This window comes from Leptinotarsa decemlineata, unplaced genomic scaffold (assembly GCF_025532065.1).
Source record: "Leptinotarsa decemlineata unplaced genomic scaffold, Ldec_3_MD MMD2_tig00078422_RagTag_RagTag, whole genome shotgun sequence".
NCBI classification, from domain to species: domain Eukaryota; kingdom Metazoa; phylum Arthropoda; class Insecta; order Coleoptera; family Chrysomelidae; genus Leptinotarsa; species Leptinotarsa decemlineata.
Genome location: NW_027412747.1, coordinates 13,971,053 through 14,043,141, shown reverse-complemented (window position 1 = coordinate 14,043,141; position 72,089 = coordinate 13,971,053). Strand labels below are relative to the sequence as shown.

The 72,089-nt window shown below is 35.1% G+C and overlaps 1 protein-coding gene across 1 annotated transcript; it reads left to right on the top strand.

Moving 5' to 3' along the window:
* The first annotated feature begins 24,317 nt into the window (after nt 1-24,317).
* LOC111512976 (uncharacterized) lies at nt 24,318-43,372 on the top strand. The gene is made up of 3 exons (XM_074186157.1): nt 24,318-24,556; nt 37,679-37,998; nt 43,071-43,372. Exons 1-3 carry the CDS (start codon nt 24,436-24,438, stop codon nt 43,320-43,322), a joined length of 693 nt encoding a protein of 230 aa, XP_074042258.1. The 5' UTR covers nt 24,318-24,435; the 3' UTR covers nt 43,323-43,372.
* The last annotated feature ends 28,717 nt before the right edge of the window (nt 43,373-72,089 follow it).

Genomic DNA, 72,089 nt, shown 5'->3' with positions numbered 1-72,089 from the left:
AAGAATAAATAGTCATTTCATGAACATCCTCGACAGAATCACATAGTAAGGAGTTTGAAATCGAACATGGAACGTAAACTGGATTTCACTAATCGAGGAGAAATCGTCATTTCAGTTACCCAGTCACTCACTGTGCAATATTGCAATGAGCGAAAAAATAATTTCACAAACATCCAGGCTGCTCTTGGGTTACTGATTAACCCATGCGGCGAGAAATTGATAAGTCTTGTGGATAAGAATATATTGACTGGGTGTTAGCACACTCAGATTTCGCAACGAAAGAGCTGATGAATGCTCCAGATACAGGTCATCAACCCCATATATAGACTCAGAACCAGCTGTGCGAATACCAAAGTCTTCAATACAGAACCAGATTGGAAAGTATGGCTCTACGAAACATAGTGGAAAAATATATCCGGGAATACACACGGGAAAACGTTTATGAAGGGGCCGTCCGAGAAGAGAACTCAAGAACTGTTTCTCCCAGCGGCTCAGAACTATCACAGGGCTACTCAATTGACACTGTGCATTGAGGAGACACTTGAATAAATCACAGTTGTACAACAGTAACATCAGCTGCAATCAATGCGAAGGAGAGACAGAGAGAGTTTTTCATCGAAATGGGTGTCATGAACAATATGGAAATAAACTGCAATAAGCGCATGAGGCTGCAGCGTTTACCGTATACTTGAAAGGAATGAACGAGTCAGACGGCTTCCAACAAGTAGAAATGAAGCATCCTTCCCCGCATGGAAACTTTATTCAAGTTTCAAAATGATCATTAGAGTAATACTATAGGAAGTTTCTCCATCATAATTTCAGTTTTCTGCCTTGTAACGGGACACATAATCGTCTTTTCCTGAATGGCATTCACCATATAGACTATCATCTTCAGACGAAGTGTCTCAATCAGATCCACGAAGTTTGATGAAAAAGAAGATCAGGTTTTCCTTTCTTCGAGTGTTTCTAAGATATCATGCATACTTTCTTGAGATGACGTTACATTGATGTATGGGATATCAACTGTCCAATTTGTGTTTCAATCCAAATCCAATGCGACCTAATGATATTCGGTTCTTATGTCGAAGAATTCAGCTGATGATATTTCTTTGTTATTTTTGAGATATATCAATCAAGCAACCAGCAACTGATGAAACCACCCATGTTTCGGATTCGTGGTTTTATCATATTATTTTCGTTGATAGCTGAAAATTTATTGATGAAATTTTGAGGTCTTGTGGTATTACTATCGAAAAATTAATTTTGGGTCAATTTTTGTATACGTTTTCCTCAATTATCATATTCGAATTATGATTCATCTTCTTTCTGTGTATAAAATCATTTTCATTTTATAGTAATCAAATCAAATGACAGTATGCTTGATTATCTAAAGAATAGAATTCTTATTGACAAAGCTTCTACGTACTCTCAACACTAGTTAGTGACAGACATCGATACGACATGCTGCTGTCATGACTATTCGAAATTTTGTTGGAAAAACTCCCTCAAATCATAAAATGGTCTATTCAAAGTTTTGTTCGAAAAACTCCCTCAAATCATAAAACAGTTTTGTGATTAAAAAAGTTTTTACAGCCCTTCTGAATTTCGGAGTGCAATGAATATTTTTAATTTGCTTCAGTGGATGGTTGAACATTTTCGTACTATTGTAAACAATTGAATTTCGGCATTGGTGGTTCTGGCGATTCATAAAGTTATATATTTTAATAAATGTACTTTATGCTAATGAACTAAACTAGTTGATTCTAACACGAAGATTGATGTTAGGGTGAGAATCCTCTGAGATATGAATGAGATTTAACATGAAGTTTGACGGTTAACATGGCATATGTATCTCAGTGCTCTCTTTTGTAGATTAAAGATCATTGAAAACAACGCTTGCGAACAGGCTCCCCAAAATGCTATCCTATATCTGATGTGAGATTCCAGGAGAGCAAAGTAGGCTTTTCTAGCAATAAGATGACTGATGTCATTGCGAACTTTGATATAATTACACCCAGACGACAATTTCTTTGCAATTGCCATAATATGCTCATCGAACTTTAAATGATGGTCCAATACAATGTCTAAGAATCTATGATTATCAGATTTCATGAATGTGTCATTATTCAGTTGTATTTTGTCAATGTCCCATTTGAATGATAACACTTTAGTTTTCATAGAGTTGAAGACCATTTGATTGGCATCGCTTTTTTATTTCAGCTAGATCTAAAGAGATTATTTGGCTGAGAGTACTCTCATCTTTAGTTCACCATTCTATAGTTGCATCATCTGCAAAAGAAGTGAACCTGCCACTAACATTCAAGTTAGTGAGATCATTCACATATAACAAAAATAATATGGGCCCCAAGACAGAGCCGTGTGGAACTCCGCTGATGAATTTTTTTCTCAGATACTGCACCTGAAACTTCTATGTATTGTTCCCTGTCTTTCAAGTGCACAATGCACGAAAGCAAAAAAATATTTTTTCAAAATGGGATAATTATGAATGTATTTCAACCTTATCTTATACATTTTATCAGGTCTGAATGATTTGAATTCTGAACATCTGATTCCATCTTGTATTCATTCCTGTTATCAATCACGGTATACACATACACCTGAGAAATGTTCAAGCGTTACACTCCCTTATGGGAATCACTCAACGGTGACAACATACAGATTGCATATTTGATAGTGGAATAATATTTGTACTTGTGCTGAGTTATTAGGCGAAAACTGAATGTTTTCCAAACAATAACAGTTGTGTCTATTAGGATAATAGAAAGGAGGGCTGACATATGTATTTTTAGATGAAAAACAAACAATGTAATTGAAAAGTATTATTCAATATTTTTCATACTCATGAATTATTATGGATTACTGCTAAATTTTCATTTTCGATTTTTTTGTACCCGAGTGAAGGTGAGGGCTGTTAACAATCTTATTTGAAAGTGGTTGATGATGTTTCATGATGAGTTTCGATAGTTTGGACTTCCATAGTCTAATATGATATATGATTTGAAATTTCTGAAAAAAAAAATTGAAAATTTAATTGTTACTTCAAGACGTTTCGTTCGTTTATATCCCCAATCGTCTTTGGGTGATGGCTGAACTCTTCCTCCAAGAAACGACTAGTTATAGGTCTTTCGAACGCTTTGACCTATCCCCTCTTTGCTCTTTCCGCTTCACCGGTTCAGTGAGAGTTAACCGTTTTTCTGCTTGATTGAAGGTTCCTACATATTGCGTATCTTCACGCTAACTTGGCTGAATGCGTCGTTTGTCAACATTTGCAGCTCCTTTGAACTTCCACTTGAACCAGTGTTCCTTCCTGTAGATGATCTCAGCTTGGGACCACTACGTTGATGAGTTCAAACATACTCAATTTCCGATTTGCTGTTTTTTCCTCGCTGTGTGTTTTTCTTGTGCTCGGCAATACAGACTTTCAATGACCTCAATGTCGCACTCACAGGGTATCCGGTAGATGCAATTGTTGTAATCGAAGTCCGCGTTTGGTGGCCTGATTGTCGTGAGGCTTCTATTTCATTTTTAAAAGGTCAATTTTGAATTTTTTGCTTATTTTTATTCAATTTCAATTCCATTTGACGGTTCATTGCTTTTTATAATCGTCAATTTCAGTTATTGATTTGAATTCTCAATTTCATTTGCTCTTTAAGAGAATTCAAATCATAATATATCATGTGAGACAATGGAAGTCCGAACTAGTGAAATTCAACATTCTTATTGTTTATGGTTTCATCTCAAATTGCCAAATGATGGAATATTGGTGAAAACTGACATGTATTTGTTATTTTTTCTTGACGACGTGTCAATTTTCAATATAAAGGATACAACAGAAAAAACACTTAGGTGTCAGAATGAGGCATTTCTACCCGAGACGTACTGAACCATGCTAGGAATCGCACGTTAGCTCGCTCGGGTTTTTACTTCTGAGGGCTATCGTTCATAGAGGGGCAACACCTGGTTAACGGAGAAATAGATTTTAACAGATATTTCCAGTCCAATGTGAAGACTCAGCGTAACCGTTCCAGAAATGTTGCTAATATTCGACTGAGACTGAGGCCCACAATTGTTTCTCTCTTCAACGTTAACATTTTTATACCATGAATGGACTGATGAGAATCTAAAAGAAAGATAATGGGACTCGATTTTAAAACTTGCTTTCAAGCTGATTGGGAGCAAATTAGAAAGTTTGCTGTAGTCGTTAAGAATTACTGAGATCAGTGGCATGAAATGGCGTCAACGAGATTACCAAGAACAAATGGCGACAGACTTAGCACTATCGATAAAATACTTATGAATTTTCCAAACGATGGAATTTGTTTAGTCATAGATAGCAACAGATCATAGATAAGGATCATTTAGTCGATTATACAAATACCAAAATTCTCCATTTCGAGCCACATTCAAATGAAAAGCAATTTTTGGAGATGGCTGAAATGAAAATTAAAGAAAACGATACCTACAAAAAGACAGACATCATCGACAATCTCAGCAAAATTTATTCATTTTTACTAACGAAACGGTATGATATTACAGCATTAAAATAACCTTGATTCTTCCGATATGACAATTTTTGTATGTTCAACAAGAACTCTACCATGAGGATTCTGGAAAAAATATTTCAATACCTCTTTGTAGTCTCACCAGGGAAATAGGAATGTATATCTTGGGATTTTTTCTCAACATGTACGTGATTTCAAAAGATTTTTCGTTGCTCAAACCAGAGACGTTCCTCAGTAATGTGGCTGATATACCTGAGTGTTTGTCTAGCTGTATTTTGATTTCAGATGAAATTTTGAAACGATATTGTATCAGAAATTGAAACGAACTTAAAATGATTGCATTCAGAATTCGGATGAAACTCTAAGGAGTTGTGCAGATACGTAAATGCCACTTCATTTCAGGTAGTTATAACAGAACGATCAGATGAAATGTAATTATTTCTCTGTTTCCTCTCATGCTTATAACTTTGAGAGAGATGAACGTAGCACTGTATAAAATATTTGATTCGCTATCAAACTCCAGTAGAGGTATTGCTGAATTACAGGTTTCGTTCAAAAATGGGAAATCATCGATACTATTTTGAGGTCTTGCGGTATGATTTTCGATAATACTGTTGTGGTTGACCAAATCATTTTTTTACAATATTTTTTCAGAATGATAATCGAAATAACTTCTTGGAGATCAAAGCAGTGGCATCCCCAAAACCGATTTTTTTTGTTGGTGTAAATGATATCAAGAAAAAGGTCCAACTTTCCTCTCATTTCATTGCTACCGAACACAATTTCACAAAATTTCAAAGAGAAATTATCTCACCACGACGAAACGTGACAAAAGAAGATATATCCAATTAAACTCAAATAAATTACGACATCTAGTTATGCAGCTATTTGTAGCAAATAACGTTGCTCTGTAGTTGTCTTGTAGTTTCACGAGAGTGATTTGCATATTTGAATTTATTTCGAAATTAAGCTCACCGCAATAAATTATAAAGTGCTGAATTGTGGGATGGTAAACACATGCAGGTACGTTCATGTTGTACAAATTTGCGATGTAAATTTGAACTCTTGACTTCGATGGACTCTGTGATAATATTGGATAATTTATTTTGAATACATTTTCTAATTATTCAACGCTTCAAATTGCAATGCGGGAAATGTTTGAATTAGTGAATTGCAAATGTGAATCGATCATAGGGATTTCAACCCATTCACAGTATTCTCTTACTTCTATTCCTTCAGACAAATTCATTTAGTTGAGAAGAGTATGCTCAGTTACCGACTACCAGGAGGAAAAGCTTTGGTGGAATTTTGGATCACATACCTACTTTCGAATTTTGGAGAAAATAAAAACTTAGATGTCTTAGTAAACTGAGAATGAAGCCATAAAGAATATGTTTGAGAAATTCTTGAAAACATCATTGCATGTACGTTAATTTTTTCGCATATACCACCGTATAGAAGTGAACACAAGTAAGTTCACTCTCCGCCATATTTGGGTCAAGATTCCCCACCTCGAATTTTATGCGCGGCTGAACTACAGCGCAACCGACTGAATCTGATGGGGTTACCAAGCGAGCCAAGTTGAGGCATGTAATATTATCAGAGAGTGAGTCGTTTTAAATGGTGGTTTTGTATTTATGAAAAATTTGTGTCTAGTTTCAAAATGAACAAGGGTCGAGCTGTGAGTTGCAGGGTGATGTTGGCATTAATTTTTTTTGATTTCCAACTGAAGAAAAAAGGTTTTTCTAGTATTTATCATATAAGATTGAAGAAATGAACATATAACGAAAATCATATTATGAAATAAAATGTTATAGACCATATATATGCAGACTTTTTTTCATGAAATGAATTTGATGAAATTGAACTTTACAAAAGGTATAAGTCTCACAAGAAATGATATAAAATGACAAAACAATCAGAATTCCACTGGAAATCTACGAAGGAAAATAATTGTTGGACCACAGTTTTCATTCAAGGACATACTTAACTTATTGGATGGACATTTTAAACCAACAGTGTTCGTATTTGCGAGTCGGGAGAGATTTTTTTGATTTTCGTAAATTACCTAGTGGAACATCTAAAGAGTGGGCAGCTCGATTACGCAATGTTATTTCTACATGTGGTTTCGAAGGACTAACAGACATAGAACGTGCGTTAGTTGATCGATTTGTGGTTGGCTACGACAGAGGATCTATAAAGGATAGATTATATGAGGAAAAAGCTACATTGACTTTTGCTCAAATAGTAGAAATCGCCGATTTGAAATGTACTGTTCAATCAAGTTTTCAATTGACATCAGTCAAGAAAGAACCGGAAGCAGTAAGGATCAAGCCTCTGGATCGACTATCAGGCAAAAATGTTGTGATATTTGCAATAAAAAAAGTCAATTGACGCCAATGTGTCCAAACAAAAAAAGTAAATATCAGGCATGCAAATCATTTTTTGAATTCAGATGATCTTGCTTTATTTAATTTAAAGTGTAAATCTGATCCAGTGATAATATAAGTAACACTCGATAACAGGCCGTTTACTTTTCAATTGGATAGAGCGGCCATTTATTATGAATAAGGATTTTTTGATAATTTTATGTGCTCATGGTAAGTGGATAAAAGTATTCCCAATGACTTCCATCACTTCGACATTAACCATTGAATTTCTCTGAACATGTTTTGTAAGATATGGACTACCGGAACAAGTAGTAACAGATAACGGAAGTTCTTTTTGTTCAGTAGAGTTTGAGAACTTTTCATCAAAAAATAATATCAGACACATAACAACACCGCCATTTCATCCGGCATCTAATGGTGCGGCAGAAAATTCAATAGGCATAATTAAAAAAACATTAAAAATGCACTGGAAAACTACAGTAATGTAACAATAAATATGTCATCAAACATTTTTTTTCATTTGACTATCTTTCAACTTCACACTGTACTACAAAATTAACAGCAACAAAACTATTTCTGAGAAGAGAGTTACGCACGCACTCGTTTTAATTTGTTATTACCGCATGATCAACCAGATTTGAAAAGTTCAAACTCAGAAGCGACTGAGTTTGAACAAATGCGACAGAGTGGATTGAGTCAGTTGTTTTTAAACGCATTGAAAAAGTGGTATATATTGTAACTGTACCTGCTTCAGGAAATATTCAATGGAAACGTCACTTGAATCAAATACAGAAAATTCATATTGTAGAATCAAAATTATTTGACCGATGTGAATCAGTTGATATATCACAAAATGGGGCATATGATGGAACGTTCCAACCATCTGATATTGTGACAGATGATGAAACATCGGAAAGAATTGTTGAAATAAAAATACTAGACCAAAGCGGGTAAAACCTTCAGAACTTTTGAAATATAAGTAGTTTTTTTTATTCATTTACATATTTTTAGAGATGAATGAAGATTTTTTTTAGGGAGGAGATGTAATATACAGGGTGTCCCTGGACTTCCTCTTTTCCTCTCGGGAATGTATAGATGGGGTCAAAATATCACCAGTACTTCATATAACTTTTTTTCCTAAAATCCTTCGTTACCAAGTAACGGGCCCTCGAAGTTACAAAATGAAAAATGTTTTTCTTTGATAACTTTTCAAGTGAATATTCAAAATCATCCAAATTTTGGTAATTGACTAAACAAATGAATTTCTTCGATGAGCTTTCATGCAGGAGTCAGTTGTTTTGCTACAAAGTCAGGAACGGACTACCCCCGATGGTCCACACCCCAAAACTTTGAAATGACAGATATTTTTCAATATTTTTCAACAAATTAAGGTTACTTGGACAATTTTATGAATAAAAGTACTCGTGTGGAAAGTCGATCGGAGCAACGAGTCTTGATAAAAATGTAGTTTCACTCGACGACATCAAACCCGCTCTTCCACCATTATTTGAAATGAATAATTATCAAAGCAGAAATAATAATGATAACGTTAATTCAATAACATTTATCCTGAGATGTCTACCATTATTCGAAAATATTAGTTTTTAAGGAAAATGGAAATGATAGGTAAAATGTTCATAACGAATTTTTATAATGCAAACACGTTTAACTAACGAAACTCAAGAGCCTCAAGAGCAAACAGAAATGAAAAATCCGCTACAGAAACTGCTCGATATGACCACCTTCTCTCTCTATACATTTTCTTAGTCTGCGAAGACACCCTCTCTGTACTTGAAATAGCATTCCAGGGTCGTTTCGTATGGCTTCACAATGTAATGTTATTCTATTCAACAATGCATCTCTTGTGTGAATAGGTGTAGCATAAACAAGGCTTTTTAGATGCCCCCACAGAAAGAAATCCAATGGATTTAAATCCGGAGACCGCGATGGCCATGAATATGGCCCACCTCTACCAATCCATCTATTGTGGAAAATATGGTTCAGATGGTCACGCACAATCAAACTAAAATGAGGAGGAGCGCTATCATGCATAAACCACATATCTCTTCGGGTTTGCAATGGAACATGTTCCAAAAGTCCATTCAAATCGTTCTGAATGAACTCCAAATAACGTTCTCCATTCAATCGGTCCTGTAGAACGAATGGTCCTATAAGATGGTTTCCTATGATACCAGCCCAAACATTCACGTTGAATTTCCGTTGGTGTTTGGTTTGCAATATCCCATGGGGATTTTCTTCGGCCCATATATGGAGATTATGAGAGTTGATAACTCCATCTCTACTGAAACCTGCTTGATCAGTGAATAAAACTCGATTAATAAAAGTCATATCCTCTCTTCGCCTATCCATGAACCAATTGGCATATTCCAGTCGTGCTGGAAAATCTTGAGGTGTCATGGCATGTACCTTCTGGATGTGAAATGGGTGGAGCAGTTGTTCCCTAATTATTCTATGAATAGTGGACTTGGATGTATGGAACTGTTCTGATAGATTTCTGATGCTCATTGAAGGATCATCAGCGACGGCTTCCAAAATATTTTCCTCCAATACAACGGTACGTACAGTCCTAGGAGCGCCCTCACCACCTCGTTTTGGCAAAACTGTACCTACAATAATTTGAAATAAAACAACGTGCTCAAATTAATTATCAATTATTACATACCTGTCTCCCTCAAGCTGCGATCGACACGCTCGAATGTTTCTCTTGACGGTACCGTTCGATTGGGAAAATGCTCGGAATACAGACGACGAGCTTCTGCAGCATTACAAAATTCTCGTCCATAAAATACATGCATATCTGCATATTCATTGAATGTAAACTGTTCGGCCATATCAAAAAAATTCAAAATATCCTATAGAATATTGACAATACAATGATAGTCATATGATAACGCACCACTCAACAAAACAAAATCGCATTCCAGTTTCTCATTTTTTATCAAAACTTTCTTAAAGGTTTTTTTGTCAACATCTGTGAAAGAAATGGAACATAATTATTCCCTGGATATTTTTCACCTGATCATGTGCAGCCGTTTTTGTAGTTCATTCGTTTGCTTTTTATTAGTATAGTAAATATTTTTTCCGATGTGCGTTTTTTCAGCTAAATTTAGATTCGTGTTAAAGAATTTCTCCCATAAAATTATAATTATCAGTGAAACTCCTCAACAGTTTAGCTGTGAAGAAGAATTTGAAACATTCGAATGTTGAGTTTCATGAGATTCAGATAACTGATCAACACGAAACGTGATTATTCCACACGTATTATGTACATACAAAATATGGAATGAATTCGATATTTCATAGTAGAGTAGCTTGTTAGTTTAAAAACACCACGAATCTACAGAACTTGATATTTCTTTTGAAAAAATATCTGCTATCACAATTGTGACTTAAACTTCCATATAGGTACTGTACTTTTTGTTTACGACTTCATTTTAGCATACTTTGTATTATTCCTGTTATAAATGTTGTTGAATTAACGTTATCATTATTATTTCAGCTTTGATAATTATTCATTTCAAATAATGGTGGACGAGCGGGTTTGATGTCGTCGAGTAGAACTACATTTTTATCAAGACTCGTTGCTCCGATCGACTTTCCACACGAGTACTTTTATTCATAAAATTGTCCAAGTAACCTAATTTTGTTGAAAAATATTGAAAAATATCTGTCATTTCAAAGTTTTGGGGTGTGGACCATCGGGGGTAGTCCGTTCCTGACTTTGTAGCAAAACAACTGAATCCTGCATGAAAGCTCATCGACGGAATTCATTTGTTTAGTCAATTACCAAAATTTGGATGATTTTGAATATTCACTTGAAAAGTTATCAAAGAAAAACATTTTTCATTTTGTAACTTCGAGGGCCCGTAACTTGGTTACGAAGACTTTTAGGAAAAAAAGTTATATGAAGTACTGGTGATATTTTGACCCCATCTGTACATTCCCGAGAGGAAAAGAGGAAGTTCAGGGACACACTTTATGTTCCTATATTTCATTACACACTGTAAAAGGCAGCGTACTTGTACGGATTCGAGGTAATTTTTTATATTTCAAACTGCTTTGTATTTTAGAGTCAGTTGAAAATAAAGGTTGTGTTAGACACTCCTAGTATCGTTTTTGTTGATGTAATTTCCTTCAAATTGAGGACAATATATCACAGATATCTTGTTTGAATTGAAAGAAGTTTATTCTTTTATTTAGGAAAGATGAATTTTTGGAAAATAAGCTGTTTGGCTTTCACTCCTCCGTATTCATACAGAAAAAGTGTGAACCTTTCAAGAATAAAAAAGAAGTTCACAATAAACTCTTAATAAAGATGTGTAGATGGTACATAGAAGTAACATTTTGATAAAGAGTCCTCCGAAAACAAATACGTTCACATGATCATTGAACGCAATTGCTTTCTTCCTGCTCATTGAATTTTCCAAAAAGTGACAGCCAAAAAGCTTATTCATTTGTGTCCTGAAAGAATATATATTTGAAATATTATTCACTTTTGTCTTGCCTCCGGGAGCATAGCAGGTTTATTTTATATTGAAAAATATATAATAGTTTCACTTGTGAATATGAATTGAAAATTTGCAATTATAAACTCTATCATCACTTAGTAATTATTATTTCAATAACTCTAATGACACATAATAGACAGATATAATATTTTTCCTACAGTCTCTCCAATAAGGTAGTAAATATCCCGCTCACAGTGAAGAATGGAATGTCAGATAACGTAGGACGACAAAATAATTTTGACTGCAGTCAACTGACACGCATTGACAATCATAGCAGAATTGTATACTTTTCCGTAATTGGGAATCAATGCTTCAGGTCAGTTGATGAAATATTCAATTCAGTTAATATGACCAACTTCAATGAGGTATTTGGTGTTAGGTTAGGTTAGATCCAAAGTGAGTGAGTCACTCCACCGCAACCATCGAGGGTTTATTGTGGCTCACACCTACTCACACTCGACCAAATAAACCCAGCTTCTTAACGAAGCCGATTAGTCAATATGGTGAGTGGTCTCTCAAATCAAAAAATCAAATATTTATTGATCCCTTGAAAGAGCTTAAAAAAAGCAATTGGACAATCAGGTCAGATGATAAAAGTACGGCTCTGCTGAACTCTAAAAACCAGTTTCGGTCCATAGCGGAGCAGGCACAAAGTATGAGCTCTGCTGTTCCATCATCTGCCAAGCAGAAGCGACACACTGTCTTCCGACAGTCCGAGTCTCTGCATATGATGATTCAAATGACAGTGACCTGTGAGGAGGCATGTTAGATATCGTAGTTCATCCCTACTGTAGTCTAACAACTGTTTGGTGTCAAGCTGCGTTTGGCAGAACCTGAAGCGATGCCAATGACTTGACAGATGAAGCTGCTCGCAGCATCCTCCTTTGCAAGGAAGTCAGCAGCATCATTGCCTTCCAGGCAAGTATGGCCAGAAATCCATACCAGAGACAATCTGTTTAGTCTTTCCATGAAGGAGAGTTGTTTTTGGCAATTTGCCACCAATTTAGACATTGCTCGGTAGGATCCAAGAGCTTCCAACGCCGCTCGACTGTTCAAGAATAGTTCTATTGACTTGTGTATGAGGTTGGATTTTTCCAATCTTTCCGAACACAATTCAGTCGAGTAGGTTCCTAGGCGAGTTGCTACTCCTGTCCTGGGTCTGCCACTGAAAACACCTGCACCAGAACCGAAAGGAACTCGGGAATAGTACTTCATAAGGCAGTTCGTAGTTGACAGTTGGAGGCATAAAGTCAGAGGTCCTTTACAGGATGGTTTATTGGCTGTTGTTATTATTGTTTTAAGTTTCTGTTGTTGTTTATTGTTGATTGTTCCATTATTAGGTGATTGAAAAATGGAAGATGTGAAAAGAAGTCAGGAAATGTTTGCAGCTTCAATGATTGCAAAAACAAGTGTGAAATTTCATAGATATCCGAAAAATTATTCAAGACAAAAGAAAGAAAATGAAACTGCAGTTAACATTTTTCTAAATAGTCAACGGCCGGATTTTCTGCTCGGATTGGTCGGACGGAAATATCAACACATGTGTGGACTGCATGTTTCAAGGGTTGGTTTCTTGAAGAGCCGGTGAAAACGCCGTACGAAATAAGTATAAGGATATTCAATTTAAGAAGAGAATGACGTCACAAGATGACAAGTCACGGCGTTACCAACATGTGCACTATTTCGAACTTTCAAATTTGTTTGTAATGTTGATTTTTTTCAATGCTATCAACCTTACTATTGCTATTAACCTTACTATAAACTTACTTAGTTGAAATACAAATTTGTTGAGAGTGTTTCGACAATGCTTTAGACATATTATCTCATCAAAAGAAATGATTCGGACAACGTCCGAAATTTTACTATCAATTGAGCAACTTACAAAATGGAATTTTACTAGTTTCATTGCAATTGAACGCATTTCATCGGAAATTTTAACGTTTTTATGTTGTATATACAAAATTACCAAAAATGACATCATTCTCTCCTCAACGTGAATATCCAAATCTTCTATATTATCTTTAAATTTTGTTTTCATGAGAGCGCACGCCTATGGTAAAAGAAAGAAATCGTCTCTGCACTTCATTTCGAGGTTACCGAGAACTCTGTGAATTTATGAATGAAAGTACTGGGAGTTGACTTACTGGTTGATTTTTACTGTGGTCGTACCAAGTATTATGTCAAAACTATGCACCGCTTGTGAGAAGCAATGCGAAAAAACGTTCAGTATTGTGGAAAAACACTTCATGACTTTCGCATCACGATAATGCACCTGTTCACCCGTCATTACTCGAGAAGCAATACGAAAAAAATTTCGGTATTGCGGAAGAACAATTCATGGCTTTTGTATAACCGTAATGTACCTGTTTACTCTTCATTGCTTGTTCGTAATTTTTTGGCCAGAAACAACACCATAATCATGCCTCATAATCATGCCACCGTATTCACAAGATTTGTCCCTCTGCGACTTTTTATTGTTTCCAAGTGTGAAAAAACCCAAGAGAGAACGGCGTTTTGCGACGAGAGAGCTCATTTCAGCTTATTTTATGAACAGACAGCGTATATTAGGTTAAATCATATCATGAAGGTTACAGAGAGGTTTTCTCACAAAATTTTTAATTTCATAATCATGGCAATATGTTGCTTAAAAGGATAAAAATACTGAAGTGATACTAATATTATCCACTACGTTTTCTGTTCATCTCCACTCTGAAAAAATCCTCTAAATTAAAAACATTTCTAATTATGATCGAATTCTCCCAAAACTTCCGACCCTCTTCGTATTATTTATGTAAATCAAATATCAAAGCACGAGAACATTCTGCCTCGAACATTTTTATTCCGTTAGAAACCAATCTATTAATTCAAATTCGAATCCACTGACGAGAAGATTTCAATAAAGGAAATATTGAGATTAATTTCGAGGCACATCACGCTTTTAATTCAGTTCTGAACTTTCTCGAAAACTTTGTATTTTAATTGTCGTTCATATTTCGATTCTGGATTCGTGATTATTTTTGTCGCGGGGAATTGAATTTCGACTCGGTGGAGATGACAGGATGAATAAATGTGAAGAAACTCAAGTCTCGTTGGATGAATATGAAAATAACACTCTACAAAAAATACAGAAATATTCGAGTCTATGAATAAAGATGCTGAGCATTGAAATATTCTCATTGAACACAATTTGCATTCCATTTGATTCACATATCGAATCAATGATTTTATATTCGATATTTTTTTCAGAAATGAGATATGCCTGATATACCTTGTTGGAAAATACATAAATGAAAAAAACTTTTGAAGACATGAAAGTTCCGTAGCACAGCCTCAAAAAATGTGTGACGAAAAATAATTTCTGGACGGGGACCCAGTTATATAAAGAATAGAAAATATATGTTGACCCAGTTATATTGCAGTATTTGTGCTTGAATTATTTCCTATAAAATTCTTCAGTTAGAGGAAGAATACCAGTATCCTTACATACATTGTGTAAAATCCAAATGGAATAAATTCAAATGTAAATTATAATTTGACATTCTTCAATGTAAAACTTCCACCCACACTTACAACCCCCCCCAATTTTTTAAATGGAAAAAGGGACCAATGATATGGTTTCCCACAATCCCTGCCCAAACATTACTTTTTTGAGGGTATCTGTAGATTATTGAGGGTGAGTGTAAGCCCACGCACTCAGGCCACATGTGACCCATTGTACATCCTCCCGAGGAGTTGTCCTCCTAGATCATCGCCCATCCTGTCCTTTCCAGGAAGGTGGACACGTCGCTGGGAGACATCTCCCAATTGTCATCATTAATCTTTTTTTTTTTTGAGGGTATTGCGTGTGTTCTTTTTTCATCCAGTGAGGATTTTTCGTTGACCAGTAGCGGCAATTTTGCCGATTAGCATGACCGCTAAGAGACAAAGTACACTTATCAGAAAACATAACGTCTTCTATTATCTTCTTCTGTTATCCATCATTTTCTCACAAAAATGAGTTCTTCTATCAAAATCGTCTTCCATGAGCTCCTGAGTATGTATCATCTTATACGGATGCATTTTATTATCTTTCAATATGTTCACTATCGATGTATGGCTAACATTGAATGTAGTGGATGCCTGTCTACTCGATGTATGTGGTTTTTCTTCAAACTCAAGTATCACATCTAATTAGTGTTCATCACTCATTGCATTAGCAGCTGCTTTTTTTATCTGCCCCACATGACCAAGCTCGCGAAACTGCTTCTCTATTTTGCTTATTGTTCCTTGAGATGAGGGCGGTAAATTAGAAAATTTCTCATCTAGTAGGCGAGCTACTTCCTATTATCTCCGTAACCAATCATTTGTAAAACTTTTATTTTATGCATTTCCGGTAATCTAACCATTTGTCAGACTTGAAGTTGATGAAATTCAAACCTAAATTAAAATACTGACAACTGTATTAATATATAAGTATTCGATTTATGTAACACGTATTCAAAATAACACGCAGGGATTATTTTCGAGACTTTTTTGTAAATCTGTCGTGTTTGCATAAAATATCGAGCCGTCACCAATCAAAAATCGAACACTGAGTTGGAGTATTCGACAGGAAACTGACAAGAACAAAACCCATCCTCACTTTTCCCTCTGGATCTCTCACATCGCCTTCTTGTTCAGTATATTCGAATAGGGAACAGATAAGACCGAAACACAATATCGTCGATATATTGGAAGTGTGTATATTCAGGCGTAAGTCAACACGCCAGCCACTTTTCCTGTCCGCATTCTCGGCTTTTGTTGATGTCACCAAAGCTCTTTCAAACATTCTTTGAAATTACTCTATTAGCATATGCCGCCGACTTCGATGCTTTCCGCGGCTTTCATAAATGTTTTTCCATTTTGATTTCGCATTTGTGTTAGGGAAATGTCGGGACCGGATTAGGGTTCTATTAAGGTGACATGCTTTTGCTTTCATGTGCGGCATACTGGCATGTATCTCGAACAGGTATGTGAAGATAAAGCTCGGGATATATTTGTCAAAAGGCAGCAATCATTCCGGACTGGATAATTTGTTTGGGCGGGCTTTGGTTATCAGCAGGTTTTTTCTTGTTAGCATCTCCATGTGATCCCGGAAATGATCCCGGAATCTGTAAAAATAGAAATGATTTCAAATTTCTTCATCATCAAACGATGAGAAATGAAGGAATTTACGAGCACGTAGCTAAGATTCAAATTAAAATTGAATGTTTTCTCATTCTGAAAAAACTAGTATATAGGGAACGGAATAGACATTCAGAGTGTTACGTGGAATTATTTTTTCAGTTTCTTTTCTATTTCACTAGACACATCGATGGCTATTCCAAAGAGGATCTTTTTTTGCATATTTTCATTCCTATCTGTTTCAAGTTCTTGATGGAATGGAAGATCAAATGATACAGTAAGTAGGGTCTGGCATTTCTCGTAAGATACGATGTAGGTAATATTCCCACCACTCCAAACAAGTGAGCAACGAGAAATCACCTGCAAAGCTACACAAAATGAACCTCCTGATGATATTCATCTCGTTGGATTCTATTCCAATAACTCATGCAGAAACGTCTTTGTCAGCTGCAGTTCTACTATTTTAGACTTATTAAAACAAGAACGGAGGATTGTTAGGGTACTCATGTCGCTTCTGGACCTCCTCCCACCACTTCAGACTTTGAATGATGTCACACGACCTCGAGTTATGTGCACGTGATTTGACCTTGATTGATGAAGGTGTAGATTTGGTTCGTCTCTGGCTTGAATATATGGCTTGGAACTTGGATCACGCCTAATGACCTCCAATGTTTGTATGAAGTTGAAGTTCGAAAATGCTGTCTCACGTCTCATTTCCTTGAACACTCACTGGCTACCACTACAGCTACCACTGGCTATCTAAACGTTGAGTACGAAAGAGGATCCAGCAGTGGAAGGACATACTGCGGACGGAAGTATGTTCTCGATACTCGAAATCGAATCGAGACTTTTTGTCAGTCGCCTACCGGCCTGCACGTCACGCTTGAATGGCTTGGTGACCTGCATTAATACGTCGAGTTTGAATGAATACCCAACGATGTGAGGTGCAATCAAGACTTTCCCCAGTCACTGCTTCGTGATAAGACGTTATCGATAGTTGCTCTCCATTACTTTGCAGTTGTGAACAATGGTATATAGTACACTTGGTACTATATACCATTGTATATAGCTTGACTCTGGGAACTATGTTCCCAGAGTCAAGCATCTGAGAATATTTTTTGTGATAGGTTATTCAGTGAATGTAGTCATTTTGCAGGATCGCACATTCATTCATTTTTCCATACACAAAAACATTTTCCGGATGATATTCGGAGTAACCATTTTTTTGGAACTATGATACTTATACTTCGAAGGATCTCCTGAAGGTCATAACAATATCATTGAAATAATAATGATAATAATAATCTCGCATTTGCTCAGATGCCTTGCGGTACACGAAAAAATAGTGAGATACATTGAACAACTGATACCACTTTGGCGAACATCGATAACATCTGGTAAAGCAAGGGTCCAAACAGGGTGAGTCACTTTCAGAAGGGGTGTATTTCAGTGTGATTCCCTCAGTCCCCTCCTCTTCTGCATCTCACTATTGCCATTATGCGTTGCGCTCAAAAACACTCTAGGGTATAACTGTGGCACCCCCGGAAACCGGAGGCACAAGGTCATTTGTTTATCTATCGTATCTTGTCGTATTCTCTTTGAACACACGTTTACAAACCAAATATTTTTTTTCCATTATATTTCTCCACATCAGGAAATATTCTACTTCTGCTACTGCTTCTACTATTTTCAAGATAATTTTTATGATCTTCGAATCCAATCGTTTCAAACCAGTTCCCACATTAGCCTGTTACCATTATATTGACCAATAAAAGTTGAATGACAATTCTGGTTTCGAGAAATGTTCATTCGAAATCATTTCAACTGGACGACTGAGAGTGAAATCGAAAGTGGTTTGATTCTGAAGTATTTACTATGCCATATGTATATTTATATGGTTTTCTCCATCAACACGCAGCAAAATTCGACTCTAAATACGTTTTCAAAGTCGCCCAATGGTGGAAAACGAGTGTTTTCAGCCAGAAACATCACGTAGGTAAGTGGAATATCATTTCAAATTTTTTTGCGTTTTGTGGGGTTGTTGTGAATAATATCAATGATATAAAAAGTGATGAGTGATTTTCATATAATTAAATGTTGAGGAGATGGAGAATACTTCATCTCCTGAAGACGCACACTCAGTTGGTGAAACACACTTTGAGAAAAGTAAAGCACTTCTGGTGATTGATAAAAGTGTTTCTTTTGGATAGATTCATTTCACGTAACCCACGTAACACTAACTCATTCATCTCTGTTTCCCCATACTGGTGAGTCGTAGGAAGCTGAAATGTGTTATACAGTGTTGTTAAAGTGTTAAAGTGCGCACCATATGGAAAACTTTTTTTTCGGAAAGTTTCAATGAAATTTAACTTCGGCACTTGTTTGTGCTTTAAATTTAACTCAAAATGATGCGGCCAACTGCGACCCACTGACGTTCAGTGTTTGTCAAATTCAACTTTTTTTTTGAAAAAAAATTAAGAAGTACATTTCTAGATCGAATTTAACAAAAAATTACTTGAAAAAGTTGTGTCTACGGCAATTTTATATCTATATGCCAAATTTTATGCAACTAGGATGAAGTTAATGTTTTGCTTATATTTGACAAATATCCCCTTTATTTTAAAAAGCAAGTTCGGTTAATTGTCACCAATTCATGTATACATAACAAACTCATCATGTAGTTTAACTTTTCTGATGAATTTTCACTCATATGGACATTTTTAGAGAGAAATTAAAAATGTGCTATAAAAATTTTAACATGACTGGTGCAAAGTTTCAATCACTTGGCTATTTTCTCAAACAAACGTCAGTATCTCCAATTTTGAAAAAGCAGACACAACACAAAAACTGCAATAAGTATTAATAAAATTACTAGAGTTGAAATTACTTAAAAATTTCAATATTCAGTATTTACCGCCACTAACACTAACTAGGGCGGTAAGGATGCCTAATCACGTTGAATGAAATTTTTAAGTAGGTCTTGACAAACAAAATGCATGCTTTGGTAGTGTCAAGTTTTTTTTTTAACAGTTATTGTTGCAATAATGTTGTCTCTTCAGGAAAGAATACACCATACCGGCAAGTAGCTAACATTTTTAATGAACGGCATCCAGGAAAAAATGTTCAACATACTACTGTGTCCAGGATAATGTCGAAATTCAGAGAAACAGGATCCGTAGCAAATCAATTCAAGAAAAAGCATACTCCATGTAGATGTAGATGTAGATGATGAGGAGGCTCAACTTAACATTTGTTTGAAAGTTATTGAACACGAGCATAACCGATATTATAAAAAATACCGATTACAAGAGAGAAAGTGTTAAAAAAAATTTATTAAAGAATACATTTTGGACTTACAAGCCAGAATTTATTGACACAATAATTTTCATTATGGTTTTCTTTCTGGTTTCAAGGAGAGAGAGAAAAAAATGTAAAGTTTTCGTATGAAATTTTATGGACAGATGAGGCAACGTTCTCTTCAAATGGAACGGTAAGTTCTAAAAATTGCCGATAATGGGCCCAAGAAAATCCCAATTTCACAGTTGAATGTGGTGATCAGTATTCCTTTAAAACTAATGTATGGTGTGGGATACTTAACGACCAAATAATTGGGCCATTTTTCTTCAGGGAAAATTTATCATCCGTCGGTTATCTCGACCTGTTAAATAATGAGGTTAGTGAAGTTTTAGATAATATGCCTTTAAATATTAAATACGACCTATGGCTTCAGCTTGATGGCGCACCAATACATCACTCGGTTGCTGTAAAACAGTCCCTCCAACAAATGTTCAGAGGCAAAGTTATTGGACGTACTTGGGAACATTATTGGCCACCTAGATTACCCTATTTGACGCCTTTAGACTTTTTCTTGTGGTGTTATCTGAAACAAAAAGTGAACCAAAGTAGACCATTTACTGACATACAACATCTGGAAAATACCATTCGCGAGTGCTGTGCAAATATAAATCCCCGATTTATTAAAAATGCAGTTACAGATGTCAGTTGAAGGACCATAATTTGTATCGGACGTGGAGGACGACATACTGAAATGTAAGCTATACGTGTTTGACAACCTCATTTAGATCATTGAGTAATTTTTTGTACCCATTTGTATTTTCTATAATATTATTGTTATTTAAAATTTATAGTAATAATAATAGTTCTATCGAAATTATTTGCATTTTTTTTAGTTGCCATTTCTTTTTCGAAATCAAAGGTTTGTTTAAGAAAATAGCCAAGTGATTGAAAATTTGCACCAGTCATGGTAAAATTTTTATAGCAAATTTTTAATTTCTCTCTAAAAATGTCCGTATGAGTAAAAATGTATCAGAAAAGTTGAACTCCATGATGAGTTTGTTATGTATACATGAATTGATGACAATTAAATGATCTTGTTTTTTAAAATAAAGGGGATATCTGTCAAAAATAAGCAAAACGTTAACTTCATCCTAGTTGCATAAAATTGGGCATATGGATATAAAATTGCCGTAGACACAACTTTTTCAAGTAATTTTTTATTAAATTCGATCTAGGGAAACTTTTTCATTTTTTTCAAAAAATAAGTTGAATTTGACAAACACTGAACGTCAGTGGGTCGCAATTAGTCGCATCATTTTAAGTTAAATTTAAAGCACAAACAAATGCCGAAGTTGAACTTCATTGAAACTTTTCGAAAAAATTATTCCCATATGGTGGGCACTTTAATGGTGACACTGTATATGTAGATACTTCTCAGGTCTTTTTTGAATATTCTAACTGGAACGCTTTCCGTGGGGATGGAAGGGGCGCGTTTATATATGATAATAACTTTTTCATCACTGCTTCTTCGTACCGCTTTATTTTCGAAAGCTGAAATTTTGTATGTAGGTTCGTTCTTTGTTGTAAAAGTGCAATATAAAGTGATTTTTGAATATTTCAACTGGGGCGTCAGCCGCATCACTGTTTCTCCGTAATGGTATATTTTCAGAGGCTGGAATTTTGTATGTTGGTTCGTTTTATATTGTAGATGTGCAATAAAGAAAGATTTTTGAATATTCCAACTGTAGCGCCAGCTGCGGCGGAAAATAGCGCGTCTATAACATGAAGTTACCTTATCATCACTGTTTCTCCATGCCCATAAATTGCTGGTGTGTGAATTCATATTCAGTATCAGCATTGAACCCGTGCGGAGCCGGAGCGGTTCGCCAGCTTCAAATAAAGGTAATAGGTAATTGCATCTTCCAGATTTTACGGTTGAAATTTCTTCTGTTCATTGTCAAACGGGTAGAAATAATTAACTTTCATTTTCAAAATAGCAGTTATGCTAGAAATACTACTCGGTTCTTCGATACCACTCATTTCAAAGAAAATATTATAAAAGTATATTGTTCTCAGAAGAAATAATGTGACTTTCAAGACGTGTTTTTTTGTATCATATCTCGAGTACCCATCTTCAGGGAGAAGGGTATAATTAGAGCAGATAGTTGTTGGTTCACAGATAGATCAGAAACTCGTTCCGGTTCTAGTGCAGGTGTTTTCAGTCGTAGACCCAGGATAGACACAGCAACCTGCCTAGGAACCTATGCGACTGTATTTCAAATGAAAATGTATGCTACTGAATTGTGTGCGGAGAGATTGGAAGAATCCATCTTCATACACAAGTCAATGAAAATATTCTCAGACAGTCAAGCGGCGTTGAAAGCTTTTGGCTCCTACCGAATAACGTCTAAATTGGTAACAGATTGCCAAAAACAACTCTGCTCAATAGGAAGACTCAGAAGATTGTCTTTGGTCTGGATTCCTGGCCATACTGGCCTGAAAGGCAATGAGGCTGCTGACTACCTTGCAAAGGAAGGTGCTGCAAGCAGCTTCACCGGATCAGAACCTGTCATTGGCATCGCTCTAGGCTTCGTCAAACAAAAATTGAACACCTGGCTAGCAAGATTCATGGATTTCCGTCAGAATCTTCCAGGATTGGCTCACTTCAAGGCGTTTATTCACCCTTCGAAGCTTGATACCAAACAGTTGTTGGACTACAGTAGGGATGAACTACGATGTCTAAGAGGCCTTCTTACAGGTCACTGTCATTTGAATAATCATATGCAGAGACTCGGACTGTCGGAAGACGGTGTGTTTCGCCTCTGTTTGGAAAATGATGGAACAGCAGAGCACATACCTTATGCCTGCCTTGCTGAGCACTGAGCCACAATAAACCCTTGCGGTGGAGGGTCGAATAGACCCACTCACTTTGAGCCTAACCTAACCTAACCAATCTTCAGTTATATGTGTCTTCCATTCATTCATTCAGAAGATATGAAAAAGTATATTACACGTAAACTCCGCGTTCCTTGAATACAATAAATGAAAATAGCATTGTAGTTTACTTCAGAGGAGAGGCTGAAACATAGGAGAAACAACTCAATATGAAAATGAAACCTTCAAAAAATCAGTATAATAGGGGAGCCCAAGCGGGGATTTCGGGATTTACTAAAGCGCGGCAGATTAATATACAGGGATACCTTGTACCCGGTTAAGTACCTCCACCAAATATGAGCCCCATATATAAGGCCGCCTGTGAGGGAAATAATTCAAGGATGACGAAAAATATATAATCTGACAATTTCCGCAAGCCGAAATAACAAAAATTCGTCGATAGAATTTATTGCGTGCAGCCTATATTTTCCTCTCCAAGTTTCTATTCTTTTATTCTCTATTCACTTTTTCTCTATCTATTACTTCCTCACTCCGTCCCCACTCTGAATTCTGTTCAGAGTCATCACAGCTGATCTCAGAGACTCGTTCGTGATGAAGATGAATATGATGATTGATTAATCAATTAATTGATGGATGTAGCCGTTACTACGTGGAAGGAAATCATAATGAAGAAAAGAGAAATTGAACTTTCTATGTTTTTCACCACTTACGGAACTGCAGTAACGTTAGTTACAAATAAAAGTGGTAAAAACATATGGAGTTTCATTTCTCTTTTCTTCATTAATTAATTAATTGATTATGAAAAATTTAATTTTTTGGCATTTTTTTTTTTAATTTTTTCATGAATACAAGTATTCTACTTGAAAATCATACAATTATTCATTTGCATGCTATTTCCTGAGCTTTTCAATCCTATAAGTTCAATGAATTGACATTTCTATTAAAAAAATATTGTTTTTGTCAGATTAAGCGAATCCCTCCAGATAATCGTCAGATTATGTGACAGCCCGTCTAAAACATAAAGATGAACCATATATATCTTGATCTGACGCGCTTGAGTATTTTAAAATGGCAAATTTTTTTGCACATCATAATAATGGCCGCGAGTTTGCGTCAGATCGTTCGAAATCGTCAGATTTTTGAATGAGAGCTTTTTTTTGTTGCACTCAACACCCCCTTAGAAAATCTGACGCGCTCGATGATTTTTTTTTCTTTTAACTTCAACCCTTACGTACAACCACCCACATCATGCAAGCGATCAGATTAACATACCAACATTATTAAAAATACGTAGGACATTGATGCTATCAATATCTGACGCGCTCGAGTATGTCCATACAACAGTATTTTTTTACATATTTAAAAAGCTATAGCCGCTTCCCCCACCGATGAAAAGGTATATATTATATAACTTTTTTTTATCATCTAAGCTTTGCAACCCAATATGTCTCAATGACGCTCGAGTAAATCCCCATTTTGCATCGTGGGCTCCCCTGCTATAGAACATTATAAGCTCTGGGTTATCAAAATATTTGACAGTCCTCAAATCTGAAATTCTCTCTGTCATAACTGTCACTAATGTAAGAATATTCACATTTCAAATAGAATCATCATAGTTCGAAATTATTAGTACCTTCATGTCTGATATTCAAATTCACAATGAGTGTGGAGGAGAAATGTGTTAAGAAAACCAATCTTTTAGTTTACCAACAACCCAGTGGTGAGAAGCAAAAACGGACACATCCATGTTCAGAAGAGATTCGCCCAAAATATAAACCAAGTAAGTGTTCACTCATCATGTTCTGAATATTTTCTCGAAGGATTTCTAAATTGACACGAGTCAATAGATTTTTTTAGTGAATATTGAATATGATTTTTTGTTTCAATTCAGTGATTAAAGTTCATCAAAACAAGGCTGTGAATTAGAGTGCGGAGTATAGAAAATATAAATTGAAAGGATATATTTTTTGAATATAGAATAAAGAAAATACTTTTTTGTCTAGTTTCTACTGTGTTTATTTATTCATTTCGACCGGTTTCGGCTTATAAGGCCATTTTCAAGTGACTCAGTTACAGAAACCGTTACAGAAACCGGTCGTAACGAATAAATAAACACAGTAGAAACTAGACAAAAGTATTTTCTTTATTCTATATTCAACATGAATTTCTACAAAATAAATAAGTCATCTATCGAACGATTGATGACACAAAAATTGTCATAATCTCCCAAAGAAAGGAAGGAGGCAATCAATTTAAAAAAATCCACTCTATACAAAGATGTGTAGATCATGCAAAAAAGTAACTTTCAGACACAAACTGGAAAAAAAGCCCTTTCTGAACAGCTATTTTCATAAAAATATTGAATTACATGAAAGAAAAATACTTTCGGAACAAATAGTTTTATAGGAAGGCTGAATTATACGAAAAAACACTGTCATCCTCACTGCTAGACATTCGATGTTTCGCTGTAAGACACATTCCTCATCGGCTCTGCGAAAGCAATTACGTATTTGCTACTGAAGAGTCGATAAGGCTTACGGCGAAACATCGGATGTCTAGTAGTGAGGATGACAGTGTTCCATGTGAGTGGAATTTTACTTCTTTTATTGATTATATTGTGTAGGAATCCTGTGAATGATATCTGATTCGATCCCAATCGAATGTTTGGAATACAAACGGAATAGAGAAAAGTGTTTCTGTATAATTCAGCGTTCATATACTTATAGTATTTGCATCAAAAATATTTTTCTTTCGTGTAATTCAATGTTTATATGAAAATAGATGTTTCGAAACGGCTTTTTTTTTCTTTTTCGCATGATACAACATCTCTGTATATAGTTAATTTTTTGAAATTGATTGCTTTCTTCCTTCTTTGAGAAGATTCATACATTTTTTATATCGAGATGGAGAAGTAGAAGACCAAAAACTTTCTTTCACAAAATATTTCAATTTTCTAGAAAAACACTAAAACTTGCTCTAGTGGTATTTGCCCGAATTTCAAATTATTGTCTCCCATTCGAAATTCAGTCGTGGTAGAAGTGTTCAGATTTTCTTATTTCGATATCATTCCTCTGTGTATTTCATGGATGGAGTGTTGACAACAAGTTGCTAATTTACAAGCAAGTAATCAGACCAGCTCTATCGTACGCTTATCCCGTATTCTGCAGCCTCAAGAGGACTCCTTTGCGGAGACTTGGGACGATGCAGAATAAGGTGCTCCGTATTCGCACGAATGACCTGTTAGATCGGGCATGAGTTGAGACGGTCACTGATCATATCAGAAGGCTGTCTCATGAATTCTTTGAGATCTTTTTATCCGAAGAGCCCGCTGACGAGGGACGTCACGGCAATTAGAAGATATCATATTCAGTCCGGTGAACACTGGTTGATAAATGAATCTCTTGATATCTTTCATCAACGACGCGATCGCTGGAATTGACTGCCGTGTTGGTCGGTGGTTCAAGCCCCAGGCTGAATGATCGATTTCCACTTGCTATCGTCCAACCCGTGTTAAGAATCACACGTTGAAAGGTTAGACCTCGTTAATCCTTAGCTCGCACAATTTTCGACTTCTGAGGGTTGTCGTTCGTAGGGGTGTGACAGCTGGTTAACATAAAAACAAATTTTAAACAGATTCAAACAGAAAACTAGCTAGGATTGTTATTGTTCATGGGTCACGTGTGATACAAGGAGTATTCTTAGTTAGTTTTTGCATGAACATATCCCAGGAGGCTACAGACAAACCTGAATTCTGAATAACACCAACAGTACACCATCAAGTACCGAGGTGCGACATCCTGACAACTCTTGCGTAAGCCTTGGCAAGAAGCCAAAAGCCTTAGGCGGAAGATGCTATGAGGGTATGGGATGTCCTGGAGCTCAACATGGAAGTCTTCTCCTGCTTTTTCTCCCACCCCCCATTTCACCTTTTCTATTCTTTTCCCCTCCACCCACTCTCGTATGTGGGAGAGATGTCCATATGTTTTCACTTACATGTATATTTTTGTATATACATATAAAGCGTGACTCACGGTCGATGGTAGGTTAGACGTTTCTGGAAAACGCAAAGCATGATTTTTCTGAAAGTTTCACCTCTCACATTCACTCACCTGTTTTATCGATCTAAAATATTTTCAGCATTGCGGCGTTGCCACTTCTATCAAAAAGTCCTAGCAATTATATTATTTTAAATGGAACACCCCGTCAAAAAATCGTCAAAAATGAATGCAAATATTGATTATTCAAACGAAATTCTTATGAAATTATTTAATATATACGGACAGTGTGATCAAATCATTGCCATGTATCCTGAATTAACACCAATGAACGAGAGGAAGTTTGTAAGATTACAAAATAATTTCCTCAACTATGGCTCCATGTTAGAAGCGCCTTCAACATTACCAAAACCTGTTACTTCAAATGGGGACAATACTGTTAACGTTTTGGCATATTTTTATGCATATCCATAAGCTTCCATTCGCAGGGCAGAAAAAGATTTAGGTGTATCACATGCTCCAGTACAACGAATTTTGAAAAATCACGGAATGCATCCGTATAAATTTACCAAAGTTCAAGCTCTAAAAGCAGAAGACTTCGAACGTAGAATGCATTTTTGTGAATCCCTTTTGATTCATACACAGGAAGATCGGGAATTTTTGTAAAACATAATTTGGAGCGACGAATCAAAATTTACGAGGGATGATATTTTCAATAAAAGGAATAAACATTTTTGGGCTGATCATAATCCTCAGGTTACAAAGGAAATTTGTTTTCAAGAAAAATTTGACTTGAATGCTTTCTGTATTCTGAAGAACAATGAAATAAGCTTTTTCATTTATGAAGACACACTGAATGCAGAAAGATATCTCCAAATATTAAGGACGACTGTAACCGTTTTTCTTGAAAATTCTCCTTTAGAGAAATATAGGAATTCGTCGTTTCAACTGGACGGAGCGCCAGCTCATTCCACCCAGAAAGTTTCCAGGAAACGAACCAACGAACTTTTCGACGTTCGTTGGTTTAGGCGTTTAGGGCCGTGGGATTGGCCACCGAGATCACCTGATCTCACGCCACTTGACTTTTTTCATGAGGTGTTTTGAAAGAAAGGGTATACAGTACTCTAGTGCCTACCAAAGAAGAATTGCGACGGCGAATAGTGCGGAGTATTGAAGATCTGGATCCCCAGGAAATTGAAAAAGCAACCACAAGTCGCGTACAAAAAAACATTTTGAAGTGTTTAGAATGTAATGTACAACATTTTCAGCATTTATTGTGAAAATGTGATATTTTGTTTACAATTTTGTTATTTTGAATCATCCTATTCTGTTCTATTCACAAAATCTTACTTTCCACCTAGAAATGACTGATTTTTGGTACAGTTGTTCCCTGGAATCTTTGAGCCATAGTTAAGGAAATTATTTTGTTACCTCACAAATTTCCTTTTGTTCATTGGTGTTAATTCAGAATACATTTGGTAGAATTTTTCACACGTTCTGACAATGATTTGATCACTTTGTTCATGTGTATAATATTGGACAATTTTTAGCACAATTTATTTTTTATCTCGAAAACAGATAGAGATAGATATAGGACATTATCAACGAAAAAGTATTAAAATACCAGAGCGATTCCAAAAATGTATTAATATACGAGGTGTTCTATTTAAAATATAAAGTTGCTAGGACTTTTTGATGGAAGTGGCAACGCCGCAATGCTGAAAATATTTTAGATCGATAGAACAGGTAAGGAAATGTGAGAGGTGAAATTTTCAGAAAAATCATGCTTTTCGTTTTCCAGAAACGTCTAACCTACCATCGACCGTGAGTCACGCTGTATAATGTAAAAAGACTGCTCATCTGAACTTCAGAATGTGCACAGAGAAATGGGTGATGAAGGAATGCTGATGTTGATGGTTCTTTGGTGAAACTATTTGAAACTGTTTATAACTAATAGGTTTCTTCAAATTGATATATTGAAAACTTTGAAACAAATTTATTGGTGAAATATATTTTAACTTTGAATTAGTTAGTAATTTATTCAGCTAACTTTTCGTATGCTCAATTCAAAAATTGAAAAATTCTCTTATTTTTGCCAAAACTTTGAATATTTCAAGGCTTAAACTGAATGATCTTTTGTCACCGCAGTACACGGTGGAGGACCTTGCAGTGAACTTGGTGTAACTGAGAAAAATTAGATACATAAGCGTGTTCGAGTTTTGTTGAAATAACCACCACTTTTTGTCAACACCACTACTGTTCGATAACGTATATTTGCAAAGCATGATACGAAAACTACATAAAATATATAAAGGGAAGTCTCGAAAAAAACTAGGTATCATCAAAAATGCACTTCAACGGAATGGTTACTCCAAAGTGATGATGGAACAGACTTTTGTTGAAAGACAGCAAGAGCCTCACAAGGAAAAAAAACCATCACAATCAGTACTTTTACTTCCCTATATCAGATATTGTCGAAAAGGATAAAAAGAATTGGATCCAAGTATAACATCAGAACCTGCTTCAGATCTGGGAACACTATCCGTAGCAGCCTCATAAAAGCCAGGCAACCAAACACGAACTGCGATACCAAGAATTGCATTTACCGGATACCCTGCGAGTGGAGAGATACATCGGTGAAACTAAGATGCCATCGAAAGTTCGCATTGCCGAGCACAATTCACAAGGAGGAAATTCAAAGAAGCCGCATACATATTGTCCAACAATGCATTTAGCCTAGATAGCGTAGAGATACGCAACATATGTAAACCTATAATCAAGCAGATCACGACCAACTGTCAAACGGTCAGCTCCCGCTAAAACCGATGAAGCGGAGAGAGGGAAGAGGGGATAGGTGGAAACACTCAAATGACCTATAAATAGTTAGATCTCCAGTTATCGCCCGAAGACGATTGTGGATACAAACAATCGAAACGTCGTGAAGTAACTTGGCTTGGAATCTTTCAATCTTCAATTTTCATTTCTTGTTGATACTTTTCAAATTTCAGCTCGTGTTGGTAGTTTGATTTTTTGATTGTTGCTTCCATTTTATTCCATTCTAAATTCAGCTTATTTTTGCTTGATATAATTGTTATTTTTCAGATAATCTTTTCATAGATTCTTTCAGAAATTTCCAATCAATTTATATCATATTAGACAATGGAAGTCCGAACCAATCAAATGCCCAACAATTATTGTCAACCACCTTCAAACAAATAACAAAAGCCAGGGGAGTACTTGTTTGCTGATAAGTGTCAGTTCATTAACCCACAGTGTAGTAATGTGAGACTGGCCTGAACGAATTGTTCTTTCAGATGATTTGATTTACAGCCAGTCTCCAAGTATGTGCACTCAATTTGTTAGGTTTTTTTCCTTATTCGAGGAATTGAGCAAATTTTGGATATGCGGTTGATTACCTCGTTCACAGACAGATGGAGCGATGACAAACATGAGGCATGATCCTCTGAAGGAGTTCAATTTTCAATTGTCGGAAATTGTCGACTTTATGTTGATGATAGACACTACGTTGCACTGACGAGTGGCCAAACAGCCCAAAACCGGTCTGCAAGTGTATTCCATTTATTTAAAATCGATTGTTGCCAGGGAAGTAGTTGTTTTCTGATAGGTATCAGTCCATTAACCTTCAGTGTAGGTAATGTGAGACTGGCCTGAACGAATTGTTTTTTCAGATAATTTGACAAAATATAATTTCAATAGTTTGGACCTCCATTGTCTAATTTGATATAAATAATTTGCTTAATATAATTATTCTTCAGTTTTTCATCTCAATTTTCAATTTGATTCGTTCTTCCTTCCAGGGATTTGAAATTATTTTATATCATATTTGACAATGGGAGTCCAAGCTAATTAATTTCACCATGAAACATTGTCAACCAGCACCTTCAGAATAGTATTTGACGGGGTTTATTTGCACTGTCCGACATGTCAGTATGAGATTCATGACTGCATTTGATTGTTTCTTAAGCTGTTTGAGATATGGCAATTTCTTCCGCAAACGCAGGAAAACACTGCAGTGTCGTTGGCTAATTGCCCTCTTCCCAAACGTTTTTGCGAAACTCATTCCAACAATCTGGTTCCGAAAACAATTGAATATTTGAAGGGACTTCTCGATGATGATGGAATAAGTGGTAAAGTAGTCTAAGAGTACATCAGGCTGACCAAAATTTGCATGAAACAAAATTGCTTTCAGTTTGCCGAATGTTTTTATGGGCAACATGAGGGTACGGCAATGGGAAACATTTTGTTTCCTTTCATGACTTATCTGTTCATGAACAGTTCTGAAATGTGAGCAAAGAAAGAGTTGCAATACTTTCTACGAACTTTGCATGATCTATATGTATAGTTACTTTTTTTGAAATTGATTACTTCCTTTCTTTTTTTGGAAGATTTCCACATTTTTTGTATCAAAATAAAGTAGTAGAAAGCCAAAAACTTTCTTTTTCAAAAATTAGTCCCTCCTGAAATTATAACCCTTTCGATTCATACTATATTCATTTGCTGCATAATTTCCTCTTTCCACCTGTTTTTTTTTTGTTACCAACTTGTTGAGATGAACCTATATGAAAAAAACAGGATTCACATTTTCTATCTAAATTCATCCCATAATTTCCACATCGATGTTATATCTTTATGTTCTGTTCATTGTTACAAAGTTGTTGAATTTATTTTATACCCACTTCAATGTAGCGTACACGGCTATATGGAACACCACTTATTGACTATAAATTCCACTATTAAACTCGTATCTCTGCGCTTGTCATCAAGTGCTCGTTCAAAACAATTTTCCGCTTTGTTTTCGATGTAATGCATTTTTGTTCGAGAAAAACGGTTTGAATTGCTGTGATTTCGATTCATCATTATGAAATAGTTAAACATCCGTCAATACTTGTCTTTTCTTGCGAAAGTTTCAGATTTCCATTTCATTTTTGATGTTTTATTTATACGATAGAAAAAGAACTGACAGTTCAGCTTTCAACTTCAGCCCACCTTTTCAATTTCCAATTCAAGATTATTCGTGTTTTGTTCCATTTGAAAAAATGATAAAATCAAGAAATATTAGGTTAGGTTAGGCCTAGACCCTCTGTCGTAACCCTCAAGGTTTTATTGTGACTCACACCTATTCACACTCGACCAAATAAACCCAGCTCCTCAACGAAGCTGATTAGTTTGTATGGTGAGTGGTCTTTCAGGGAAGATGATGAGAGTACGGCTATGCCGAATTCTAAAAACCTGATTCGGTCCCCAGCGGAGCAGGCACAAAGTATATGGTTTGCTGTTTCATAATTTTTCAAACAGAGGCGACACGCACTGTCTTCTGATAGTCCCAGTCTCTGCTTTTGATGATTCAAATGACAGTGACCTGTAAGAAGGCCTAATAGACATCGTAGTTCATCCCTACTGTAATCCAACAACTGTTTGGTATCAAGCTTCAAAGGGTGAATAGACGCCTTGGAGTGAGCCAATCCTGGAAGATTCTGCCAGAAGTCCATAAATCTTCTTGCCATCCAGGTGTTCAATGTTTGTTTGGCAAAGCCCAAAGCAACAGATTCTGGTCCGATGAAGCTGCTTGCAACACCTTCCTTTGCAAGGGAGTAAGCAGCCTTATCACCTTCCAGGCCAGTATGACCAGGAATTCAGACCAGAGAAAATCTGTTGAATCCTTCTATCGAGGAGAGTCGTTTTTGGTAATTTGCTACCAATTTAGACGTTGTCGTTGTTGACGTTATTGTTGGAGCCAAGAGCTCCCCACGCCGCATGACTATCCGATAATATTTTATTGATTTGTGAATGTAGTTGTATTCTTCAAATTTCTCTGCACATATTAGTGTAAATTTCCGCTTGAAATACAATCGCATAGGTTCCTAGGCAGGTTGATATCTCTGTCCTGGGTCTGCGTTCCTGGGGTTTCAGTACGTATTCTTCCTGCACGGTCCTGACCGAAGAATCGTCGTACCTCATCCAGCAGTTGTAGCCGACGTGGAAAGCATCGGTCGCGTAGTGCTGCTCTGTTGAAGACTGTGTTTCCAACGATACCAATGCCGAATCAATCTTCAAGTCGTAATCAGAATCCAAACCATTGATAATCTCCGTGCAACGGTCGTGGTCGTATTTAAATAACTTCAGATGCAAAATGAGGATGACGAGAAGTTTGCAGAACATAATTTGCTCCTACGCCTCGACCTTCTCGTTTGTTTTCGACGAAGTTTGTACCTCTGAACTGTTCTTGGAGACGAGTAGCACGAGCGCTCCTCTGACAGTCTTCACTTTCTCAATGTTGAGTGGCAGGGTGAGGAAAGGCTGGATATTCTGAGTAATGTGGTCCCCGTTACGATGAATGTTCGACTTTAGTGCCCCTCGAAGGTCTCACCTATCGGTGTACTGGTGGTGTCGATCTTTCTGGGTGGATATCCTTCATTTTTCGATTCCATTATGTTCCATTCACTATTTGAATCATTGCTCGAAACAGAGTCACTGAGAGGTTTTTCATTTTCAATATATCTTTTTACTAACTCTTTCAGCTTATACATTTCATCTTTGAGTCCATTCAAAAGAAAACCTAAAAACTCTTTCGCATCTTGTTATCTACCTTCGATCCAGTCAGACCGCATGTTATGTAATATTTTATGAAGCCACGTTGATACGAATAGGATTTTAGTGTTGATTAAAACTTCTTGGTCATTCTTGGCATTTTCATCCACTCTCTCGTCTTCGTCAAAATATAGGAAGGAAGGTGAACAAACTATTACACAAAGCGACACATTCCAAATATAATCGGGGTAGATTTTATTCTCTCGTTCGAAGAGATTTTTTTGCACAGACTGTTCAGTAAGTTTTCTCGTAGAACAGAATTGGCCTTTTTTTTTAAACAGGCCCAGTTGCAGAAATTCATAGTGAATCACATCAGCCGCTGACCACCATACAGTAACCATGGCCTTTTTCTGGTGGGTTTTTGCCTTCGAGAAGTGCCTGGGTGGCTCATCAGTGTCCAACCACTGTCCTGAACGTCTTCTGTTATCGTTAAGGATCCACTTCTCATCACGCGTTACTATCCAACCCAAAAAGAATCGCAAAGAAGAAAATACTTCGAAACGTAACAATTTTTGTCGTTCATTCAAATCGAGAGGCATCCGCTTTTCGAAATGTTTGGCCTTTCCAATACATTTTATACCATCCACCAGGATCCTCAAATCCTCTTCCTGCATCACTGTAGGTCGACCACTTGAAGGCTCATCTTCGAGGCTGAAATCTCCGGAACGAAACTTTGCAAGTCAACGTCAATGAGTTCCTCAACAATATCATTGCCCAATACCTTGGTAATTTTTCTGCAACGCTTTGGTTCAGTTCGAATTCGTAGAGGAAAATTGGCCGAAAATCGCTTTACATTATATTTATTGCAAATGACGTTTTTGATGCATGTGTCTTTCTAATAAACAAATGTTGAAAAAAGTCTGGCGGAATTACGGAATTCCTTGTCCCAAATTAAAAAATCAATGGCAACAGGATATGTAAATTCGAAAAAGTAAATGTCACAAGATCCTCGAATGTATTTGAAATAAAAAATGTAGCGTCCTTTTGGCTGTAAGAGATGCTACCCTATTGCTTTTTTTATCAAAAAGTACAAATTTTGTCCGACTCTGATATGTTGCCCCGTTCGAAAGTTGAGAGGGGAGTGACAATTAAGTCCGCACTGTATAGATGAGGCAATGAGTGACATCCGAAACGATAGTAGGGAAGCCCTGCCACTAGAAAACTTGAATGCAAATTTATCAACGTGGAGATCAGCAAATGCAAATGTTGAGGGTATACGAGTACTCGTATATGTGACAGAATGGGTACAATATGCATATGGTCGTGGAAAACGAGGGTCAAACCCCAACTAAGTGGAGGTGTATATAGATAGGAGTGAGAAATCGTCATGGAGAATATGAAAAAAAACACTTCAGGAAGGAAAGAAAACTATATGAGAACCATAAATGAAGGAAACGTAACATAACTTTTTCCGAAGACTGTAGATAGATGGAACCGAGGGAAAGCTATATGATAGAGCTATATGCTGCAGTTGACTCACTAATGAAAACGCTCCGGACCAGATGAAGTCATTGAGGAATCGGTAAAGCTCAAGGTTAAGACACTGATTGAAGATTCATTGTTGTCAATAATGAACCAGTTTTCGAATTGGCACATAATGTTTCGGTAAGTTAGACAAAAGCTGGTCCTGATTCTCAACAAAGAAAGGTACCTACCTGAGCATAAAACCATCTGCTCAGGTAACGTCCAGTAAGAAATAGTGGAAGTTTTGGAGCCATTTTCCACATGAGGCAAGGAAGTCTATGAATAAGGTATTCATCAGACTATCGTGTACTGTGTAGAATAACCTGTGATGTTATGTGTCATTGACTTATACAGTATAAATACTGAAAATCTTCATCCTCGAATCCTTAATGGATATCTGCATTATTTTCGATGACCAACCTCGTATTTGGTTTAGTTATAATGAATTAGGCGTTTCTTCGATCAAACCATATATTTATGTAAACAACAAAAAAGTTTTGATACCAATCAAGCTGTAATAGTCGACAGATAACCCTGTCCTTTTCTGAACAAGGTTCTGTATTGTTTTTCAACTTTTTAAATACACTTCATTTTTTATTTTTCACGGTTTGTTTTCATTGTACAGTCCAACCCGCAGAACAAGCGCTTTCGGCTACTGCCAACACGGCCACAAACAATTATGTGTGGACAAAAGTTGTCAATATTTATCGACACTTGTATCTGCTTGACCATCTAATGGACGACAGCGATGGGCATGATGTTTGGTTTTTGTTGGAACATCAGTTACTGGAGCGACATGAAAAGCTCGGAAAACCATGGCGGAAGGGTCAGTGAGAATATGTCCGAAATTATTTATTTTTTCAACTGCTGGAGTAGCACGCAGGAAAATTCAATAACAAATATGTCGAAGAAATGTCAGAGGTGGTTGAATAAAATAATGGAAATTTTAATCGTTAGATTATACACCGCACAGTGAAGATTTACTATACAAGGTGATTCCCAACTATGCATTCTGTTTGCATCAGACATAATAGATTGAAGACGTGTAATTCAATAATATAGTACATTGCATGATTTTCAATATATAAAGGGTTATACAAAAACCGCGAAATATGTTTCGCTATACAATAGCTTTCTTAATCATTAATAATATTGATAGTTGTATTTTCAGCTACTTGAAATTTTTTCTCAATATCGATGGCTGGAGTCGTTACAGAGAAGCCTCTGAACCTGATTTCATTTCAGTAAGGACTGAATGTATCTCATATAATTTCAAAGAGCTGTATCAAATTTCAACTGATTCCGTTTGAAGATATTCATAATATTTTCTGAATTCCTTTCTTTTCAAAAAGTCAATGATCCGTATATCAGCAAAAAAACAATTCCTGACTTATTTTTTCCCGAAACGTCCTACCAAATCACCCTCTCAAGTCGGAAAACTTCCTGTAAATGAATTTCAAAAAATGGTTTCCTGAAAACTATGAACTCCATCAGGAAAATTTTATCAATAATGACGTTATAAAAAGGAAAATTGGGGTTCAGCAATGTTTCTGCAGATATTCTCGGCATTTATGAACTAATAAATACGGACTGTCAATTTTTTCAAAAATATTTGATAATATCGACCTTTTTTTGGGTAATGGTTACCTTCCACAATCTGAGAAAATATAAAAATTATAATGGAGAACTTTATACAAGTGTAGAAGGGCAAACTTTTTAGTTTACCCCGATAAGTTACTGCGTAAAAATCAAAGTATTTTTCACAAAGAAAAATCTTCTATTTATCAGTAACTTGTCGTATTTCACAATTTTGCCTATCAAAAAAATATTAAGAAATTATACTTTTCTTTTACGTTTCGGAGGCCAAAATCTGCCTCCGTCTTCAGAAATGGATAAAAATTCGAATAAATATGCAGTTATTTATTACTCACACATACAAAACCCAACAACACTGAAGAAAAAACAAAAAATTGTATTTATAAAATACCTTGTTCTTGTGGTAAAAGTTACATTGGTGAAACCTCAAGACCATTGAAAGTGCGTGAGAATGAACATCGAGATTATATAGAAAATAGACAATTGACAGGATCAAAATTATCAGAACACATTTTAAAATCAGACGGTGAACATCGGGTGGAATGGAATAGGACAAGAAAGATTACCAATGAGCCTCATTCTAAGAGACGTAAGCTAAAAGAATCAGCGTATATTCTCATGTCTGAAGAGAATTGTATCTCGAATAGCTCCTTAGAAATAGATCGTACTTGGCTACCCATCTTGAAGAAAACTTTGGATAGTGGCGAAATGGCAACAAACTGATATCGGAGAGTACCTTGTATTACATCGAATATTTCAGTTGTCAATCAATAACATTGACATAATTTCATATTTCAAAACTTCTTTGACATCTGTCGAAGAAGTAAAGAAATAAGCTCTCAAAAAAGGAATAACTGCATATTTATTTGAATTTTTATCCATTTCTGAAGACGGAGGCAGATTTTGGCCTCCGAAACGTAAAAGATAAGTATAATTTCTTAATATTTTTTTGATAGGCAAAATTGTGAAATACGACAAGTTACTGATAAATAGAAGATTTTTCTTTGTGAAAAATACTTTGATTTTTACGCAGTAACTTATCGGGGTAAACTAAAAAGTTTGCCCTTCTACACTTGTATAAAGTTCTCCATTATAATTTTTATATTTTTTCAGATTGTGGAAGGTAACCATTACCCAAAAAAAGGTCGATAAAAAACTGATTTTTTCCTCTACAAAAAATGACTTTCGTTGAATATTTGATAATAATATTCATATTTATATAACCATAACTCGCTTAGCAATATGTAGGCTGAAACCGAAAGTTATCAGAGTATGCACGGGAGCAGAACTGAAGAGGATGTGTCCTCCGAAACACTGCGAATGCGCTCCAAAGGTGAGAAGACCATCCAGAGGGGTATTTGGCATTTTTGGTTTCGGTTTGAAAGCCGCACTCGCTGCAGCAGCCATATACGTCACATACGACTTGGGAATATGGGGTTCCATGGAAGATACCCAAAATTTGTACAGAACCTACTGCACCATGACCAAGGAACCAGCTAAGAAAAAAATGGGAAAATGGGATCCGCCGTCATGTGAAGCTGAGCGAGATCTTCTGAGGGTGAGTTTGGTGAATACTATATCGAACTCATTTCATGAAAAACCCAGTGGCTTAGAATAAGAACATCCGTCAAAGACAATTTGAATCAACTATATAGGGGTCCCAACGAAAACTGGACACTCTGGTATTGTGTGATAACATCGTAGATGTGGAAAAGCTCTCAGACAGGACGATTTCAGGTTAAAAAAAAACTTTGTTCTCTTATCGATGGTACCGTCACGTTAACTCTCAAGCTCAAGGGTGAACCACCTCTTAGAAATGTACTTTAGAATCATTGGTGGAGTGTCACTTTGTTTAGGGGCCAGTTAATAGGTTGTTTCAGAAGTTTTGTCCATTCGAATGTCATGTGTTTTTGAAGCTCCATATCGCAATAAATATGTCGTGGTATATACTAATCGTTGGAGAATTTTGTGATCTATATTTTGATGCTGTTCATTTTTTCCGCCTCTTTTCAGCTTATCACTATATGATGTCTTCAAGCGATTCTCAACAAATGTTCCTCTATGAATTCAGACTGAAATGAAGTGCTGCCAAAATAGTCCAAAAAATCAATCAACTATTCGACGTTGTTTTGTGAAATTTCATTCTGGAAACTTCAGCCTCAAGCCCAGAGGTGATTAACCTACAGTAATCCAGGACGAGGATTTGAGGACCATGGTGGAGACTGACCCATCACAAATAGTGCGTGGCAGTTCGGAAGACCTGGGCGTCCGCTCTCATGCGGAATTTGATGGTTTGGAACATATTGAAAAAGTCGAAAAGCTCAAAAAGTGGGTGTTCCACGATTTGAACGATTGTCACGTTTTGAGGTCTGTTCTTCTATGCTTTTGCGCAACCAAAACGATCCTTTTTGGGAACGGATAGTAACATGTGATGAAAAGTGGACATTAAGGACAATGGTTGGACACCAATGAGCCACTTCCTGAAGGCAAAAACCCAACAAAAAAGAGCATCCACAGCTGGCACTGCTCAGTAGAAGAGATCCGATTCTGATACACGTTAACTCTCGTCCGTACGATTCGAGCGTCACTACCATCTCTCCAAGCACTTCGATAAGTTTCCCATCAGTAGAACCTCTGCCAATTGGGACTAGGCAAAAAATGACCTTCGCCGACTTCTTCTAACCATGAGCACCCAATTTATATCAGAGAGAATGTGTAGTATTTGTGTCTAGTTGATTGATCTAGTGATTTTTCAGAAGTGTATAGTATTGTACTTCTGAACTGAATTGAACAATGGTGTTCTCTGTTGCAGAGAGATCTGAGTCGATTGAACTATATCATGACACTATACAGGGCGTTCGAACTCTTGTAACTCAGAAACGTGTAATCGAAAATTTCAAAGAAGACGTCAATTTTTGTTTGTTGGGGAACTGATTCTGATATGGTGATCATACTCGAAACCCTGTTGTTAGCAACTACACCCCCTTCCATTTTTTTCATTCAGGTAAAAACAAAAAATTTACTGTCGCTCATTTTATTGAGGAAATCAACAAAAGTAATATCAATGGCAACACCACAATCAATAAATGAAGTGTTCAGAGTCAGAAATCGGCATTCTAGAAAAATTCACTGTCGCAGGTCTTTTAGATTTATAGAATTTATGTAATTAGTAATAAACGTTTTGAACTGGACGACACTACTTTTTTTTTTCATTCAGTTACATATAATATATAATAATAATAACAATAATAATAATAATACAATTTCGTTACGTTACAGTTCTTTTTACAAATTGAGTGCACCTGATCTCATAATGAGATCGTCGCATACTTCATGCAACTCAATCCGCTACACTAGAAGTTTAATAACAACTAATCACGAATAAGCGTCGCACGGTCATTCATGAACTGCTACAGAATGCACATGTACTTTTCCAGGAGAATTGATATAATTGCATTACTGGAGTTGTAGGTGGTCATTTTAACCTCATTTTTGTAACGAAAATAATGTAAACTGTGTTGTTTCATCATGATTTAATGAAATGTAAACACGGTTTCAATAATTTCACGATGTGCCACTCGACCCTTATCCCCAATTTACATTTTCGAGGTAGTTCACCCCACTGCTCGAGGACTGAAACAATGGTGCTGCATGTAGAAAAATAAAATGTGCCTCTTCAATTCAAAATTGACCATACCCACAATATTATTACACAAAATCCCCGTGTCAAGTTTTCGATATGCCACCTTGTATACATTTTGAATAAATATAAACCAACATCATAACTAGAAGATGGCGTCCCTAACCCTCCTTGGCATGCTGATGAAATTATTTTTTTAATCAAATCATATCATTGAAACTAAACCATGACTTCAAAGCCTGTCTCGAAATTCTACAATTTGACATTGGTTGTTTCTGGTCCGAGTCGCAAAACAACATTATTCGTGAGATAGAATATTATTAATGAAGAAAACAGAATTGAAACTTTCAATTTTTTTTACAACTTTTATTTTTTACTAACTTTACCGCACTTTCGTCCAATAAGGACATTTTCAAACTTATGCATTGAACATCACATTAGCCAATAAATAGCACCACTGTAGGTAATATAGGTTCTTAGATTGATTGAGTACCTGAATTTTGTTTACTAGTGACACTGCGGATTTGCTAATTTGATAACCAGGGAGTAAAATAAATCGATTTGATCATTTAACAGGTTACACCCGCAATGCTTATGCTTGTGAATTCCCAAGGATTCTAAATAATTGAGTTTAAAACCCTTCCTTGCATAGTGCAGAATTTCCGAATCGGGAACTTGTGGCTGCATGCCAAGGAATGGTTTTAAAACGGTTTCCTTAGTTGACAGTGTCCACTAGCCCCATAATATGGAGCTAGTGGACAAGCCTCCATGTAGGATGTGTGAACAGGAAGATGAGACTGTCAGGCATGTCCTGTTCGAGTGCCCTGATTTATAGTCAATAAGAGAGTGTGTCTTGGTCTACACCTGCCGATATAAAGGAGATCTCTCCCAGTGACGTGTCCACCTTCCTGGAAAGGACAGGATGGACGATGACCTAGGAAGACAACTCCTCGAGAGGATAAACAATGGGTCACATGTGGCCTAAGTGCTGTGGGCTTACACTCGCCCTCCCTACTCCACAGATACAGATACGTCGAATCATTTTTACCTAGTCTGAAGGAACTTTCATGTTCAGCATATCGTTTTTGGAAATTTCGGCCACATTGTCCCACATAAACACTATTACACTACGGACACTTAAGCTTATAAACTCCAGATTTCTCCAACTTCTCCACCTCATCTTTGACATTGGAAAGGAAATCAGATAACCTGGCATTTGGTCTCAATGCCACTTCCACATTTTTTTTTCTAAAGAAACCCGCAATTATCTCTGTTCTTTTTCCAAAATATGAGTTACCCATTTCTTGATTTCTGGCTGTTTGACCTGAGGGTATATTAATCTGTAAGTGAATTTACGGCTTTGTTTTCTGACTAACTTCTGGATAGTATCTGCCTTGAAACCATTACTATGAACTATCTATGTGATTATAGCAATTTCCCCAGCTAGATTGTTAACATACAAATTCAGTGAGAATGCTCTATGCAACATTGAATTGTAGGCTGCTAATTTATGACTGTCTGGTAGAAAGAATCGCTTGGGATGGTAATGTCTGTATAACTAGGTTTTCTGAAAACATTGAACACAAATATATTCTGATTATGTGTAATGGTCAGGTCTAAGAAATTTATCTATTTTTCCATCTCTGTTTCGAGTGTGAACTGAATGTTGCTATTGAGATTATCCATGAATGTTATAAATGGGTTCAGCTGTAATCCTGTAGTACCTCTGAAACAGGCGAATATATCGTCTGAATATCTGTACCAAAAATTAATATGTTTTTTATCCAGGTCAGAAGTTACTATAGTGGTCTCCAAGCTGTTCATAAATATGTCTGCTAAAAGTGGACTGAGCGGTGAGCCCATTGGTGAACCTGAATCCTGTTTATGAAATTTGTTGTTGAACTGTAGGTATCTCTGATTTAGGCACACATCGATAGCCATCAGTTACTAAGTGTGCTAGTTGACGATATATAGTTGAGTCGTTCACTCAGCTGTTGATGACAAAGTTTTTTTTGTGTTGAAAAATCGTCAAGTTTGCCAATAGAATTTGTTTTCTTCAAACCAAAGCCAAACATCATCTTGATCTCTATGTAAAACATCAGAAGCATCTTCAATCAAGTTGAATTTCTTGAAATAATCTAAAAATTATTCACAGAGAATCGACAAAGTAATCAATAGGAGAAAAAGTAATGAAAACATTCCAAGGAGAATTATAATTACCAAAAAATTCGAGTAACTCATTTTAAAATTGAGATATTAGGAAACAAAATTAGAAAACACTTTTTTTTGTACAATACGCGTTTATGAATTTGTAATTGTTCAGAGATTTTTTTATTGAAGTGAATTTTGATTCTAATGTTCACATTGTCATCTGTGTATTAACCGGAAAAGAAGTTGTTTTGGTAGTCATTTTGCAGATTATATTCTATATGAAAGTTTGAAGAGGTGAATAATTGAAAACAATCCTAATAGTTGAAACTATTTCAGTTTGTGGAAGATGATCTTTTTGTCATGAAACTATGATGTCTTAACTAGAAGATAAACTCATTAAATTACTTCATTCTGAACATGTCACATTCATTGATTTTCATCTAGTAATGAAACACAATCTAACCACATCCTCAATCCACATCATCCAATCCTCAACGAAGAACTGGGTTCTCGAATATGTGGAAAGAATATTTACCCCTATAAACACTACTACCATATCCAAAAAATCAGAATCATCATAATCATCAATTTCAGTGTGATTTGTTATTTCACGTTTTTGTATGATCACCAATACAATCGAAAAACTATTCATTATAGCTTATGCCAACTTGATACTTCATACTGAAAATAATTTTGTGCTGATGATTAATATTTGATGAAAGCATATCGAAAAGAGTATTTCAGTTCTGCTGAAAAAAAGTGTTGCCGGACAATCAGTTTTCTGATTGGACCGTGATAAATAGATTATTTAAAATATTCAATGACTCATCCTTTTACAGATTCCAAGTTTCAAACCGTATGGACAATGTGACGATCCACCTTTTGACCATGAGAGGAGTGCCTACAATTTCCAAAATACCTGGAACTGTGCTATCGAGTGCATCTTCGCTGGAATTGTTAGATTTCCGTACAATATAATCGATAAATTTCAAGGTAAAGAAACAACAAAAGTGGTGGAAGAAGAACAGCAACTGTGTATTCCTTTTGATGAATTATCAGATGACGAGAAGATTATCAATAAATATAAATAGTTCTGTTGGAGAATTGGAAAATTACATGAAATATATTTGTGAAACAATAATTGCTCATTATCAATAATGTTTGCACAATATATATATTTATATATATATATATATATATATATATATATATATATATATATATATATATATATATATATATATTTTATCGAGGGTGTATGATACAAATCAACAATGTAACAAATAGTGGACATAACACTCCAAATGGGGGGCAAACCGCGGACACCCCACTTTTTGGAGTGTTATGTCCACTATTTGTTACATTATATATATATATATATATATATATATATATATATATATATATATATATATATATATATATATATATATATATATATATATATATATATATTATATATTTTTTATAATCCTTATGGGGAGAAAATACACAGAACACGGAGCGAAACCCGAGAAAACAGCTCATATATATATATATATATATATATATATATATATATATATATATATATATATATATATATATCATCAAAATCATAAACGTTTTTAAACAAGAACAGAATATAAAAATTTCACAAAGGAAAGTTAAACCCTTAACTAAACTACATTCAAAATTGAAAGATGAAGATCCGTTATTTGAAAAGTCACATGTAGTTTACGAAGTTCCTTGCAACAATTGTGATAAGATATATATAGGTCGAACAAAAAACAATTTAAAAACCCACATAGCTCTTCATGAAAGTAATTGTAAAAATTTAAAACGAAATTCTTGTGCACTCACACAACATGTTCTAGATAATGATCATTCAGCCAATTATATTAACACCAAAATTCTCCATTTCGAACCAGATTCAAATAAAAGGCAATTTCTGGAAATGACTGAGATCAAAATTAAAGAAAACAATATCAACAAAAAGACGACATCGACAACCTCAGCAAAATTCATTCATTTTTACTAACAAAAAATATAAATCTGAATACATCCTGTAATATTAACACAGTATAAATCTCCATAATAAACGATAATAAAAAATTTGAAAAAGTATTTCAGCCCATATATTATCATTATTATTTTCATTATTTTAATATTAATATAATTCACAAAAAGGATTTGAAGCTTTATAACTCCTATTTAATTATATGCGAGCCCTTTCGACAGGTGGTCGTGCTGTCAAGGCTTTACCTGTACTGAGAGCCTTGATGATAATGATTACAACACTGGTGAGTCCTAGGAAACTGAAATTATGGTATATAGGCACTTCTTAGGTCTGAGATGCGCACTCAGAGAGATTCATCGAATATTTGATTTCGGGCGCCACCGTGGGGATGCAAGGGGCGCGTTCAATTATGAAAATTACCTTACATTTTCATCATTGTTTCTCCGCACCGCTATATTTTGGGAGGTTGCGATTTGCATGTGGGTTTGTTTTATGTTGTAGATGTGCGAAAGGGTTTTCTTGAATTACAACTGGGGTTCCCTCCTGGGTATGAAGGGGGCGCTTCACATAGGCTGTCCTTATCAGCCATAATGATATCGATATATATATATATATATATATGGTTGCACACTTAATGATTTATAGACAATTTATAGTGACCGAAGTTTCTCGAAATGTGTTCAAAATCATATCAGTAGCTTCCAATCATGATATCTATTTTATTTCAAAATACCTAAATTCGTCACATTCCGAATGACTCCAACCGCATAATTGTCTTGTGTGAAAATATATCCATATTATGTATAATTGATCTTCCAAAGGTTGAAAAACAGAAGAATGATGTGCATATTTGTGCATTAGTCCTAGCTGAAACCTCGTATCTCTTCTTACTCAGAAAATAAAAAAGTACTATCATTATTTCTTTCCCAAGGATTCTACCCCGAAGGTAGGGAGCGTCAGCATTATCAATCAATGATCACTTCACACAGTGGGGTAAGTGATCATTGGGTCAGAGAGGCACTAAACCAAAAATGACAGCCTCCTGAATTCTGCATTTTTTGCGCAAATCATCATTCGAAATTCATTTATTGAATTTTCATTGTTTGAATTTTGAGAAATATCAGTTTAGAATCATTTCAAAACAATTCGATATGATTCAGTGGAAAATACCATAGGAAATTCAATATTTTTATCATTATTTATATGTTTCTGTTGAAAAAAGTTCAGAAATATTGATTGATGAAAATTCAAAATGAGATGAACTAGAGACCTTCACTTGTTTTTGTGTTATGGTGTTTGTTGTTTCAGCTTGTAACTGATAGTGATGACTTTGGAAATACTCATTCTAAGAAAAGTATCAACTTTGATTCCAAAATCGATAGGTATCTATCAACCTGGAGGACACACAAAGAAAAATTCCACCTTTATTTTTCAAGTGAACCCAACGCGATTGCAATCTTCTTCCATTGAGCATGTTCAGCATCAGTCCGTTCAAATGTGTGTTACGTTACTTTTTATTTCGCGAAAACTCCTGAGATAATAATTGAATTCAAATGGTGTATGGAGCAAATACAAACCCACTCATCTGTATTGTTACGTTTTTTTCCGTGGGTTGACCAATAATTGACTACACTGAGTAATCAAATTTAACTTCATTTCACTATAAATATAATAAACACTTCAACTATTATTCGAATGTCTATCACCTCACTAGATCGCTTCCCGTTCCGCACTGCAACTTACACTTGACTGTGTCGATATGCTCGTGGCAAGCGTTTATATATCGTAATCGAATGTGCTAGAAAATTTCGCCGAAATTCCATCGGAGTCGGTAGCATTATTCTCGCTACATCTAGAGCGGCAGTGAACATCGTACATTCGCGCGCTCTTATCTACGTCACAATTGGTTTATGGCTACCAGTGGCGGCCGGCGTTATTTTCTTCAGGGCTTAATTTACAACGGTATCTAGACTGGAACTCATTATTTTGTATTGTATTTTTTTCAATATCCACTTCTATTTTGGGAAGCTGGATATCTCATTATCAACTACATTGAAAGTTCGTACTTTCATTCATTTATTCACGGAAAAACCCGGAAACCAACCAAAACATTGACGCCAGCCGTGAAGGCCTACATTCCTATATTCCAATTTATTCATCAGAATTTGAAGACATCAGATTCTCAAATGATTCAGCAATTATCAAAATGGATACAAATTGAGGTGAACATTTAATTGTTCATACTGAAATGCTAAACCATCTTATATCAATAACCAAAACATCCACTGGTGAAAATTTTGAATTACTTATATTCATGATTTAAATTTTCTATCTGAAACTCCTGATTCATCTGTACTTTTATTGTTATTGTTATTGTTATCACTAATTTACTAATTTTCTTCCCATAAACAAGTTTCTTGGGAAAAAAATGATAACTCAGTGATAAACGCTCATTTCTTCCACGTCTATTTGAAAGAACGATCCTCAATAGTTACTTAAATTTTCCATTATACACTGAAAAATTGATTTATTGTCTTGTTTATATTCCCATTCCGCTGTAACAATTTCATTTGGCGGCCATAAAGCGAACGAAAACAATGAAAAATCGTTTCATCAATGCCCCAACGCAAACAAACAAAAACTCAAGACAAACATTATCTTTCTGCCGGCCTTTGTCATTTTTACGGTCAACCGGTTTATGAAGCAAGATTACGGCTCTGTTACGGCTATATGAACACGGTGGCGACCTTATCTCTTATCTCTCTGTCTACAGGGATCCTGCCGCTCGACTGACTGCTCTTACGCATCAAAATTACCTCACATAATCAAGCCATTCATGCGAATGGTATTCGTGTCATTCAAAACTTTATGATTCCCGACATCGTTCTGCGAGAGATGAAGTTTTTGTATACGAGTTTTTCTTTTTCCAAGGTCAAGGTGTCCATGTTTTTCGTCAATACGGCTGGAAAGTGCCACTTGTTGATATTTTTGGATGCTTTCAGCTACAAATTAGTACAAACATACAGAATGTTTGTAGAATGTGGGTGATAGATCGATTGAAAGAGATACTACAATTATGCTAGTTTCCAATGCTACCTTTTCCAAACATTTTTTTTGACGCAAACCCATCAATTTGGAAAGAAAAATCCCTGCTTTCAAAATATTGGGGTGAAGAGTATGGTAATTTTTTCATTTAAATCACAATGGTAGCGTCAAATGATCAAATTGAAACGGAGGAGAAAAAAAATTCTTACTCCAAAGTAAATGATGTCATTGATTTCCAAACCTTCAATAAAACTGCCTAAATATGGTGAGCAAATTACTGATTTTTTTTTAAATACCCTAGATGTGGAGAATTATATTTGTTATTAAGTTCTCTTGCAACTTTTTTCTCAGAGGACGTAACCATGTTTGATCAAAATCAGTCATATTCGATGAAAGTAAGATTCTCCGTTACTGAATCAATTGGTGTGAGTTTCGCCATATATCGAAGCCTATCCAAATCATTTGATACCGTTCGCCATAAGAAACTGCTGAAAAACTTAGAGAACTGTGGAATACACAACATTATCTTAAGTGAGTTTCCTCCACAAAAAATTACTTCCGTTCAATATTTTTAAAGCTACTCATATGATTGGAAACATTGAGGTAGTACCAATGGAATCATTAGTAATCCCATACCGATCATTTATGGTATAACACAAGGTACGGTTCTGGGACCAATGGTTTTCACAATATATTTGATTGAGCTACTGAAAATACTGACAAAATGTGAATTTTTGAGCTTTACTGACGATACGGCAATCCTGGATGGAAACTTTTCATAAAATTGACTAATAACATATGCAAATAATATTTTGTGGATATTGAAAAGTGGTTTTGTCACAAACATAACCAATTTTTAAAAAACCAAATACGAGTATTAGCCCTTCACATTATTTGCTCATACATCACCCAATATGGGACATTTGAGTATAGTCATCAAATACGAGTCAATAAGGAATTTAGGTATCTACTCAGAAAGGCATTTTCAATAGGACCTACAAATGAAAGAGATAATAAGAAAGTAAAGGTGGTCACTTTTCGAAATCAATCATCATAAAATACTTCCTTGATATTTATCATATTCAAAAAACACACTTCAATGTGAGATTTCAACTTGATATTTATAATTTTTTAACTTTGTACCATGCACACGTTCAATCCCAAAACAAATTACCCAAGTGATGGCGTATTCGAAGAAGCGAATGTATTTTATATTCGTTACTTTATTTGTTCGAACAATGTAAAAAAATAAACATCAAAATGTAACTAATCATTCACTCCTACAGTAATAGACTTATTTTTGAATGTAACACGATGTGACAAAACCATAGAAATGCAACATATTTCGAACCACGTTCATATCAATTATTACCAGAAAAAAATATATCAACAGTTTTCACATGTTCATTGAAGAAGTCAATGCAATGAGGTTTTGAATATTGAAAAATTCTACAAGTGACTCAGGTATACTTTGATTTGATACTTTTTTTTTGTTTATTGAACATACAAACTATAAAAAAATACCACGGCAGACAGATGGAAAGACAGACGAATTCTCGACAGATTTGACCCTAAATGAATCGTGACGGGAATGTAGCAAACGACAATTATAATAATGACGAAATTTACATGTTTCCTGAAAACAACTTTATAAAGAAAATAATGATGAAAAAAAACACTTTATGGAATTGAAACAAAAGCAAATGAAAAAATTACTTTATTGGACTTTATGGGTTGAAGAATATTGGCAACACCTATTTCATGAACAGTGCAATCCGATGTTAATCAAACAAGAGATGGTTAGTGGAATATTTGAAAGAGGATGAATACATGAAATATCAATACTAGTATGGAGTCATCAAAAAACTGTGATGAGAAGATTCATGTGATAGAGCAGTAAATACAGTCTTCTTAAAGAGTCACATTCAAAATTTCGCGCCTCGTTTAATTGGTCATACCCATCAAGACGTTTAGGAGTTCCATCGTTATGTCTCAGAAGCTTCACATGTGGATGCTATTAGAAATGATGAGAAACCTGAACTGATCTTAAGATTGATGAAAAATTGAGTGACAGCGGAAAAGCACAAGAGTCATGGCTCAGATATTCGAGGATGTATGATTCTAAGATTGTAGTTATTTCGTTGGTCAATTAAAATCCACGATAAAGTGCACAAACTGTTGACATTCATCAGTAACCTTTAATCCTTTCTGGGATTTGTCTCTCTCCATACCACAGAGAACTGACCAATTAAGTTTGTCGCAATGATTGTGTTTCCTCACAAGAGAAGAAACTTCAGATGGAGATGAAAAATCGACGTGTTCGAATTGCCAGGAATGGAGAAAAGGCAAAAAGTCCCTAGTAAAGTTTCCAAACAGTGCATCACAAGTAAAACGTTTCTCTCCAACAGAAAGATAAGGAAAAAAAATCAATGTTGTAGAATTTCATCTGATAGGATTGGATATGAGAAATTCTGCAGCAGCTACTGGTAGTTGTGTTGTGCACTTTAGAATCACAGTTGGAATATTAGCTGCGTACCTACACTGGCACGTTGGTTGTACAAATGCAACGATACACACGTGTCACCAATTCCACCATAATCGCTTGTGAGTGGAGAGTCCTCTTTTATGAAGAACATGAAACAAAATCGCACTATCGAGGTAACTGAGAAGATGTTTCCTGATTTTTGGGTGAGAAAGTTTTTGGGTTTCTACTACTCCATCTTGATACAAAAACTTGTGGAAGTCTTTCTTTGTAAGATTCCCGAATTGTTTTTGTATCAAGATGAAGTAGTAGAAAGCCGAAAACTTCCTCTACCAATAATTAATCACTCCTAGAAATACAGGGTGTAAAACATTTAAGGAGGTGATTCCTCATCGAAAAAAAGATAGGATCTTTCATATAAAGAAACTTCAGTGGAGCATTGGGTAAGGGTATAACAGTTGTTCCTTAAAAATTCGAAATACCGTCATATGATCAACATTCAGCTGGAAAGCAATCTTTTTAGTACTGGTGGTAGGTTGTCATTCAATCAAATTAAGTACTGCTTCCTCAAACTGTGGTGTTCGTACTTCTGGATGGCGACCACAAACCTGCTTTCTTTTGTCGAATGAACCGTATTCTCGTAATCGTTGATGAAGTCGAGCAAATATTCTATGTGAAGGATGCTGCCGTTGAGGATACATTTCAGCATATCTTCAAGAAGCTTCTAACCCATTCCCCTGCGACAGACCGTAAACGTAATGCATATCAGCCATTTCCTCATTTGTGTATGCCATTTTAATAACAAGTGAATTGTTAAAGTAACAAATTAAGAACAGAACAACAACACACAATTAGTATTAATTCAATTTCGAAAATTCACAAACTGACAGCGTCATACCAATTTAATTGTTACTATCGCTAATAGCGACCTACTAGATAGATTAGTTCCGTATTTTCGCATTTATGACGATGTATTTCTGTAGTTGTTGGTAAAATAATTTTTTGCTGCGAACTGATTTAGTTTGGGCAAAAAACCCAAGAGACATTTTTTGTATAGAATGAAACAGGCTATCGCAAATAAATTTTCAAATGGTAAACAAATGATAAGACAAAAAGTTATATTGGAAATAAATTTTAGGGGTTTCGTTTTCCACCCCTTACAACCATGGGGTAAACCAAATAAATTTCTGGCTAAGTGTCTTTTCGGTAGTACAAAACTTCAGGTTAATTTCAATATTGTAACTTTCTTATTGCTTGTGAAAAAAATTGTTATACAAATTTTATGTACCCCCTTTAAGGGGCTCTAACTTAACAAGGGATGCTTTAATGAAATTTCTTAATATGAAAGATCCTTTTTTTTTTCGATGAGGAATCACCTCCTTGAATGTTTTACACTTATTTAGTTACACCCTGTATAACATTTATGTTTCTTCACGCTTCATGTAACAATGAAATTGCTATTTATATACGAATATGTACTTGTTTACCTGATAAATTAAATTCATATTGTTTCATTATATTAAATACTCTGAGTCACATCGTCAAATTGAATAGATTCTCTAACAAAGTATTCTGAAAAACTCAGAGGCGTAACAATTGAATTATTATTGTTTGAATAGCCAAACATTATTTGATAGCACTAGTGTGACTTGTATCCAATGTTTTGAGGTTCATTGTGATGGAACAACATTCATTCAAAATCATCGTTCCATTGCTTGTTAGAGACGTAGTTTGGAATTACAAAAAATTGAATCTAAAAATATCCCAGCGGATCAACTGCTCTCTCATATCACCTTGGTTTATTTTCACTGAAATGAAAGAACCGTGCATTACTGAATAATAAAAGCTCCAGACTCTGGGAAAGTTCTGAGCCTGATAATGCTTCGATACATTTTTTTGTTCACAACATCAATATCCATTATGAAAATTACACTCGTACTCCACGTCGGGACTTCGATATAATATTCCAAAAGTGCTTACAGTCATCTCCGTACATTATAAAATTGGGATCGACTTTGTACCAGTTATCCTATAAATTCTGCATATCACAGTCACTTATATTCCAAAAATATATATTTAAAACCCAGACCTTATTCGGACAGGCCCAGTTTCCTTTCTTGTAAGATTTCAATCTACATAATGGCCTTTTAATGTAATTTTATGAAAAAAAACGCTACGGCTTCAACATACAGCTGTGGAAAGTGGAGCGCTAATTTTTGCGGCATTGAACCGACTGAAGGACTCCGGTGGGTCGAGTACAAGGTGGGAAATGTACGAGGAAAATTTTATATATAGGGCGGGTCAGTAAATAATCATACATTGACATTTTTTAATAGCTGGCGTTCAGAAAAAATTACTTTTCCAAAGGAAAAGACAAAGTGGCTCTCTTGAATTTTGAATGGTATTATCTGTCAAGCGATACCTCATCAGAAGGGTCATGGGTTTTTAAAAGCTTTTATTCAACTTGACTTGAATGTATGTTAACAAATTTTGTAAGTTTAATTTGACCCACTTCCCGGTATCCAATTGACCTGTAATTTTGCATGCTGATCGAGAACCGATGACAATAGTATAGAAGCTTGTGATGCACTGTTTGGAACCTTTGGTGTAGTAATGAATATTACTGGAGTTTTTTCCCAACACCAAATCGTTATTTTTAACACCTTTAACACGAGTTTCGATCACCAAGTGATCATCTCCAAAGAGGAAGATCAAACTAGAAACTAACGCGAAGCTAACGCTATTTATGCTGTATAGTTATCCCATACAGGTAAACCATACAGGTGTACCACCCACCTAAATTAATTTTACAATTATGCCTTATCTATCATTCTACAATATATGTTCAACTGTTACAGCTGTATATAAAACAATTTTCAGCTATATAAAAATTAATTTCACAATATTGCCTATCTAAATTTATTTTTGCAATGTGTCTTTATGTAGTAATCAGTAAACCCAACAATATTATTTCAACAAGCTATATAGTATGCTCTTTGATATAGGTCCGTCATCGTTATTCATAATATTATTGTGTTTATTTATTTCTGCACTCTCACAGGCATCTAGTTGCCTGTTGTTGTTAACTTGCTCAACTAATCTTGATGAACTGAAGTCTATGGAATGGTTTTGTTGCAAAATATGATGGGCGACTGCTGATTTTTCAGGTCTTCCATATTTTAAGTATGCCATGTGTTCCTTATATCTTACTTTGATAGATCTTTTTGTCTGTGCATAATATTTTGCATCGCGTTCATTACATTCAATTTCGTAAATTCCAGACTTTTACAAATTCTCAACTCTGTCTTTTGGACTTTCTGTAGTGTATGACTTGTTTTAAAAACCACCTTCATACCTAGTTCCTTGAAAATATCTCCAAAGTTATTTGTATATTGGTGGTATGGAACTGATATGTATTTATCTTGGTTTTTGTCCTTTCTGAAAGTCAAGATTTCGTTCATTTTTAACCTAAACTTCTTCTTCCTTATTATGTCATCTACAATACCCCTCGAGAAACCGTTAGTGGCTGCTATTTCCTGTATTGTACGTCTTTCTTTTGTGAACCTATCATGTGTTAGAGAGAAAGTCAAAAGACGATGCACTAAAAAATTCAACCCAGCACGTTTGTGCTGTCCACAGTGATGTGAACTGTCAGGAGTATACCTGTACGTGCTTGTTTCTTTTCTGAATATATCGTATTCTAACCCTCCATATTAGCTCCTCTTTACCAAAACGTCAAGAAATGGTAGTTGTCCCTTATTTTCTAACTCATACATGAATTTTATTGATTGACATCTATTATTTAAAATGGAAACAAAGTCCTCAATATTCGATTTTTTGGTATCGAATATCGCAAAAATATCATCCACATACCTTAGCAAAATCCTATGAAAATACTTCGACTTTTCTTTGGTTTCCATTTCTAATCTGCTCATGAAAGGACTGCCAGGTAGGGGGACAAGGGGTTTCCCATGACCGTTCCTTCCTGTTGTTCATGTTCTACCATGTTCTACCTGGAACCGATTTTGTTTCATACACAAATCAGTAAGGGAAACGAATTCATCGATTTCGTCATTATTGAAATTATTTTTCCCTAGTAATTCCCTGAGGTATTGCAAGGTCTGTGGAATTGGGACGCTAGGAAATAAGGAAGTAACATCAAAAGAAATCAAAATCTCACCTTCTTGCAGAACCATGTTTTCTGTATGTTGTATGAACTCTAAAGAGTTTTTTATACTAAAACTTGATTCCACAAACGACAAGGTTTCAAACTCCTTAGCGAGCCAAAGAAAAAAAACCTCAGTAATATTCAGTATAGAAGCTAGCAACGTTTTCGAGAGAATTTCAGAACAGTTGGTTTTTTGATATGCTGTCTTTCTTGCTCTTTCGGAGTCCGGGCTACCTGGCTGGCGGTAGTGGTTGCGTTTATTAATGCGCATCTTACCTGCACAGGTAAAAATCCTTAACTTTAAAAGTTTTTTTTAAAGCATAATTTTTGATTTTTTGCCATTAGATAGATCCACCAGACATCAATTTTTCATTGCCAGGCATTACCATTGTTGTTAATTATATGCCATACGCGACTTTTCATTTTATTTTTAATAAAAAATTCAAAGTATTCCTGAATATCTTTAATTTTTATATTATGTTCTTCAAACATAAAATAATCTAAAATTGATTTGCCAGACGTTAATTTGATTGTTGAGTATTAAATATAAATAAAAAGTAATGAAAATTATTGCGGTATAATGCTTGTGGTTCGAGAGAGACAGTTTAAAGTGAAAGACAGATAGAAGGCGACGGCAGCGCTTGTAAGTTACGATGAATGTTATTTTTACAAAGTTTCAAAAAAAAATAATAAAGACTACTGAAGAATCATCATCATGCGAAGAACACGAAGAAGTCGATTCTAGGATGGTTTTTCATATTTGTCAAATTGATTTTGATGTTGTAGTTGTTATACGCTGTTCTGACTCTGATATTTTGATTATATTACTGGGGAATATGGATCACTTGAAATCATCTTCAAAAATCTGGATGGATATGAGTGTAGGAAATCATTAACGATACATAAACATCAATGAAATATACCGAATACTTGGGGTATTTTTATGTAAAGCTTTGCCATGTTTCCTTGCAATCACCGAGTGTGATTACACACCAGCATTTTTTAGAAAAGGCAAAGTAAGACCTTTTAAAATGTTGAAAAAATCGAACGAATATCAAGTAGCTTTTCAAAATATTACGGATGACGAAGAAATACTTGAAACTATCTGTGTAACCCTTGAGAAGTCAAATGTATGGAGTTGAACATTCTTTGAATGTTACTGATGTTCGATTTCATCTATTCTCAAGTACTTTCCAGTCTAAAAAATCAAATGAAAACTTTGAAAATCAATTTCAAAACTTCGACTCACCCAGTTTGCCACCCTGTAAAGCAGAATTGCTCCAACATTTATTAAGAGTTCGCTATGTGACTAAGCTATGGAGAAATGCGCACTTGAAACATTCGACATTTTTATCTCCAGTTGCTTCCGGTTGGACCATCAACGGTGATAAATATGATTTTGTCTGGTTTGTGGGAGAGCAATTACCTTCCACAATTGCAGATGTTATTATTCAAAGTGAGTATTGAATAGAACATTAATCAATAAAAACTGAATTATTATATAACGAACAAAAACAATTACAGGAAATTGATTTTTTTTGTTACAGATGATGGAATATTGGAAGACAATGACAATTCCTAAGACGATGATTTAAATAATTCTAACAGTGAGAGGGAAGATGATAATAATTATTATGAAAATGCCCGTATTTCATAGACTGAAGATATTTTAATTAAAAAAAAAACGGAAACCTTGCATAATATATTTGTAATTCACGTGTAATAATCAGTCTATTTTTGATTAAAAAATGCAATTTTTGACCTTCGTTGTAGTTTTTATTCCATTCTTTTTAATTTATGCTTATTTTAATTATATTTTCATTTTCATGTTAAATTTTTTTCATTACAGCTTGTATTTACAGGAACAAGTGTAAGTAATGTATTTTTGCAATTATTTCTTGTCTCATTCTCAAAATTTTCTGTTATACAATAGCCGATTCGCTGCCGTCGCTTTCTATTTGTCTTGCACTTTAAAGTCTCTAACCACAAACATTATACCACAATACTTTTCATTACTTTTTTATTTATATTCAATACTTAACAATCGAATTAACATCTAACAAATTAATTTTAGATTATTTTATGTTTGAATAACATAAAATAAAAATTACAGACATTCAAAAATACTTTGAATTTTTTAATAAAAAAAAAATAAAAAATCGCGTATGGGACATAATTAACAACAATAAAGATGTCTGGCAATGAAAAAATTGATATATCGTGGATCTATCTGAAGGCAAAAAAATTAAAAATTACACTTCTTTTAAAGTTAGGAATTGCAATTTGTGCAGGTAAGATGCGCATTATTAAACGCAACCACTAACGCCAGCCAGATAGCCCGGATTCTAACCGAAAGAGCAAGAAAGACAGCATATCAAATAACCAACTGTTCTCAAATTATTGTTTTCTAAAAGTTGTTAGCTCCCGTATTACATTGCATGTTAATCATAAACGTGACCTGATGCTGCTTCCAGGATCGGCTCCGTACGAGAGATCTACTCAGCGGTAAATAGCAGGCACACGAAATTTTGTATACGCATTCCTTTATGATAGGTAGTTGTTAGGCCCACCATGAAATAAATGCCACATCCAGGGTTGGCTCCAATAAAAAAAAAATACGATCAATACGAAAGTTCATCTATTATACTTCTGAGTCCTTCAACAGAAAAACTTAAGAAAAGGGGAAAACTGTTATGAGGATGAACTATATTCTATAGAAGTAGGTAGGTACCTACTCCTCCGGCATACCTTATAGAAGAATTAGCTCGTTATATTTCTCAGTCTATTCACTTCATTGATGGCATCATTATTACATGGACGAGTCCCAGTTGATTTCGAACAGTCTAATTTTTCTATCAGGAGGCCTTCTATTGATGTAACTCTACTCATAGCCACGTACGCTTGGCCAGCAGCAAACAACTTTGAACCCAAGTATACAACAGCGTGGTCAACCGTACTACCCTGCATTTTGTGAACTGTATAAGCCCAGCATAAAACAATTGGCAAAATATTACGGTTGATTTCGGTTGAATAACGTGGATCCCATCTTTTCCGAAGTCGATACGGAGTGATGGAATGTCCGTGTCATACATTTGTGCTCTCCGAAAACAGGGCCATATGATTTCTATCATATGATATCATTATATGATGGCATCTTCAACTCATTCTCCAAGTTTTCCTGCTCAGCTTCTTCATTCAACACTTCAAAAGCATGTTGCCAATGGCTTTCTGCTGGGCTTGTACAGTTCACAAAATGAAACATTCTGACAGATGGTTTGATGTGATTTAAAATTTCATTTGACTGAATATGTAGAGATTTCTTCTATGCATCGCGACAAGCTTTCATCATAATTTCAATTCTGTAAAGTCATAAATGAATGTGGTTGATCTGATTTAGAATTTCATCTAAATTTCATCTTGAAACAAATAATGAACCCCGTTATGAAAACAGAAGGTGCGCTAGTATTACTTATCACTAATTTTTTTGTTAGTACATTCAAAACTGATAATACATATGGAATATAAAATGAAATATTTTGTACGAACACATTGACGCTGGAAACAATGTATCACATGAAATTTCTTTCCAAAGTGATGGATATCAGCTTCTAATGCATTATGCTGGTATCAAAATATTGGAAATTCTCATCTTGATTGCTCAAAAACTTACAACTGATAAAATCTCCGGACTGTCAAAAATAATTCAATTTTGGATAAACAATAGCAGTACCGGTAACTGGAGGTTGTGAGAAGAGATTGGAGATGAAGAAGGCCTAAAAAATGTCTTAGACTCCAGTGAGGAAGATTGTGTTGAAGAGCGCTCAGAAGATTCCGAGTCGGATCAAGGCTCAGAACCAGGGTCAGTAGAAGATCTCGTGAAAGAGTCTGAGTCGGAACCAGAGGAGGAGTGCCATCTTCTGGCACTTCTCCTCCTGGCAGTTTGAGGAGTGCCAGATGATGACAGTACTACCAACTGTCGAAAGCGCTCGCAGATAATTAATAGAAGATATGAAGCTTCAAATCCTTTTTGTAGAATTTATTATTGAAATACTCAAAAAAAAGGAAAATTAGTTGTATCAATCAACAAATATATATATATATATATATATATATATATATATATATATATATATATATATATATATATATATATATATATATATATATATAGAGGCATTTCATCACACATTGTGTAACGTTCCTATGAATGATGTCTGTTTTGATTCCACAACGAATGTTGTGGAATGAATGGTAGAAAACGGTAAAAAAATTATATAAAAAAGCTTTTTGACTTTCAATTCTCCATCTTGATGCTGATGAAATTGTGTAAATTTCAATGGTAGGAAGAAATCAATCAAGTCCAAAATACATGTTTAATCAGGCCTAGAAGTTACTTTCAGATACAAACTGAGAGAAAAAGTTACACAAAAAAATCGGAACTATCCTAATGTGTACATTGAATTCAATGGATTTCACTTTTTTCTAACAAGATCATGACAATTCTGATATTAAATGAAAGTTTTACTTTCTCCAGAAGTAGGATTTCTAAAGATTTGTCATTGTGATGTGATGTGATGTGTCACTTCATAAATGAACATACCTCTATCAGATTTCATTTTGATTGAAAGTTAAACACTATCCCTGTTTTTTATCTTTTATCAATTGACGTTGTTCTTCAAAGCTCTATGGTATACATTTCAAATCTTCAAATAATGGAATAATAAGTCGAAAAAGATACACAACGACGTAAACGGGTCACAGTGATCCCGTTAAAAAATCTCAACAATCTCGAAAACTAGCCTGCAATACCCGATAACGTTCCCCATCATTCTTCACGTTAGCTTGAGGAAATCCGTTTGAAAGTTGGATATACTGCAGCGTTGCCAGACAAATTCTTCAGAATGGAAAAAATTTATTTAATCTTGAAGAAGTAATGATTTTCTGTTCATATAATGAAAAATGGTAACAAATATTCTTTTCTCAATATGAAATTCCTGAGTTCAACAAAGGAAAAATTAACATAAGGAAAACAACCGGAATTTTCTTCTTCTAGATATATGTAATAATATACAGGACGCTGCTTCTTTGTTTCAAAAAAATCAAGAGGACTTTCTATCAATATTATATATGACATTCGGAAGTATATGAGTGGCAGCAATGTAAATTTTGTCTACACATTCTTGTGAAAAACATTTTCTGAATATTTGAAGAAAAATGTAGGTATCAACATAAAAATTATTATTTTCATCCATGAATTGCATGAATTACAAGTATGTGTATGAAATTCAAGAAAGATATATATCATGGTTATTGGGCCTCGATATCAAAGAAGCTATACAGGGTGTAACTAAATAAGTGTAAAACATTTAGGGAGGTGATTCCTCATCGATTAAAAGATAGGATCTTTCCTATAAAGAAAATTAATTGGCGCATCTCTTGTTAAGATGCAGCCCCTTGAAGGGGGTACATACAATTTGTATAACACAAGCACTAAAAAAGCTACAAAATTCAAATCAACCTGACGTTTTGTACTACCAAAAACACACTCAGGCAGAAATTTATTTGAATCACCCCATGGTTGTGAGGGGTGGAAAACGCAACCCCTAAAATTTATTTCCGGTGTAACTTTTTGTCTTATTATTTGTTCACCATTTAACAATTTATTTACGATAGCCTGTTTCATTCTTATCAAAAAATGTCTCTTGGGTTTTTTGCACAAAATAAACCGGTTCGCAGCAAAAAAAATATTTTACGAACAACTACAGAGATACATCGTCATAAATGCGAAAATACAAAACAAATCTATCTAGTAGGTCGCTATTAGCGATAGTGACAATTAAATTGAGATGACGCTGTCAGTTTGTGACATTTCGAAATTGAATTAATACTAATTGTGTGTTGTTGTTCTATTCTTAATTTGTTACTTTAATAATTTATACTTGTTATTAAAATGGCATACACAAATGAGGAAATGGCTGATATGCATAACGTTTACGGTCTGTCACAGGGGAATGGGTTAAAAGCTTCTCAAAGATATGCTGAAATGTATCCTCAACGGCAGCATCCTTCATATAGAATATTTGCTCTACTTCATCAACGATTATGAGAATATGGTTCATTCGACAGAAGAACGCAAGATTGTGGTCGCCACCGAGGAGTACGAACACCACAGCTTGAGCAAGCAGTACTTAATTTGATTGAAGAACAACCTACTACCATTATTAGAAATATTGCTTTCCAGCTAAATGTTGATCATATGACGATATATCGAACAACTCTTATACCCTTATCATCTGCAACGAGAACAGGAACTGTTACCGCGAGACTTTCCAAACCATCTTGAATCTTGAAAATGGATGCTGGAAATGATCAGAAGAAATTGTGACTTTCTGAGGACTATAGAATTCACAGACGAATGTAGTTTTTCTCGGGACAAGATTATTGATTTTCATAATTACCACATATGGGCTGATGAGAACCCTCACGCTATTGTCGAAACAAACCATCATGAAAAGTTTTCTCTCAACGTGTAGCTCGGAGTTATTGGGGATAATTTGATTAAGCCTCATTTTCTACCTCCTCGATTGAATGGTGAGGCATACGTTCAATTTTTAAGAGAAGTGCATCCAGTACCGCTGGAGGAAGTCTCTTTGGGCGTCAAAAGGGATATGTTTTTTATGCATGATGGTGCTCCCGCACATTTTAGTCAAGTTGCACGTCAGCATTTATCTGAAACATATGCAAATCAGTGGATAGGTCAAGGAGGACCACAGAACTGGCCCGCTCGATTCCCGGATCTCAATCCTCTCGATTTCTCTATTTGGGGTCATTTACAGCATTTGGTTTATTTTACTCCTGTTAGCGATGTAGATGACTTAAAAAACTGTATCATCGATGCGTGCAGGGTAATCAGAGAGACTCCAGAAATATTTGTGCGAATACGTAGCTCAATGCGCCAACGTCTAGACGAATGCGTAATGTCTGAAGGTAGACATATTGAACATTTCCTATGATTTCTACATGTTGTGTGTTTTGTTATTAATACATTAGTTTTGTTTATTACCCTTCAATCGTTTGATGCATGTACTAACTACAAAATAACAATAAATCCAGTTCGCATTTATGACGATGTATCTCTATAGTTGTTCGTAAAATAATTTTTTGCTGCGAACTGGTTTATTTTGGGCAAAAAACCCAGGAGACATTTTTTGTTTAGAATGAAACAGGCTATCGGAAATGAATTTTCAAATAGTAAACAAATAATAAGACAAAAAGTTACATTGAAAATGAATTTCAGAGATTGCGTTTTCCACCTTTTACAACCATGGGGTAAACCAAATAAATTACTGGCTAAGTGTGTTTTTGGAAGTTCAAAACGTCAGGTTAATTTCAATATTGTAACTTTTTCAGTGCTTGTGAAAAAAAATGTTATACAAATTTTATGTACCCCCTTCAAGGGGCTGTATCTTAACAAGAGATGCTCCAATGAAATTTCTTTATATGAAAGATCCTATCTTTTTTCGATGAGGAATCACCTCCTTGAATGTTTCACACTTATTTAGTTACCCCCTGTATAGCTTCCTTGAGATCGAGGCCCAATAACCATGATATATACCTTTCTTGAATTTCATACACATACTTGTAATTTACACCCTGTATAGCCCATAAAATTAATACATTGGTGAATCGATCAATAAAAAAACATGAAAATCGTAAATTTTATTAGCTACTCATATGAAAGAAACTATCTTTTATCTTTTTTAGATACACAAAATTTTGAAAGAAAATAGGAAAAAACTATGTCAGCATCAATCTCACAGTTACGTTTATGCTATTGATACTATTGGTAAAAAACGGAAACAGGCCAGACCTCTGTGTTCTTTATAGTTGATTCTTACGTAAAGTGATCAGGAAAAACAATGAAATTGAATGAAAACAATTCATTTTCTTTCACACTTCTCATACAAACAGATGAATCTGCGAACAACCCGAAACTTGATTTGATAATCGCCAATTTAGCTATTTCATATCAACTTGAAACTGAATGTTTATGGAATCGAATTTCTCATTTTTTGTAAAATGGGGAGATGGATATCAAATGGGTTTTGTTTGCTGACCAATTACTTTCTGCTATTGATGAAGTCGGCCTCCAAACCATTTATAATAATAATAATAATAATAAATTGTCTTTATACATACTGGCGGAGTTTAGCTTACGCTACTCTTCCACTCAACCAGTATTTTGAACATTCACAAATTGATACATATATACAGGCTGATTCACGGTGGATGGCACATTAGATGTTTCTGGTGAACCAGACAACGGATCACTTTGAAAATTCAATGGAGGGCATATTCGGACATTCTCTAGCCAACTAAAATATTTTCGATAATGCGGTGTTGCCGCTTCTATTAGAAAGCAGTAGCAACTTTGATTTTTCAAATGGAACACTCTGTATATAATATTATTTTTGGAATCTCCAACAATTGCCCGACAACTTCTCTCGATATTTCCCTATACCTATCTGTTACCGTTTTCGAAATAAAAATTAATTTCAATTTTTTTCTTCGAAAATCATGACTTCTAAAAATGCCGATATCTTTTAGTTAAGAAGTACTATGATATCAAAATTTGGTTTGGAGTTAGGTGATACTTGGACACTTCCCACACGTCAGCCTAATCTCCGTTACTTCAATACAGGGTGGTAAAAAAATACAGTTTTTTCGTTTGCTTGAAAAAGTTGCTGAAATTTGATTATTTTGAATAGAACACCCTGTATATTATTAAAAATTCGGAAAGCTGCTGAAATTTGCTTTCTTTCTATGTATATCATACCTATACCTAATTAGTCAAGTTTCGGACTTATGAACATTTATTTGTGAAAATGTCCCTTCAGAATGGTATTTCCATTCGGTATTTGGTAAGCAGGCCATGATTACTATTTGACAGTAGCGTTGTGACATTCTCCTAATAATATCGACATTTTCGTCACTTCAGAAGTTGCAAATACCTTCAAAACGATGGAACAAAACTATTCAAACGAAGTTCTTATGAATTTGTTTATTATTTTTGGACAGTGTGACAAAATTATCAGCAGAACATGTAGAAAGTTCAATGAAATGTATCCCAATCTACCGCCAATGAACCTCATGAAATTTATATATATTTGAATATAATATGGAATAACAATATTGAACCTGATGTGAACGCACATGCATTTTGAGAAAAACACCAATGAAAATATCGAAATATTTTTTTTTAAATAAGCCTAAAACAATAACGGAAAAAAATACTAGTATTGCTGTTAAAACCGCGACGGGCGCTTGATATACAAAAAATATGGCACAAAGCGCCCATGCTTTTTTCACGATAATACTTATATTTTTCGTTCGTAATTGTTTAAAGCTTATTCAAAAAAAATATTTTGAACTTTTCAGTTCGATGATCTTCAAAAGCTTTGTTTTTAGTTTTTTGAACTATATTTATTTTTCATTTTTCAGTTTCGAATTCTATAAAAGCGTGTTTTTAGTCTTATATTAATTTTATCTAAACTTTGGGATAAATCAGCCGTATACAGCGTGATTCACGGTCGATGGTAGGTTAGATGTTTCTGGAAAACGCAAAGCATGATTTTTCTGAAAATTTCACCTCTCACATTTCCTTACCTGTTCTATCGATCTAAAATATTTTCAGCATTGCGGCGTTGCCACTTCCATCAAAAAGTCCTGGCAAATTTATTTTTTTAAATGGAACACCCCATATATTAATACATTTTTGAAATCGCTCTAGTATTTTAATACTTTTTTGTTGATAATGTCCTATACCTATCTCTCTCTGTTTTCCAGATAAAAAATAAATTGTGCTAAATATGGTCCAAAACATAGTCTTAATTAAAATTAAGTACACCAGTACTCTCAATTCATGAAAAGTTGATATTTTGACGATAGTTTGGACAAACTCAAAATATTCAAATAACACCAAGAAATCGGTTCCATATCATATAGGGCGTGCTAAAATTACTATTATTTCCATTGTGCATGAAAGTAGTCAAAACTTAATTTCTTCAAATGAAACCCCCTGTATATTACTCGGAAAATTAAAAGATGATGAAAATGCTTCAATATGATGTATCATGTCCCTATACCTAAATCGTCAAGTTTTCTTAAAAAAGTCGCTTCTTCTAGAAACATTATTTTTTTTTTTTAGAATTTGGATTTAGAAAATGAACTACCACTATTCATTCTGAATTTTAATCAGTTATCAGACTTTCTGGTGAACCCAATTAGTGCATCATAGATCCTAAGTATTGCAAGAAATTATACAGCGATATTCATTTCCTGCTTGGTATGCTGTTGAAAATATATTCTTCAATCACGGACCGTAGAATCAAATCCAGAATCACTAATGTGGAAAAATATTAAGACCAGATCCAACATTTCAGTATCAAGTGAGAGCGAATGTTCGCATGAGACTTACTGAATCGTTTCAAACATACTACTTATATATGATGGAATAGTTTGGGCAAACTCAAATTAATCTGCCAGTAATGTTACGTTTCAGCAAGATATTGTACCTCTTGTCATTATGACGAAGTTGTTCAAGAACAAGATCGACAACGGCTATTCATGAGTTCTGGAATGAACAACGGTTATGTCTCCAACCAAAATGGCTGGTCAGATTTCAACTCGTAGTTCAGTGTTTGATGGAAAATTGAGAGACCTATCAAAACTTATATCACAAGACTCTTCTTCTCAGTAGAAAAAAAAAAGATGACATATATTTGACGACGAGTAACACCGATCTATTTCTTTTGTTGAACAAAATAGATATGAGGAAATTTTACGTCAAACTTGTCCAACCTTGACTTCAACAGTGGAAGGAGAAACTACGTCGGTCAGTAGCTTTATTCACTCAGTCAGTCGGCCGATGTGAGAGTCGATGGTTCAAACCCCAGGCTGTACGTTCGATTTTCAGTTGCCATCGTCCAACCCGTGGTAGGAATCACACTTTGAAAGGTTAAACTTCATCAGTCCTCAGCTCACACAAGTTTAGACTCCTGAGGGTTGTCGTTCGTAGGGGTGCGATAGCTGGTTAACGAAAAAAACATATTTTTTTTCGACATCCGTATTATATATAATCTGGCAACACTGGGCTACACCGAGTTACAGAAACGAACGCCTACTCACGTACAAGAAACACGATGCAATAAAGATGAGTGGTCGAGCTTTGGGAAACAAGTAATGCTGTATCTGACACAGGCAGATCTCGTCTCCGAGGACTGAAGAAGTTCTTCGAATTTTCCCAACTGTCTCCGAAAATAATTGACGTCGCGACGGAACAAAAAGCGTCGCGTTTACTCAATTACTCTGAAAAATTATTTTTTGATTTGGGAGATGTTCTTGTTTGTCATATTTTCCATATTTTAATCAGTACAAATCGATTGCGTTTTGGATATTAATACTCGTACCAAGTTATTTTATTCATAGGCGCTCAATTTTTTTATATGACTTAACATTTTGGTGGAACACACCGATGTTTCTAGTGGGGAGGAAACTAATTTAATCAGCAGATTTGATGAAAACTTGATTGTCAGAGTTGAACAAACTAGGTATAGTTCAAGTAAACGATATAGTGCAACCTACCTTCCAACAGTTCCCCTTTAACCCTACAGAGGTCGCGCGCGGAGTCACACTTCCCAGGTGACTGGTAATCGTGATAACTCGGTGATTATGATTCCTTCGGCCGTCCGTGCTTCAGTACCTTCCGACATTAGCGTGTAAATTAACTAGTTGTTACCAATTGTTTGGTGAATTGAGGTCGGTCAAAGATATATAATTGAAACTTGAGTAAAGGCATGTGTAACATTTTTGTTTTTTTGCCCAAGACATGGTATTCAGGTTATTTTGCCGAATAAGCATTTCTATGAAATCCATGCAAATTGTTACAGCGGCAACTCTCCAAAATTAAACGCAGTCTACGGTTTCAGGTAATTTGGATTATGAAAAAGAACAGCAACGTCTTCAGCGTCTGATGGAAGAATGTTCAAATTCAGATTCAAATCCAGATGAATTTGAAGATGACGAAGATGAAAACGAAGATGACGTCGAAAATACTGAAATTTTGGATACTGACACAGAGCAAGAAATATCGAATAATGATTCAAATAGCCAAGAGACAAGCGAATAATTCAGACATTCATCTTTTTATTGGGGAAATTAAACATTATCTCTGTGTCGAATATTTTTTATGTTTAGTGCATATATCATCAAATGTTTTTTGTTATGTGTTTTGTTCATGTGATTCATAATAAATGAATTGGATTTAACTTCGAAATAAGAATAAACCATTATTCTTTTGCAATTTTATTTCATACTGTGACAAAAATTTATCTTATATTGTAATGCGGAGTGTCACTGCGCAGCGACCCTTCATGTCCGAGAAATAGATGCGACTCGTGCAGGGTCAATAATATACTTAGGGAGCTAACTAATTTTGTTATTCAATAATCATTTTTGATTATATGGGAATCACAATAACTATAATATATATATATATATATATATATATATATATATATATATATATATATATATATATATATATATATATATATATATATATATGCCAGTCTTCTTCGGTAATTTAGATACTTCTTCTTCAACTAGCTCTATTACTTTCTTATTGAATTTTCTAAAATTATTTTTACGCCTGATACATTGTTTCAATTTTCCCCAAATCAATTCGATGGGATTGAAAACGCAAAAATAGGGGGAAGTCTCAGTATGGTGTGTCCATACTTTTCAGCAGTACTCTCAAGGGCATATACACTTTTTCAAATGTTTTCGTCAGTAAAATTTCAAGTAGTTGGTTTTTAGTATAGTTATCTTCAAAATACAAATTGTTATCCATTAACAAACATTGTATTTCATCTTTCCTCGAATTTTTATCCGGTACTTTGATGAACTGTCCCGAATAATAGCAAGCGTTGTCAAGAATTATTAAAATATTCGCATTCAAATTTGGGATCAATGTGTTTTAAAACATATTAGCTTTCATGTTCTTATGATCGTCAACATTGCAGTCCTCAAGTTCCTTTCCACATAATTTCAAAGAATTCGGAACCCATCATTTACTTCCTCCGCAATGCACAATGCTTAGTCGCGATCCTTTGTTTGCAGGCATGTTAGGCCTACACATTCTCGAACCATCAGTCCACCCTTTCGTGACTGTGTCGTGAGTGTCATACCAAGTTTCGTATAAATAGAAAATTTGCCGTTGTTCTTGTCTATATATAGTTATTCGTTCTAAGTGTTTTTTACGCAATTACACAATTTTTCTGCTTTCCATAACTGCTTGACGTTTGTTTATTATTTAAAATCTAAATCTTAGTTTCTTTATACAATTCTGAAGAGTTTTGTCACAGCAGCTTACTTTACATTATAATTTCAACTGTAGGAATCTTATTGCTTTTGTAATAGTCGTATATTGTTTTTTTTAATGATTTTATTAGATGAACATCTGAAGGTTTTGGTAATCCTGTATCACATCGCGTCTTGCGTTCATAAGGTTTGTTTTCGACTATTTTACGTAAAGTTGGAAAAGGAATGTCGGTCAAATCTAATGTTGCTTGTAATAGTTTATTTCCCTAGAAACCAAACTTGAGATGTAGATCCTTATATACATTGAAACATACTCTCTGTGTTTCAATATTCAAAAGCATCTTAATCTTATTCACTGGTATCTCTTTTTCGCATTGTTCACCAGCGCTATTGGAATCACTATACACAAGAAAAAGTCTGCGTTGTTATCACACTCGTTATTACTATTAGTAGTTATCGAAGGACGCCACATTTTAAACAGATAACAAAAATTTTGGGTAATTATAATCGCTCCAATATTGAATTTCAATACTCAAATGGCGATCAGTTCCTGAACTGATCGCCATTTGAGTATCGCCTGAATATTGACGACACAACGACGATACTCATCGCCACATTCTATTCGTCACCGTAACATGACTTCAAATTTAATTTAATGACTCTTCAGCCAATCATAAAACTTGGTTCGTAAAAATCATCCAATAGGAACCGCCAATTCTTTAGTCCACGTGGACTAGTTAGTAGCGGCATTATTTCTCTGTATTGATTTTTTTGGCCTTTGTGATGACGATAGCCGAAGATTACTTTGACTATAACAAAATCTGGTTCTTTATCGAAACACGTGTGACGATTTCAAATATTCCTTGAAAGTGACAGGATTTTTTATCTGACGTATGAGAAATAGTATGAAATGAAAAGAAGTTATCCGAATTGCATTCGTAATTTTCTTTTGATGGCCGATATGTAGGCTGAACCAGTATCATGAAAAAAATGTCAATACTGATGCCGAGAAAAATAATTTTTTCAACGTATTCAAACTTCATTATGAATCCAAAACAAAGAAGGTCTTTAATACTTTCAGCTCCTTACCGAAGTGACTCAAAAATATCACAACCTTCAAGAACCCTAGAAATTCAGTAATTTTTTTACCTGGTTAACAAGTGCTTTTCAGATCAGGTCAGGTTTTACTTCATTTTCAGTTTGTAAGATGTTAAGGCTAATAAACTCAAGGAAACATTTTATTCATAAGATAATAGATTTGAAGTCAGATTGATTAGCTGAAATTATTGATAACGGAAAAACAAATTTTTAAACAGACATATATACGTCGGATACAAATTTTTGAATGAGTGATATAATCACATTCATCATAGTTTATAAGATATTTATTCGTATAACTTTTTTTCAGGAACAAATGTTATGAATGAAATAAATAATTGAGTGATAGTTTGAATTTTGGGCTGAATTTGTTCTTCTATTGATAGATAATGAATGAGTATCAAGTTTTTCGTTGTATCTTAATTAGTTTATGAGTTATAATGAGTTTAGACATAAAAAACCAGGGGAGAATGTTGGATTGAAGGAAAACAGAATTTTTAAAATTCGATATAAAATATAAATACAGTATTTTCTCGAAAAAAATCACATGTTTTTGTTACATTGTGGAAAAAGAGAAAATATATATAGAAAAAATATTATCGTTTGTAACGAATTGTTTATTGAATAAACAATAAAGGATTAAAAAAAAATCCTGTTATCGAAAAGCAAGATGAATCATGAATTTTTGTTGATTGAAGAATCCGTTTTCAAGCAATAAAACTGTTTTTTGAGAAAAGGTTTTTTTAAATCTCAATTTCCATCAAAGATTATGTTTTCAATAACAATTTTTGAATTTTTGGGAAAGAGAAATATAACCCCTTCAATTAAAAATTTTTGAATTGTCTCATTAATAACGCATTTGTTTATAACAAGTTTTTGAACAGTAGCACATGATAATTTGAAAAAATTATTGTCTTTAGATTCTGATCATGAAAAAGTATGGATAGGATTATTAAAAAAATATTATCAATGGATAATGATGCTTTTTAATCTTCAACTCAACACTTTTTTTAACGAAAATCTATTCAAATCTATTTCGAAAATAGCTTCCGAAAAAAAATATCGATTTGTTATTTAACATCTAACGCACTTGGATGTTCACAATAGTTCACTATGAAAATGTTTTGACTGAGGATTATAATCCTCAGTCAATAATGAATAATAATTATTATTCATTCATTTATCCAGTAGCTGCCTGAATTCTTTCAATTCTCGTTTTGATATTTAATAAGTTTAAATAATATTTTTTCATTAAAGATCCAAAGTGATCGTGTTTTGCGCAAGCCAGACTACTCGTCTCAGGTCGTATTTTGAACTCTCTGGGAAAATTATAAATATTGGTCTCACAGTTCCGTGATAGATTTTTTTCTGGAAAATGTTCTCCTCTTCTCGAATCTTTTTTGAGATTCGAAAAATATTAAATAGTAACTGAGATATTTGCAAAGAACCAAACTTCATTTTTCCAGATAATTTTTATACCTTGCAATTTCTGCGGGGCTCTGCCAGAGGTGACCAACTCTTCGCGTGCTACTCGTGGGAACACACATATATGAAACAAACAAAACAGACACAACAAAAACCAATCTCGAGGCTGAACAGAAGTGCTCACCTCAACCTATGGCGGTGGCTGGGGATGAACAGAAATGTCCACCCAAATCTACCGCTCGGAATGAGGTGGGACACAGCAGATCACCTCTTGATATAATACAAAGACGGTGTATTTGAAGCGCCGAGGCCAAAAGGAGAAAGAGAGCGAAAGGTTCAGGAGTGGCAGCAACTATAGGTTCACCCTCCTCCTCCCCCACTTCACCTTCATCAAAAAAGGCAATTCCGATGGCGGGTGCCAGGATCTCCGCCTTGAATGCAGGTAAGGAACAGGCTATCCCTGCAGGAAAGCGCCCTCACTTGAACACCTCCAGTAGGGGAACCCCAAGAAGGTTGAAGAAGCCGTGCAACGACAATAATGTCGCTGCACCTTCCAAAAAGGAGTGATCTGTCCACCTTCCTGGAAAGAACAGGGTGGACGATGACCTCGGGAGGATGTACAATAGGTCACATGTTGCCTAAGGGCTGTGGGTATACATTCACCCTCTCTACTATATACAGGATGTAACTGAATAAGTGTAAAACATTCAAGAAGGAGATTTGTCATCAAAAAAAGATAGGATCTTTCATATAAAAAAACTTCATTGGAACATCCCTTGTTATGATACAGCCCCTTAAAGAGGGTACATAAAATTTGTATAACAACTTTTTTCACAAGCACTGAGAAAGTTACAATATTGAAATTGACCTGAAGTTTTGTACTACCAAAAAGACACTTAGCCAGTAATTTATTTGGTTTACCTCATGATTGTAAGGGGTGGAAAACGCAACCCCTAAAATTTATTTCCAATGTAACTTTTTGTCCTATTATTTGTTTACCATTTGAAAATTCATTTCCGATAGCCTGTTTCATTCTAAACAAAAAATGTCTCCTGGGTTTTTTGCCCAAAATAAACCAGTTCGCAGCAAAAAATTATTTTACGAACAACTACAGAGATACATTGTCATAAATGCGAACTGGATTTATTGTTATTTTGTAGTTAGTACATGCATCGAACGATTGAAGGGTAATAAACAAAACTAATGTATTAATAACAAAACACACAACATGTAGAAATCATCGGAAATGTTCAATATGTCTACCTTCAGACATTACGTATGCGTCTATACGTCGGCGCATTGAGCCACGTATTCGCTAAGTCCTCTACATCGCGAACATTAGTACAAAAAACCAAATGCTGTAAATGGCCCCAAATAGAGAAATTGAGGGAATTGAGATCCGGGTATCGAGCGAGTCAATTATGTGGTCCTCCTCGACCTATCTACTGATATGCATATATTTCAGTTAAATGCTGACATGCTACTTGACTAAAATGGGCGGGGGCCCCATCATACATAAAAATCATATCCCTTCTGACGCCCAAAGGAACTTCCTCCAGCAGTACTGGATGCACTTCTCTCAAAAATTGAACTCATGCCTCACCATTTAATCGAGGAGGTAGAAAATGAAGCCCAATTAAATCATACACAAGTACTCTGAGCCACACGTTGAGAGAAAACTGTTCTTGATGGTTAGTTTCGACAATAGCTTGAGGGCGGTTTTCATCAGCCAATATGTGGTAATTATGAAAATTGATAATCTTGTCCCGAGAACAACTATATTCGTCTGTGAATTATATCGTCTTCAGAAAGTCACAATTTCTTCTAATCATTTCCAGGATCCAATTGTAGAATTCAAGACGGTTCGGAAAGTCTCGTGGTAACAGTGCCTATACTCGTTGCAGATGGTAAGGGTATAAGAGTTGTTCCTTTGAAATTCGAAATACAGTCATATGATCAACATTTAGATGGAAAGCAATATTTCTCGTACTGGTAGCAGGTTGTTCTTCAATCAAATTGAGTACTGCTTCCTCAAGCTGTGGTGTTCGTACTTTTCGATGCGCCCACAATCCTGCGTTCTTTTGTCGAATGAACCATATATTCTCGTAATCGTTGATGAAGTCGAGCAAATATTATATGTGAAGGATGCTGCCGTTGAGGATACATTTCAGTATATCTTCTAGAAGCTTAAACCCTTTCCCCTGCGACAGACCGTGAACGAAATGCATATCAGACATTTCCTCATTTGTGTATGCCATTTT

What these genes read in the sequence shown, in the direction of transcription:
- LOC111512976 (XM_074186157.1), top strand. Translation starts at nt 24,436, where the DNA reads ATGAGTGTGGAGGAGAAATGTGTTAAGAAAACCAATCTTTTAGTTTAC. An exon ending in TCGCCCAAAATATAAACCAA is followed by an intron (nt 24,557 to 37,678) that starts GTAAGTGTTCAC and finishes TAACTCGCTTAG; the next exon opens with CAATATGTAGGCTGAAACCG. An exon ending in CTGAGCGAGATCTTCTGAGG is followed by an intron (nt 37,999 to 43,070) that starts GTGAGTTTGGTG and finishes ATCCTTTTACAG; the next exon opens with ATTCCAAGTTTCAAACCGTA.